Source organism: Phalacrocorax aristotelis, chromosome W, assembly GCF_949628215.1.
Source record: "Phalacrocorax aristotelis chromosome W, bGulAri2.1, whole genome shotgun sequence".
NCBI lineage: Eukaryota > Metazoa > Chordata > Aves > Suliformes > Phalacrocoracidae > Phalacrocorax > Phalacrocorax aristotelis.
Window position 1 is genome coordinate 10,542,567 of NC_134310.1, and position 72,089 is coordinate 10,614,655.

At 45.2% G+C, this 72,089-nt stretch overlaps 1 long non-coding RNA gene across 1 annotated transcript; it reads right to left on the reverse strand.

The window, feature by feature from the left end:
* Positions 1 to 17,656: 17,656 nt before the first annotated feature.
* On the reverse strand, positions 17,657 to 33,159 carry LOC142049496 (uncharacterized). Its single transcript, XR_012657741.1, has 4 exons — positions 33,104 to 33,159; positions 30,876 to 30,967; positions 21,399 to 21,514; positions 17,657 to 19,297 (listed from the first exon to the last, which is right to left on the reverse strand). It is a non-coding gene; the product is annotated as an uncharacterized LOC142049496 (long non-coding RNA).
* Between the last annotated feature and the right edge of the window lie 38,930 nt (positions 33,160 to 72,089).

Sequence of the window (72,089 nt, forward strand, 5' to 3'; positions counted from 1 at the left end):
TGCTTCAGTTTAAATACTGATAATTAATATCATTCATGTTGTTTTGTTTATAGATGCTGGTCTTTGGATGTAGTAAGAATAAATATCCATCTCTGTCGTTGTCTTGCTGCTTGATTAAGGCTATAAATTAAACCATACACATCTGTGGCAAATTAAAGTTCCCTCATTTTAAAAAACTGTAAACACATAATACAGACTCTGAAGCAATTCAGCCTTATAAACCAGAAAAATGAGTTCTAGAATTGTTCTATCTATGTATCAGTACAGAGCCTGCTTATTAAACATTTTGGAAATGCACAGTTCTCTTGTATGCATCATAGTGTGGCAAAACAAGTTTGTTCATGCCCTCAGGTTGGCTGCTGTGTTAATGGGTTATCTTTTGGGCTCAATTTGTCTGGGGTTTTTTGTTTGTTTGTTTATTGTTTGGTTGTTGGGTTTTTTTTAAAGGGACATTTAGATGGTCTTTAGGAGGTAAATTTCCTTCTTTACGTAAAAAAAATTGGAAGAAAAGAATGTTTTGCAAATAAAGTAAAACTAAAAATACATCTGTGAAACATTCCTGTTAAAATATTATTTCCTAAATGAACATGAAAAGTAGTTCCCCCAATTTGATTTTACAGCAATTGAATCTATTCTGAGCATTTTTAGAATTTACTTTAAATTCTTCATCTTAGAATCCTCTTCCATATGCCTTATCTTCTTCACTTGGTATGGCTCCATAGCAGTTCTATTGCAATAATGTTTTCTTATACTTGCTGTGTAGTGTACGAAGGTGTTCCTTAAGTGGGTTTTTTTTGGCTACTATTTTAATCCAGTTAATATTTCAGAGAAAATAACTGTTTACACACTACAGTTTTTAAAAGAATGCCTGTGTAACTGAAGCGATGCATACCTCAGTGTTTTAACTCAAATCACAGGAAAACCCTTGTATTGTTGAAGTAATATGTATTTAATTAGTTGAAGGCTTGAGAAAAATGTGCTAGGATAATGAATGAATGAAACATGCTCTACAACAGAGTAGTTTCATAATTTACTGCCAGCACTGTTGTGAGCACAGAAAGGATAAGAGTGATGAGAGACTTCTGTTTCTTACAGTTGAAAGATTTATGGAAGCACCAGTCTAGACTGGTTACGAGAGCAGCCTTGTTAGACTTGGAGAGCCCACCTCCCTCCCCCCTCCTTTCTCAAACATTGATGGATTCAGCAGCAGTGCAGGTCAAAAAGAATCAGGGTTAAGTAATAACTCCAATTTGAACGTCCAGGGATCTCTTAAAATCTGGTTATGGGCTAATATTTTAAGTATATGTGCTTATTTTAGTCATAAGGAACAATTCCATGAAGCAAGAAAAAGTTCAGTGGAAAGAGAAATTAAGCTAATTTGTAGGTTAAAAAAAATCAGCCTCAAATTTTAAAAATATATTTTTTTACAAAATGTATTCATAACAGATCTTATTAAGAGTAGAGGAATAAAATACTTAAAGCACAACACTTGAATGGCTGAACATTGCCCTAGCTTACCCAAGCCCAAACCAGTTGAAATCAGCAGCGCAGAAATTTTTTTCACTGACAGTTAAGTAGTTTAGTCAGTTTTCCTTTCTGTTCTTAACCAGGTTTATAGAAAATAAATATTCATTATCAAATTTTCCTTTTAGATAAACGAATTGGTGGATGCCCGTGATGTCAGCATTGGAGCCTGGTTTGAAGCTCATATAGAAAATGTTACTCGAGTGTAGGGGAATAGACAGGGATCGGCGACCGGAAGATCACGGGCTGTGATGGAAAGATAGACTCCTCCCCATAGGAGTGGCAGGAACAGGAAGCGCAAGAGCTATATAAGCGTGTGACGCAGCTAAATAAACGGACATTTTGTATCCATCATATTGATGTCTGTGCATCACTGTCCCCAGGGTGGGTAGAGCCCTGTGTCCCGGAGATATGCGGCCCAAGATAAGTTCTCCCATAGAAGCGTACAGCAACAAGTGGTGACCCCGACGTGATCGGCGGGGCGGCATGGCAAGTTCACCGGGGGGAAAAGATAGCTTGAGGCACGCAGGGGTGGGACGGGGAGCCGCAGGACGGTGGGCGCGCCATGGGGTAAAGGTACTGAAGGGATTGGGGAAGGAATATGGAACTTCGATTTCGAAGGCGCCTACCTCAAAGGCCATCCAATGGATGATTATGCAGGAGCTCATACGGAGTCCCGCAGACATATTTAATAAAGATAATTGGGTGAGAATTAAAGAGGAGTTAGCCGAAAGGGCTATGATGGGAAAACCCCAGTACATACAGCTCTGGGGAAAGATACACCGATTACTATTGAAAGCTCGGGATGATCAGGAGATGCGGCGGCAGGCGCGGCTCTGCCTGCACGGTGCTACAGGAGACAGTAGCCCGGAAATAGACCCAGGAGGGGCAGTGGGGACACAGACAGGGGCAAGCATCGCAGGGGATGGGGAAGAAGGGGAGAGTTCGGACGGAGTAGCCTGGCCAGCGACTCAGTCTGAGGCTCCCAAAGAGGTGGATCGGGAAGCGGCGGTGTTCCCTGTTGAGCCAGCAGGACCTTTGGAATGCCGCCCTGCATACCCCTGGGACGATTTGGCACAGGCGTGGGTACCTGCGCGCGGGGAGGGGGACGTGGCGGCGGGCGCAGCGGGAGTGACGGAGCGGAAGGAGGAGGATGATCAGTGCCGGAAGCAGCGCCGGCAGCGGCACCGCCCTCTGCCCGACCCTCGAGACTGGCTCCCGGGGCAACCCTTGAGATGGGAGTCGGACGAGGAGGGGGATTGGGGTGCCTGGAGGGGAGGACAGGGTGGGTATAGAACAACCTCGAGTAGCAGCGAATCAGAAGTTGGGGGAGAAACCGATGTCCACATGTGGGAAGATGGAGCAGATTGCCTGCAGCGCTCAAAAAAGAGGCATAAGGCAGCAGGGACTCGGAGGACCAACCAGAAGGAGGGAGGAGAGGGACCGCCAAAAGGGGAGGTCTGGAGCGCTGCAGCTCCGGAGGGGTCCGCGGAGGAAGTGCTGTGGAAGCTGCAGCAGGTTATGCGCGCACTAGGGGAAGTAACTCGGCGGCAGACAGGACCCTTAACGAAGGGTGCGCCCCAGCGACAGTCAGTCGAGTTACCTAACTGGCGGCTGATAGCCAGAGATTGTAGCCTCGATGGAGTAAGGATAGAGATGCCCTGAATATTCCCTGTCCGGATAGCTCCTGGAGGACGGGCAGGGAGCTGCAAGCGGTAACAGAGAGTTCCCGCAGAGCGTATAGTGAAGTGGGCAGGTATGAAAAAGAAAAGCGGAACCTTGGCAAAAGATACAGCTAGGACTAGCAAAGCCATTTACAACGTTTTGTGACAGGTTGCAGAAGGCTATTATAGAATCAGAATTGCCACCAGCAGCCAAGGAGGCAGTCCTTATGGATTGCCTCCGAAATCAAGCAAATCCGCAAACACAAGATGTCCTCCGCACCCTGGCGGTGGGGGCATCATTGGGTCAAACCATCAGGCATGTCTTGCGCCAGGAGGCGTTGAATCAGCATGGCGGTGTGGGAGCGCACATCTGCCAGAACCCTGACTGTGGAAGCGAAGAAAGGGTGCTGGTGCAAGCGGCCGGGGTGGGGCCGAGATGTCACTTGTGTGGACGGCAAGGGCACTTTAAAGCTGGGTGCCCGCTAGCGGAAACGGGAGGACGTAATGGAGGAGGAGCGCATCCAGTAGGGAGATGCTGGGTGTGTGGGAAGCCAGGACACCTGGCAAGAGATTGTCCAACCACAAAGCCGGGAAACGGCCAAAGGAGGGCGAAGCGAGGGGGATTCGCGCCTCCTGTGAGTCAAATGGCCCCCATCATGGTGCCAGCGCCAGGAGCTTGGCCCACCATAGCGGGCCAAGGGGGAGTGAACCTTCAGGCAGGGGAGCAGAACCAGCAAGATCTGCAGGTTACGGCCCCCGCGTGGCCTTGGTCATAGGCTGTAACAAGAGACCCATGGCGGCGGTGACGATTACCCCGCAAGAGCCGGGTTGCCCAGCACGGATATGCCTGGGAATGTTAGTGGATACCGGGGCGGATGTCACAGTGATGCCACTCGAACAGTGGCCACCAACTTGGCCCCTCGCCATGGGAAAAAGTATAATAGGGGTAGGAGGAGAACAACAGACGAGGACTAGTACTTGCCCTGTGAAACTCGAAGTCATGGACGAGGAGGCAGGGAAGCTCCTCACGGCCGTAGTGACCATACTAGTAGCAGATGGGGTAGCAAGCCCCTTGTTGGGGCGGGACGCCCTTGCCCAGATGGGGATCGGGTTGAAAAATTTAGCATAAGGGCCACTGCCTCAGAGGGGCTTCGTCAGCACAAGTTGGTGTGGAAAACCGAACAGCCCGTCTGGGTGGAGCAGTGGCCCCTGAGAACAGAGAAAACAGAGGCTGTAAGAGCTATAGTAAAACGAGAGCACAAAGTGGGGCACCTAGAGCCCTCGATGAGCCCCTGGAACACCCCTATATTTGCTGTAAAAAAGAAAGATAAAAACCAATGGAGGATGCTGCATGACCTTAGAGCAGTAAATCAGCAAATGGAGGACATGGGGCCTCTCCAACCTGGCCTACCAGATCTGAGTGCTGTCCCGAGAGGATGGCGAGTCATTGTTTTAGATATCAAAGACTGCTTCTTCAGTATTCCGCTACATCCAGATGATAGAAAGAGATTTCCCTTTACTCTGCCTGCGGTGAACCGCGCAGAACCAGGTAGTAGATGGCAGTGGACAGTACTTCCGCAGGGGATGAAAAATTCTCCAGCGATCTGCCAGAGGTATGTGGCTTCTGCATTGCAGCAAGTAAGGCGACAGCATCAGGAGAGAATCTACATGATCCACTACATGGATGACATCCTCATAGCTGCGCCCACCGAGGCGCTGTGTGAACAAGTCTTTTCAGACACCCAAAGGGGCCTTGCGGGACAGGGCCTCAAGGTAGCTGAGGCAAAGGTACAGCGAGGACCAGTGTGTGGATTTCTGGGTGCTAGAATAGAAGGGGATTGCATACAAGCTCAGCCTATTAAACTTACACCTAAGGTTAAAAATTTACATGATGTACAGAAGCTGGTAGGAGCACTGCAGTGGTTGCGGACATTCGTGCGTGTCACCGGTGAGGAGATGCAACCTTTCTATGTGTTGCTGAAAGGGACCGACCCATGGGAGCCCAGGAGTTTAGACCCTGAGGCAGTCCAGCAGTTGCAGATGATAGAACGTCGAATGCAAAAGGAAGGAGTATGGCGGTGGGACCCTCAGGAGGAATTAATTGCAGGTTGGATTCCGACCGCCAGTGGAGGATAGGATTGCTATATCAAATACAGGCGGGGGAAGAAAAACCACTGCGATGGGTATATCAGAAGGTTCCCAAGGATGCATTCTCCGCAAAAGTCAAGGTAGCCAGGGGAATGATTTGGCGTCTGCGACGGGAAAGCAAGGGAATCTTTGGGAAGGAGCCAGATAAGCTCACAGTGACATGGAATGGGGAGAAATGGCGGAAGGTGGTAGAGAGTGAAGAGGATATACAATTGGCGGTATTCTCGTACCCAGGGAAAATCGTCACAGGCACGGTACAGAGGTGGGCCGAGACAGCCAAAGTGGTGGATTTGAGTGTGGATAGTAGAGTTTTGGATACCCCTCACCCAGGACCAACATATTTCACAGACGCTTCCTCGAAGACGAACAGAGCGGCGGTAGTGTGGAAAGAAGAGAATAGTTGGATGCGCCAGACGTATGAGGAGCAGGGTAAAAGTGTGCAGTGGCTAGAAGCGAAAGCGCTAGAGGTGGCCCTGCAAAAGGATATAGATCAGCACATAAATGTGTGCACAGACTCCTTATACATGTATAAATTAGTCACGTCCATGAAACGAGAGGGTGTACCACACACGGAAATTGCCTTGATGCTAGAGGTTGCTTTATCGCAGCGAGGAGCAACTGTGACAGTAATTCACATTCACAGTCATCAGACGGGGCCTGGACCACTGACTGAGGGGAATCGCATGGCTGATGAGGCAGCCATGGGAGTCTGGACATTGACGGAGGCGAAGAAACTGCATGAACAACTGCACCTGGGTGCTAAAGCCTTGGCAAAGGAGTGTGGCATCTCAATAAGAGCAGCAAGAGAAGTAGTAGCCACCTGTCCTTACTGTCAGCACTCGCCATTGTGGGAGGCAGGAGTCAACCCTCGAGGACTGGAAGCAAATGCTATCTGGCAGACTGACTTTACTGAATGTCCACAGTTGGCCCCCGGACGGCAACTAGCAATTACAATTGATACATATAGTGGAGTCATCATGGCTATTCAACACCGGAAGCAGACCGCAACGCACTTGACTGCGCATTGGACCACGGTGATGGCGTGGCTTGGAAAGCCCACCGAGATAAAAACAGACAATGGACCATGCTTTCGGGCTCGAAGTACCGAAGAATGGTGTAAAGCTTGGAATATTGTATTAAAACATGGCATTGCTTACAATAGCACGGGGCAGGCAATAGTTGAACACGCTCATCGCACCTTGAAAGCAAAGATAATACAGCTTGGGGAGGGGTAGGGGTATAAGGGAGCTATACCCGTAGCAGCTCAGCAAACTATTTTAATGCGTGCACTATATTCGCTTAATCATTTTATACGTGGGCAGGAGCAAGTTACAGAAGTGGAGAAGCACTTTGGCAAAGCTCAAGCAGGCGAGCGCTATCCGCAGGTACGAGTAAGGTTCCCAGGCAGTGAGCAATGAGAGAGAGGATGGAAACTGAGATGCCTGGGGAGGGGCTACGCCGCGGTTGAGAATGAAGGGCGCATAGAATGGGTGCCTGCAAAGTGTGTGAAAGCAGAACTGTGCAAGGATGTACAATGAATAATCCCTCTCTGAGTTGTCTCTTTGCAGGGTCTGCTGACATGGATCCTCATGCTAGCCATGCCATTGGGAAAAGAAATGAGCTCCTTGACAAGATCGCAAGCAATATTGCAACGAGAGCGACACTGGGAAAGGGCGGCAAAAGAGAGATATGAACTGGGATTGGATAGTAATAATTGGGGGGATTTTGTTGTGTGTAGTAACCATGGTTACTTGTGGGCTGCCATTGTTATGCTGTGTTATAAGACAAATCAGGGAGCGCCTGCAAGAGTTACATGAATATAGACCTGACCGCAATATGTATCCGCTTACGCAAGTAGCTTTGTAGAACTTTTAGCAGCATGGGGAGGGGGAGATGTAGGGGAATAGACAGGGATCGGCGACCGGAAGATCACGGGCTGTGACGGAAAGATAGACTCCTCCGAATAGGAGTGGCAGGAACAGGAAGCGCAAGAGCTATATAAGCGTGTGACGCAGTTAAATAAACGGACATTTTGTATCCATCATATTGATGTCTGTGCATCACTGTCCCCAGGGTGGGTAGAGCCCTGTGTCCCGGAGATATGCGGCCCAATATAAGTTCTCCCATAGAAGCGTACAGCAACACTCGAGCAACAAAAGGACATAAGAATGGTAAAGCTCAAGTAAAGAGTGACAGTTCTTACAAAAGGACTAATGGAAACTTAAGTCAAGATCATTCTAGAGAGAATGCAAATTATTTGGACTGTACACCATCCACATCTTACTCAGACTGCATGGATACTGATGAAGAAGCTATTTATCATATCAAGTATGATGAGTAAGTGCTTCTGATATTATTTTGAGGACATCATGTTAGATTTGGTGTGTATAAACAAAGAACTTTGTTGAAGAAACTTGGAATCAGAGAGAGCAAGTTCAATATTGCAACCAAGGAAAGAAATCTTAAAAAGCCATAATGTCTTTCAGTAATGAGGTTTTCTTTCTTTTATTCACAATTTACTGTGAAGTATTAACTTTATCTTGACTTTATGAAACTCAGAATCCCTATCTCTAAAGGAAAGGATACTATGCATTGGATTTTCCTGTACCTGTTTTTCTATGTAAAATATGAGTTAATATTTTCTTTAAAAACTGCTCTGCTCATATTCAGTTCCTTCCACTGAAGTCTAAACCAGTGTTTCGTGGGAGAAAATTCTGGTGCTTGAATTGTTTAAGTTTTGCTTTAAAAGTAATATTTATGCATGAGATGACAGGTCTGCATTTCATGCAGAAGTTTCTTGTAGAAAATCGGGTGACTGGGACCATGAAATCAATTATGAGCTGGAATGAGGGTACAAAGGGATTTTTTATTTTTATTTTTTAAATCTGTGGTACAAGCAAATTTCAGAACCTATGACAGATGTGCTAGAACAGAGGCTTTGTGCCTTAAACTCAGTGGGATTTGCAGAGTTTTCTCATCACCAGCTTCTGCACTGATGCATTCACATAAGTTGGATCCTACTTTTTTAATTATACCTTAATTTGCTGAAGCAGCTAAGCTTCTAAACCAATGGCATCAATGAGAATTTTTTATTACAGAGAACAACAAAAATATCGCACTTTGGCACGTGAGATTAAAGGTAAAGGAACATACGTTTACTTCACACAGAAGCATATTGTCGTGGTTCAGCCCCAGTCAGCAACCAAGCACCATGCAGCCGCTCGCTCGCTCCCCCCACCCCTGTGGGATGGGGGAGAGAATCGGAAGAGCAAAAGCACAAAAAACCTTGTGGGTTGAGATAAGAACAGTTTAATAATTAAATTAAAATAATAATTATAATAACGATTATTATTATAGTAATAAAATAATGATAATATAATAAAAAATAAAAGAGAAAAAGGGAAAAAACCAGAAACACAACTGCTCAGCACCTGCCAACCGACGCTGCCAGTTCCTGAGCCACGATTGCTGCTTCCCTCCCCCGGCTAGCTCCTCCCAGTTAACATACTGGGTGTGATGTTACATGATATGGAATATCCCTTTGGCCAGTTTGAATCCGCTCTCTTAGCTGTGCCCCCCCTCCTCCCGGCTTCTTGTGCACCTGGCAGAGCATGGGAAGCTAGAGAAGTCCTTGACTAGTATAAGCACTACCCAGCAACAACCAAAACATCTGTGTGTTATCAACATTGTTTTCATGCTAAGTTCAAAGCACAGCACTATGCCAGATGCAGTGAAGGAAATTAACTCTATCCCAGCTAAAACCATGACACATAGTCAGTATTAGTCTTGTTGATTATAAATTCAAGTTTTCAAAAGATTCTTTTAAGCGTCGGTTTCAAGTTTTGTTGGTTTTAATAATTACATTTTAAACTGGTTTTGCTAGGGAAAAAACAAGAATGCTGAAGACTTAAGCTGAACATCTTTTAGCTGCTCTTGGCAATACTAGATGCAACTTTTCTTTATATACTAGATGCAACTTTTCTTTATATACTCACCTTGGAGGATACTATAGCTTTTGTCTGAATGTGGAGTTCAAATGCAGCTTTATATCGGCAACCACCAATTTTTTATCTGCAGATGCATTTGTCCACACGCACAAAAATAGATCGCTACAGTGTTGAAAGCAAAAATTTACTTTAAAAACTATTGAAATACTTAAATTCAGAACTTTCTCACAACTTTAGTCACCCAGTATCATTACAGTTGGACCAGATGATCATTGCAGGTCCCTTTCAACTGAACTATTCTAAAAAAAAAAATTGTCTTTAAAATGATAGATATGCATCATGGTATGCTTTCAAATACCCAGTTCTAAGATTGGTTAATTGTGTAACATCACAGAAATATTTAATTGAGCAAAGGGCAAAAGTTTGAGAGAGTGTGTTTGTAATTACTGGGGTTAAATTATGTTCCTCTTTTGTAGACAGTGTCATTTTATGTGAGTTAGAGATTCGAGGGAGAAGCCACCTGTGAAGTAGACAGTATAGTCAAGCTGATCTGACTTGCATAGGTGCACCTATGCTTAAAAAACCATCAATTTTACTTCATGTATACCTTAGGATCTAGCACTTCCAGTAGATGCAGACAGTCATCTTAGTCTTCCTATAACACAATCTGTCACAGGTTTGTGTTCTTAGCCAGTGACCATCTTAAAACATTATGTCTTATCTAATTTTGCTTATATCATGGTCATTTACTTGATTGGCCTGAAATGTTAAAAGTTTGAGCTTTCAGGGAAAAAAAATATTTTCAAACTTTCTAGCAAGCAAGATCTATGCACTTATCAGCTAATAGAGACTTTGGTAAAAGTTAACGGCCTATATATGACAAAACACAAGGCATCATTTGTGACACTTTGAATTTACCTTTCAACATCCTACTTTGTTCTTCGAGTGGTAGCCAATATGCACATTCACATGGTGGGTGGCTGTGCATGCACTCATAACACTGGCTTCAGATATTAGTCTTTTTGTCTTTTTGGTATCCGTAGAGCACATGTATCAAACACAAGGGAGGAAGAATACATGGATAAATAAGGTAGTGTGTACTGTGCATCCTTCAGTTCTCAGATCCAGATGTTCTTATCCTATTTGCCATCTCTTTGTGCTTGTTCTTTGAGGTTCATATTCTACTATTAGTTCCTTTTTCTTCTGTGCATGGTTGCTGTTCCTGGATGCTTAGGTTTGGGCTAGGCTGTGTGACACCAATCCACCTTGACAGCCTTTTATTACCAAGCCTTTTCTTACTGTGTTCTTCATTGAAGTAGCTCATTTCTCCTTCCTTCTGTCTCCTACAGCAGGTGACTCCACCCTAGCTGAAGGGCTTTAACCTCCTTGCCCACAACAGGAGCATTCCTGCCAGAGATGAAAGCAGTTGCTTCTTCTGCTTTGGGAAACTACATGTCTCTGACGAGCAACCTGCAGATGGAGACCATAAGCCTGTGTGCTGATTTTAGCTGGGATAGAGTTAATTTTCTTCACTGTAGCTGGTATAGTGCCGACTGCACATTGATGTTTTAGTAGTTGTCAAGTAGCGGTTAAGTGTTGCTAAGTAGTGCCTATACTAGTTAGGGATCTTTCCAGCTTCCCATGCTCTGCCATGTGGGCAAGAGGCCGGGAGGGGAGGGGCCACAGCCAAGACAGCTGACCCAAACTGGCCAATGGGATATTCCATACCATATGATGCCATGACCAGTATATTAACTGGGGGAGTTGGCGTGGGGCAGAGCGCTTGCAGCTCAGGGACTGGCGGCATCGGGTCAGCGGGTGGTGAGCAGTTGCATCATGTGTTGTGTTGTTTGTTTTGGTTGTTTATTCCCCCTTCCTCCTGCCCTGGGTTTCGCCTCTCTCTCGTTATTTTCCTTTTCATTGCATTATTATTGTTGTTGTTATTATTATTGTTTTATTTTAATTAGTGAACTGTTCTTATCTCAAACCACGAGCTTTCTCACTTTTACCCTTCTGATTCTCTCCCCCATCCTGCCGGTGGGGGAGTGAGCAAGCGGCTGTGTGGGACCGAGTTGCTGGTTGGGGCTAAACCACAACAACCCGGTGCCCACAAAGCCATCAAAATGTCTTTCTTACATTATGGAGAAGACTATGGGGTTTGCCTCTGATTCAGATTGACAGCTGCTCAGATCCCCACTGAGATCATCTCAGTATCTAGACTAGTTCCCCTTCACTGCTTGTTTTATTATCCAGTCAAGAAAAACTGTCCACCAAGAAGGCTACAGCTAAAGGACAAGTCTGTTGTAATGTTTTAAGATGGGGTTGATGTTGCATTAATAGATGAAGAAATTTGGCAGAAAATAAACCCCCTTGCAATCCAGCTGGTCCTCAGATGTCAGAGGGGCTGGAGGCAGCTGGGCTTAGATTCTGAGCGATACCCAGTTCAGCACTGTTAGTCTGCGAGGGATTCACTAACAAGACAATTACTATTAGTCTAGTCGTGCCCAATAACGCTTCAGGGCCAGATTCACTAATAGTGTGGTTTATTGAAGCAACAGAAATACAGGTTCTTATTGGATTGCCGGTGATAAATACACTGTCTGCAAAGCATGTGCAAGTATAAAGAGCTAAAACACAAAGCACAAAATAACAAGCTTGTTCTCTAAATTTCCTGGGGGATCACTTATTATAACCAAGTGTTTGAGTCTTACCCAATAGGCTTCCCTATGGGGGAGAAGAGAGGTTCAGCCCATCAACTGATCCCAGCAGTCCGTGATGGTATCTTCCCTATCCTTTCTTGGGGTCATTTTTATACTAGTTTATGGTTTAGGTGGAGCTTGAGTGACTCTAGCCATACATACTTCTGTTATTGATTGGTGTAGAAATTCCTTGCTTCTATTTAAAGGTATAGACTAAGAGAAATTCAGAGCACACGCTCAGTGAGGGGTGGTCGTACTTTGGAGGCAGGCAACTTTGTGATGGAGGTGTGTATTTTAGTATTATAATGAGGTTATAATGAATAAAGTTCACCCACAGGGCATGATGTCCGGACATGGTTCCATCCAGCCCCCATATCTGCAGTGATTTATGGACGAGTTTGGCCATAAAGCCTTCGCTTTGTTCTCTCTTCCAGTTATCTGCCTTAGATTAAGACCCCAAGCTCCCTCAACGTTCCCAACATCTAAGAGTGCAGGTGGTGTTGCTTAGGTGACAATCACTGAACCAATTTCCAGCATGCCAACTGCATTCCACTCTGGAAGCTAACTTTTATGAAATGTGGATATATCTTTAGCCTCAATAATTTCATCCTCAGTAATCTCACCCCCAGTAATCATTCCACAGTTGGGAACGTGGAGTAGACCTACGCTTTGTTTCTGAGACTTCGTGTTACAGCAAAGATCATTTGATACCTAGCTGTTGTGGCAGGTTCAGTCTGACAACGCATACACACAAAAAGGCGGGAAATCAACCATTCATTTTCTTTCTGTTTACATCTGGAACTGACTACTCAGTGATATTTATTCAGGAGGTAGCTATTCACCCTTGATCTCAACACGAAGCCCTCCACTGTTCTTTGGACCAAGCTTCCTAGTACAGGTCTATTTCTCCTAGCTGTCTTCAAACCCCAAAGATCCCACAGGTCTCCACTTAAATGGAGATCTAGAGCTGTTTTTTTGGGGGGTGTGCAGGGGGGTGTGTGTGTGTGTCCCCACCAGTTGTCCCATTAGTATTGACACTGGTTAGGTCAAGAGCAAGTTGAATGTTATCCAACATAATATATCTCGCACCTCTGTAGTTGAGAGCAGCCTTGTTAGACTTGGAGAGCCCATCTCCCTCCCCCCTCCTTTCTCAAACATTGATGGATTCAGCAGCAGTGCAGTGTGTCACCCTCACACCCCAGGTCCTTTTCTGCAGAGCTGCTACCCAGCAACTCACTCCGCAGCCTGTATTGTCACAGGGGGTATAGTGGGTTAACCCTGACCAGCAGCCAAATACCCACACAGCCACTCACTCCCTCCCCTCTCCTGCAGGATGGGGAGAAAGTAGAAGGCAGGCAAGGAAACTTGTGCATCGAGATAGAGTTTAAAAGGTGAAGGAAAAGCTGCGCTCACAAATGTCATAACCACAAACATCCCCCCACCCTTCCTCCTCTTTCCCTGAGCTTTTATTGCTGAGCACGATGTCACATGGCACTGAATATCCCTTTGGTCAGTTCGGGTCAGCTGTCCCAGCAGTGTCTCCTCACAACTGCTTGTACACACCCAGACTACTTGCTGCAGGGGCAGAGTGAGAAACAGAAGGCCTTGATGCTGTGCAATTACTGCTCAGCAATAATCAAAACACTAGTGTGTTATCAACACTGTTTTGGTCACAAATCCAAAGCACAGTACCATACGGGCCTGCTATGAAGGAAGTTAACTCCATCCCAGCCAAACCCAGTACAGGGGGGGTTAAGTCCATCTCAGGACAAACCCCTCAATTTATTCCTTTAGCACAATACATTGCTTTCTGTTCACCTCTCATTTAGTTACAACACCTGTGCATCTCTATCACATCCCTGAGACTCTTACAGCAGTGGTTTACATATTGATCTGCTAATATTTCCTCTACATCCAGTTTTGATCCTATGGTAGCAATCCTTCTGAGTTTCCCCCTTCTAGTTACTAGTACCATGAGATCAGCTGCTGGATCAACGAAACCCAATCATCAATGAAGCTTTAGGAGTCATTATGAAGGTTACAAAAAAAAAAATCAAAACAAAATTAAGTAGTTACATAATAAGTAAAACTTAATTAAGATTAAGACTCTACAATTCTAGTTTCACTGATGATCCCAACTGTGCCCTAAACTATCACCCATCCATGTGGACAAGTTCGGCTATAAGATCTTGTTAATCCACTTTTTAAACTAAAGACATGCCATACTAACATAATGGCTGAAATAATTAGTTGGACCTCTGACAGACTACTTTGAGAACCACAACTCACTACAGGCTCATTTTCTCTGCTTCCCAGGTAAACTGCTTTCCACAAATAGCCAAAGCAGAGACCTGGTGCACTCACAGAAGTAGAAGCACACTAAGCAGGATTTAATTAGTATCAGCTTATTTTAAACTCAAACGTAAGTACAATGATATTGCATAATTGGTAAACATATAAGCATTTTTGTGCCTGGAAAGAACAGTATTGCATTGGTAGTAACAGACCACATGCCTTATGTTAACTGTGCAAGATCACAGAGTTAGGCTTGTTATCAACTTGGTATGAAAACTAGCTGTGTGAACCAGAGCTTGGCATTAGGTGTTTACTACTGGGAAAGCAGTCCCTGCCCCTGCTGTCATGTCACCTCCCTCCCCCCAGCACTGTGCAGTATGTAGTCCAGGGACAGAGGCCAAAGGCTAAGAACTGTCTGTCTAGAAACTCAAACATCCCACAGAAGTAGATGATCCGAAATGGGGGTGGGGGGAGAAAGACAAGTCACCTACTTCTGTTCCAGCTTCCCTTGTCAGAGTTCTGGAGCCTGATCACTCATGCTCTTAGCCTCATGACTAAGACCACTGAGGATTAAATACATGCTGCCAACTTCATGGTACTGCATACTCACAACTGACTTTATATCTATGATATGATTGTTAAGAACTGCCTGCTCTGAATACATAGTAATAAGTAAAGTTATACATTACCACAAAATTTGTTAATGTACATCAACCTAGTCAAATTTTGTTTTAAACTGACTTAACAGTCTTCTAAACACTCCTATTAGTGATCTGTGATGAGATCCTTAACAATACACATAAACACATAAGTATACTGACTCAGACATAACACAAAAATAAACAAGTTATTAATCTTCAAGACCGATGCTGTTTGCATCTGGCTTCATCAGAGCAGCATAAGTTTGTCTGCAGCCATCTGCTTCGATATGCCCTTACAAAACCTGGCTCCCATCTGTCTTGTGGAAAAGTAACAAGATTGCTCAAAACACAGCATAACAGAAAACCTATTTGTTTCCTTTTGGTTTTAAGTACACTTCAGATTGCAAGTTCACGCTCTAGTCATGAATGATCACCTCTTGGTGATAGTAAACTCTTATTTCTCATGGTTGTTCCTGTTCATACAGGTATATGCTTCATCTGTTACAGGACAGAAATCTTGCCCCACCTTACATTGCTCAGCTGAAGCTAGCATTGCTATGCTCATTTGTAGTAACAAGCCCGATCTTAAGAGTCAAGCTCCATAAAAATACAACACATTTGATACGCCTTTCCCCCCCCATATAACACTTATACCTCACTCTAATACTCAAGCACTGTATTTATGTAAAGCAGCTTAAAAAAAGTTACACCTTTCACCAGCAAAAATACATCCCGAGACAATCTCTTTGGATAAACACGTACCCCACACTGATGAGAGGAGAAAGTATCAACTCACAGAAAAACTTTTAACACCAGTGGTCCCCAGTACCATTGGAACCAGGTGTAGATTAAGCAGTTCTTGAGATATCAGCTATAACTCACAGCCTTCTCTGTAAAAAGCTGTTTGCAGCACCTGAAAGAACTAGAACACTAAACTCATGCGCAGCTTCGATACAAGGGAGCCAGGGAGTGCAGGCTGATGCTGCGCCCCTGCCCCTTCCCCCCCCCGCCCAGTCGCATGCCCTTCTCCAGGAAGGCTTCTAACGAGTCCTCTGTCTTTCCTCTTCTGGTGGATGAAAAGAGTTCAAGTCCACAGTCCCCGAAAACCCTTAGTCTGGTGGGGCACCTAAGTCTTGGACACCACTTGCAGCGCAAACACAGAAAATGTTTTCCTTATACCCAGATGGGGCACCAAGAGGGCAGGAACCCAGGGAAAATACCTGCGTTTTCTTGCCTGGTCAAAAAAGTAAAGCAGGAGATTTCCTCCCCCTCACACCCCACTGTCTGCTCAGTCACTTAGGTGCAATAAGCTGAAGGAGTCTACCTCGGTTTAGGTGGGGGAAAAAAAAAAAAAAAAGAAAAAACACAAAGGGACGTCATTAGTACCCGCTCACTACTGCGGGGGGCAGGGAGGAAAAGTATAGAAAGAAACCAGAGTTGGGCCCAGAGCCTTTTGTCATGCCGGGCAGCTTGTCTTCCCTCCTTGCCCCTCACCACCTCCTAGGCTCAATGAGAGGAGAGGAAACAAAAGCCAAAGATCTCAGTATGGGAGGGGATGAGGAGCTTTGCATGCAGTCATAGACAGCAGAATATAAGAAGGGGAAGATGAGATAAAAGAGAAGCTCCCCTCCGCCCCTACCCACCAGCTCTCCACCTCACCTGCTTGCCCCGGTAGAAGAGACGCTGGCGGTCGGGGCTCACACAGAAGGTCTTCTGGATCTTCTCCCGCAAGCATTCAATCTTGGTGAGACGGCTCAGATCATCAATAGTATGGGTCTCAGTGCCGTCTATGGTACGAACTTGGATCCACATGGTGTGCGCCTTCCGCTAGCTCAGCCACCCGCGGTGAAGGGGAGGTCTCGTTCTCCGAGTGCGTGATAGCGGAAGACGGAACAGGCGTTTCCCCTCACTTCTTTGTTCAGCTCAATGGAAGCAGATTTTTTTAATTCCGCCGAACAGACACAAACCTCCCCGCTCGCAGACCTTGCTCAGAAGGACGCAGAGACGTAAAGAAGACCTGACCCAATCCTCGTCTACTCCTCAAGCGTACCCCGTAATCACACAAACAGAACCTTAAGCTCTCCAAGCTTAAGAGAGGCAAAATCTGGCGGGAATCACCACGGGCAGGTCTAACGAACACCACCAGGAGCCATCACTAACCCTCAGTGTTTACTAGCCGCTACCGCTCTCGTACAGAGGTCATGGCGCCAATAGTGATCTCGCGAGAGCCCTCAGCCATAAAGAGACGACATTAGGAAGTGGGGGAAGGATAGATAGCATCATCATCTCTCTTTCCGCATTCGACTTTACATAAAGTCACGCCCAGCCCAGCCCCCCCCCCCCCCGCCCTTCGAGCATTCTCTGGCTGGCATCTTTTTTCCTCCTGTTCCGTAGTTGTATCAAGGACTTGCGGCGGGGGGGGGGGGGGAATAGTTTAGTGCGCGCATAGAGAAGCGGCCATTATCGTTCCTATGGGAACCAAGCAGGAACGTCTTATTCCCTCACAGGGCAAAGCATCTCTAGTCTCAGGCCTGCAAATTATACCAGTGACATAGGACGTGGCTCTGTGCTTCCACCTTTCCATTCCAGACACGCACAGGGTCAGGACCCAGCATGTCAGGCATCACAGTAACACAAAAGCATGGACCTGCCATGGCATAAATAAAAAGCAAATAAAACTGCTTTGCATCTGTTACCGAAAAACGCAGTAAAATTAGAAACAACTCTAACACCAATTTAGTATTAAAGAGCAGGCATTCTTTATTGCAGCGCTGGATGCACGGGGGATCGCTCCTCCAAGTGTGCATAGCTTACACACCTTTCCCTTGTGATTTATAGATCAAAAATATACATATTCATTTTATCTATACATATTCAATATTATTCTTTTTAGTGATTAGTGCGAAATTGCTTGCTTCACATGTAAATTATTGCGCAGGCTTGTTACCGAAAAACGCGGTAAAATCAGAAACAACTCTAACACCAATTTAGTATTAAAGAGCAGGCATTCTTTATTCACGACACCGGATGCACGGGGGATCGCTCCTCCTAACGTGCATACCTTACACACCTTTCCCATACAATTTATAGATCAAAAATTTACCTATTCATACATATTCATTATTGTCCTTTCTACTGATTGGTACAAACTTGCTCGTTCTACATGTAGATTACTGCGCAAACTCAGTTGTCTTCTTCTATTGTTCTCTTTTGAGTAGGTGGTATTACTTGGGTCGGTGGTCCATGGGTCGGTGGTCGCAATCTCCCCCTGCCAGAATTACCTTTTACCCTTTTGGCTCTCAGTCCCGGCAATCCTGGCCAGTTTTCTCAGTCCACTACACGAAACCACATTTTGTCATCTTTTTCTGACAGAAGCACATTGTCTATTGTTTTGTTCACATTAATGATTACCTAGGGACTAAAATACAGATCAACAGATACACTGATTCGTACACTCCATGTTCCCATAATATAACAACATCCCTGGTTGATTAATTTCATCACTTTGGTTACACATCCACCAATGAAATCTAGGCCCCAATGTTTCCCAGTACAAAAGCGCCACCAGAACCTCAATTCAGCCAGATTTAGCTCTGCCTAATAAATCCAGAATAGGAATAGATCTGTCTGCTCTCATATTAGAAAAGCACAGATATGGGCCAGGACAAAATCAAGCTTCCTTTTTTAACACATATCAGATGCGTGGGTTTTATTTGCTACATTTTTGCTCAAGACTCTGAGTAACATTGAAAAAGTTTGGAGTTTTCATGTATACTGGTAAAAATGGTACTGTAAAAACATATCCAATGCAGTACCCACTGAGATTCAGCTTATGGATATAGGTCTCCGTGATGCTATTATACCTGGGAGTATTGAAGCCTCCATTTTTGGGCAGAGTTTGCAGCAGCTTTGTTGCCTGAGTAGTAAAACCTAAGAGACTGAGATAACAAACTGACAGGTTCCAGATGATAGAGATGTAGAGATGTGGGTTTTGTGACTTTTTTGTTTCAGGATGATATTAAAGATCCCTGTATGTTAATTTCCGGTCTGACATAATTCCCATTGTGGCCTTGTTTGAGTTACTTTTAAGGCCTGATTTTTTAGTATTAAGCACTTGCAAAGGCAGCTGAAATAAATGAGAGTTGCTTGATTCTCCTGGAAACCCGTTCCTTGCCTTTTTATCTGTTGTTCCATCTCTGTTGTTGAGATAATACATACCTTCCTGTAACTATACCTACTACAGCATGACACCAGAGTGTCAAAGAGACACAAGTTCGGAGTTTGGTTTATAGCTTGGTGGTGGTGTTACAAGCTCCAGTTCAAGGAATGTAGTGCACGTGATCTAGTCAAATCTTTGTGTGCCAGCCTTCTTGGCTTCCCTGAAACATTCAAAGATAATTAATGCAGAGTAATACAGTAGGAATGTGGGTTAATAGTCATAACTAAAAAGAGATAAATCAAGCTGTCTTCAGCTTTGCCCTAGTTCCACTCAACCACCACAGTAAAGGGAACAGAGTCCCAATATAATCCCTTTGCAGTGTCTTCTGTTTTGCAGATCACAGTCTTTCTCTTGAAGCTATTGCTAACAGCAGAATGTACCTCTTTTCTGGAGTGGGAAGAAAAAGTTCTGGGGGGACTCTGAAATGGGGTCAGTTTTAATGGGTTAGAGGAAATAGAATCAATATTTTGTGGGAGCCTATGTAGAAAGCACAGAATCAGCTTTCTGAAATAGGAAACACCTTTTGCTAGAGAGACAGAAACTGAAAGAGGATCAATCTGCTACAAAACCATATCTGGAAATCCATTACCTGGTTGGGGTTGTAAAGAAACAGAGATCAGGTTGCTGACACAGGGGTTACTGATTAGAAAGATCACATTGTTATGTATTGATTGTAGATGGCCTGTTTTGTAGCATGCAAAGTGGAATTATAGACTAGAATATAAAGGGGAAGAAAGAATGTAAAAAGTATTTGACTGGTAGTCTGTGAGAGGATATGAAAAGGGGAGATTATTGGGGAGGTTGGAGGAAAAGTGAGCTAGTTATTTAGCAGGTGATAATGTCCTGATTGGGTATGCTAGTGAGAAAATTATGTACTGATAAAAGGGAAATTAACTGAGCAGCACAGTATGCATTATGGACTGGAATGAGGGTAGCAGAGACTAATTTCTCAGCAGAGAAATTACAGGATGTGCAGATCAGATGGCTGAGCCATCTGATGTATTAAGCAATAATGCAGTTAGGTGGCAGCAAAGATAAGGTTTGAGACATTATAATAGAGTTGTTTTCTTGCAAGAAAATCCTATAATAGCGTGACTGACTGAAGCAGGGGGACCCTCTTCTGCAGATGCTACACAGATAGCAAACAGCTTGGGTCATCTGGTTCTTACAACAAGGGCTAGAATTATGTAAGACAGCATGTGAGAAAGGCATTACCTGCTTCAGCTTATATTTCCTTCGTAGGTGCTGGCCAGTTTTACCGTTGGTTCCTAATATGATGTTGCCTTAACTATATTATAATGGATATATGTATGTATGGCTGTGCATTTGCATATACCACATAATTTTCAGTCTTTAGAAACATCAGTATCTTCTGTATCTGTATCATAACACTAGATTTCTATTCACAAAATGCTCTTGTTATACACAAATACAACTTTCATTTCTGATGCTTTCTGTATTCAGCATTTTATTTCTTCCCATGTTAGAAATATGTCAAAAGAAAAAGCCTCACACTTCAATACCTTAGTTTCCAGTATATTTGTCATAATTTTATTCTATTAATTTTTGAATATTATTTTAGTTCATAAATATATAAAAACCCTTTAATGTATTAGCTAAGGGATATATGCATTTTTATTCCTTATAAAAGTTCAGTTTCTATAAGAAAATAAAGTTTTGATAAGCAAGTAACAATCAGAGTTTTCAACTTTTCCCCACATTTCAGTTTTAAAGAAAAAATATTTTTTTTCTTTTTCCCCCTACTTCCACATTTCTGGAAAAGGTATATCTAAACTAAGTTCAGTCATCATTATTTGCATTTTCTCTAACATATATCTGCTAACAACTGTTTCAGGGATGCTAATTGTGGTATCATTTTTTGGTAGAGATCAGAGTAGCCCATCTGAGGTAGGCGAAGACCTCCATAATAAATAAAATACTTCCCAAAAAACTGTAATTCTCTCTCTTTTTATTTATTTCTTTTTACTTCTTAAATTTGTTTTCCCTCTTTCTATAGGCAAAGAATGTAGATATCTCATTAACTCAAATGGAAATGAACAAGATTATCTCCTTTTCAAGCATGTAACATACCTACCTCCTGTAAGTTGAAAATATTTTTTATTATATTGCTATCAACATTTCATAAAGGTGCAATAAAATGTTATCTCTAGTGACTGATAAACAGAAAGCATAGGAGTACGTTCAACAACTGTTCTGTAATATTATGTAGATGTGGTTTTGCTATAAAAAGTAAATCATACCTTCATGGGACTGTGAATCCTTGGTTGATATTTCATGATAGTCATCTTCATCTAAGTCAAAATGAGCTGGTTTTGACTCTTCTGTCAGTATACAAAATTTCATTGTTGCTCACAGACTAAAAGTTAATTGTAAATGAATTTTAGTTAGTTTCACTAATAGTAGTAAAAAATATAAAATGCCCTACTAATAAATCAAGTGTATTCTTATAGCAACCTTTGCCTGATAATCTCTATGTACTTCACCAAAACTAAATGTGCCTTAGAACAGTACAGGCAACATTGTGATAAAAAACATACAGTGGAAATAGGCAGCTGTGTTTTTTGATTCGGTGGTGGTGCCAAAAAAGAAGAGTTCTGTGCTTGAATGTTTATGTCAATGAAGAGAACAAATGTATGCTGAGCCTTGGAGAATTAAGGTATGTTAAAGCTCACAGCTTGAGAAAGAAAAAATATGTCTTGCGGTTTCCAGATTAGATTCCTCTATTTCATAACTGACTACTTGCATATTTCCCAGTTTTGCACTTTTAGATCTGTCTATAGGGAAGGATTTTAGGGTGCATACGGCTACCTACAATACCAGCATTTATTTTGGATGCCATAGAGAAAACAAATCTTCTTGAGTAAATGCTGTCAGAAAAAGAATTTGAACTATAAGAAACATTAGGAGAAACCCCAGCTCCTGAGCTATACGTATATACTGACTCATGGGCAGTATACTAGGGATTAACTGCATGGGTTAATAAGTGGCAAACAGACAACTGGACAATGAGGTGTGTGAATTAAAATCTGTGGGTTCGTCATGTAGATATTTGTATCACCTGGAGTGTCGGGGAAGAGAGGGGGCACAATGCCACAGTTGATCACTTAGCTCAAATTAATAGCACTATTTTACTTTCTGATCCCCTGTCCCTCGATTCTCTGTTTCCTGATGAGGAAGCCCTTGCTAAATGGGCCCACAAAAAATCTGGGCACCTGGGTGTCGATGGCATACATAGATGGGCTTGAAGCCAGGGAATCCCATGTACTCAAGAAGCCATTTGGGAACTAGTACAGTGGTGTGCGGTCTGTAAGCTTAAACGTTGCCTCAGCAGCTTTATGGGAAGATTCAATGAAGCCTTGTTTCTGGCCATACCTGGCAAATAGATTACATTGGGCTTTTACCAAAAGCAGTTACAATACATTAAAAACAAAACAAAACTTTTTTAGCTGAACGGTTTACTAATATAATCTGTAACTTATATCTTTGGGAAAGGTAAACTGTATGTGAATCAAGGGGTGGACCGTAGTGATCCTGACCAGAAGACCATTGTATATTGAGGAATTAGTGATCCACAGGCCAGGACTGTGCTGTGCTGCGCCATGCTACGCATACAGCACGGCCTTCAGGCTGTGTTGGGTGGCACAAATCCCTTGGCCGCAGATAAACGTAGCCAGCTCATTGTAACAGAGGAGCCTGCAGACAGCTCCCACTCGACACTGGTGATTACGCTACCTGCGTGGTCTTGCCTTTATGTAACAGTGCAGCAAGAAGTTCTCAAGAGAACATCCTTTCTGTTTTACAGCAGAAACGACAGAGTTGTTTTCTTGCAAGAAAATTCTATAATAGCTTGAATGACAGAAAGGGGAGAATCTCTTCTATGGATGGGGTCTGTCCAGCATGCTGCATGTGAGTTGGAGGCCCGTTCAATGCTACACTGCTTGGGGTTCCCAGCATCTAAAGGGACATAAGGGTGTCCGTACTGTTCTCTCCTTATAGTGTTAGCTCTAATAAATATAATTTTAAAATATATTTTACAGAGTCTTACTGGGATCATAATGGACCAGCACCTCCTGGTGCAAAACACTGAGGTATCAGAGATACAGTATGCAAGACAGAATACAGAAAGGGAGCTTTTGCTGGCACTCAGGAAAAAAAGGAAAGTTTACCACTTTTGGAAAAAAGGACAGGCAGCCCAAGAAGAGTACAGAGATCTCATTAGGTCTTGCAGAGAGAAAATAAGACAGGCAAAAGCCCAGATAGAACTCAACCTGGCCACTGCTGTAAGAGATGACAAAAAATGTTTTTACAAATACATTAACAACAGAGAACCAAAGAGAATCTCCATCCTCTATTGGACACAGAGGGGAACATTGCAACTGAGGATGAGGAAAAGGGTGAGGTACTAAATGCCTTCTTTGCCTCAGTCTTTAACTGTCAGACCAGTTATCCCCAGGGTATGCAGCCTCCCGAGCTGGAAGGCAGGGACAGATAGCAGAATAAACCCCCCATAATCCAGGAGGAAGCAATTTACAACCTGCTGAGCCACCTAGACACTCACAAGTCTATGGGGCCAGATGGGATCCACCCGACAGGACTGAGGGAGCTGGTGGAAGATCTTGCCAAGCCACCCTCCATCATTTAACAGTAGTCCTGGTTAACAGGGGAGGTCCCAGACAACTGGAGGATTGCTAATGTGACAGCCATCTACAAGAAGGGCCGGAAGGAGGATCTGGGGAACTACAGGCCTGTCAGCCTGACCTCAGTACTGGGGAAGATTATGGAGTGATACATCTTGACTGAGCTCACTAGGCATGTGCAGGAAAACCAGGGGATCAGGCCCAGCCAGCATGGGTTCATGAAAGGGAGGTCCTGCCTGACCAACCTGATCTCCTTCTATGGCCAGGTGACCCACCTAGCAGATGAAGGAAAAGCTGTGGCTGTTATCTACCTGGACTTTAGTAAAGCCTTTGATACTGTCTCCCACAGCATCCTCCTAGAGAAGCTGGTGGCTCATGGATTGGATGGGTGTACTCTTCGCTGGGTAAAAAACTGTCTGGATGGTCGGTGATTGGAGCTAAATGCAGTTGGAGACCGGTCACAAGTGGTGTTCCCCAGGGCTCAGTTTTGGGGTCAGTCTTGTTTAATATCTTTAGAAATGAACTGGACAAGGGGATCAAGTGCACACTCAGTAAGTTTGCAGATGACACCAAATTGGGCAGGAGTGTAATTCTGCTTGATGGCAGGAAGGCTCTGCAGAGGGATCTGGACAGGCTGGATCAATAGGCCGAGGCCAATTGTATGAGGTTCAACAAGGCTAAGTGCCAGGTCTTGCACTTGGGTCACAAGAACCCCATGCAACGCTACAGGCTTTGGGAGGAGTGGCTGGAAAGCTGCCTGGAGGAAAAGGATCTGGGGGTGTTGGTTGACAGTCAGCTGAACATGAGCCAGCAGTGTGCTCAGGCGGCCAAGAAGGCCAATGGCATCCTGGCTTGTATCAGGAAGAGCGTAGCCAGCAGGAGCAGGGAGGTGATCATGCCCCTGTACTTGGCACTGGTGAGGCCGCACCTTGAGTACTGTGTTCAGTTTTGGGCCCCTCACTACAAGAAAAATATCGAGGTGCTGGAGCATGTCCAAAGAAGGGCAACGAATTTGGTGAAGGGTCTAGAGAACAAGTCTTATGAGGAGAGGTTGAGGGAACAGGGGTTGTTTAGTCTGGGGAAGAGGAGGCTGAGGGGAGACCTTATTGATCTCTACAACTACCTGAAAGGAGGATGTAGAGAGGTGGGGGTCAGTCTCTTCTCCCTAGTAACAAGCGATAGGACAAGAGGAAATGGCCTCAAGCTGCGCCAGGGGAAGTTTAGGTTGGATATTAGGAAAAACTTCTTCACCGAAAGGGTTGTCAGGCATTGGAACAGGCTGCCCGGGGAGGTGGTGGAGTCTCCATCCTTGGAGGTATTTAAAAGAAGAGTAGATGTGGTGCTGGAGGATATGGTTTAGTGGCGGACTTGGCAGCGATGGGTTAGCGGTTGGACTCGATGATCTTAAGGGTCTTTTCCAACCTTAACGATTCTATGATTCTATGATCACGTTCGCAGGCTCAGGACTTCAATCACCCTGATTGCTGCTGGAACTGAGGAACCTGGGGGGAGGGGGACAAAGTGGCAATACTAATGCCATCACACACAATGGGGGAATAAGACAGAACCTGAGCAGTGATAAAGGTGCCGCAGCAGCCTCATGAGATGACAACCAGGAGACTAACCACCTCAAGGGTTTGCATAGCTGTAGTGGGTCCTGGTACACCCCTCCAGGGAAACATGTGTGCTCAAGCACCTTTCTGAAATGCCTGTACACCAATGCACGCAGCATGGGGAATAAACAGGAGGAACTAGAGGTCTGTGTGCAGTCACAGGGCCATGATCTCATTGCAATCACAGAGACATGGTGGGATAGCTTGCATGACTGGAATGTGGTCATGGATGGCTACAGGCTTTTCAGGAAACAGGCCAGTAAGGCAAGGTGGGGGAGTTGCCCTTTATGTGAGGGAGCAACTGGAATGCATCGAGCTCTGCCTTGGAGCGGAAGGAGAACACGTTGAGAGCTTGTGGGTAAAAATTAAGGGACAGCCAAATAGGGGCGACACTATTGTGGGCGTTTGCTACAGGCCACCTGCTCAAGAAGAGGTAGTTGATGAAGCCTTCTACAGACAGCTGGAAGTAACCTCGCAGTTGCAGGCCCTGGTCCTTGTGGGGGACTTCAACCGCCCTGATATTTGCTGGAAAAGCAACATGGCGCGCCATGCACCATCCAGAAGGCTCCTGCAGAGCATCGGGGGCAACTTTTTGATGCAAGTGGTGGAGAAGCCAACGAGGCGAGATGTGCTGCTGGACCTTATACTAACAAACAAGGAATGGCTGGTTGAGGATGTGAGAGTTGGGGGTACCCTTGGCTGCAGTGACCATGAGATGGTGGAGTTCAGGATACTGCATAATAGAAGCAGGGCTATGAGTTGGGTTACAACCTTGGACTTCCAGAGGGCCAACTGTGGCCTCTCTAAAAATTGCTAGGAGGAATCCCATGGGCTAGGGGTCTGGAAGGCAGGGGGGCACAAGAGAGCTGGTCAGTAGTCAAGGACCAATTCCTCCGAGCTCAAGATCGGTGCATCCCTAGGAGGAAAAAGTCAGGCAGAGGAGCCAGGAGACATGCATGGATGAGCAAAGAGCTTCTAGAGAAACTCAAATGGAAGAGGGAGGTTCACAGTATGTGGAAAAAGGGACTGGCCACTTGGGAGGAATATAGGAACGTTGTCAGGGTATGCAGAGATGTGACGAGGAAGGCCAAGGCCCACTTGGAATGAAATCTGGCAATGCATGTCAAGGATAACAAGAAGGGCTTCTTCAAATACATCAGCAGTAAAAGGAAGACTGCGGATACAGTGGGCCCACTGCTGAACAAGGAAGGGGCCCTGGTGATGCAGGATGCAGAGAAGGCAGAGTTACTGAATGCCTTCTTTGCTTCAGTCTTTACTGCTAAGGCTGGCCCTCAGGCATCTCAGCCCCCAGAGGAGAGAGAGAAAATCTGGAGAAAGGAGGACTGATTTCCTCTTGGTTGAGGAGGATTGGGTCAGAGATCACCTAGGTAAACTGGATCCTCGCAAATCCACGGGCCCCGATGGGATGCACCCGCGAGTGCTGAGGGAGCTGGCGAATGTTCTTGCCGAGCCACTCTCCATCATCTTTGAAAGGTCGTGGAGGACAGGAGAGGTGCCCGAGGACTGGACGACAGCAAATGTCACTCCAGTCTTCAAAAAGGGCAAGAAGGAGGACCTGGGAAACAATAGGCCAGTCAGCCTCACCTCCATCCCCGAGGAAAGGTGATGGAGCAGTTCATCCTGGAGGTCATCTCCAGGCATGTAGAGGAAAAGAAGGTTATCAGAAGTAGTCAACATGGATTCACCAAGGGAAGATCACGCTTGACCAACCTGATAGCTTTCTGTGATGGCGTGACTGGTTGGGTCAGCGAAGGGAGAGCAGTGGATGTTGTCTGTCTCGACTTCAGCAAGGCATTCGACACTGTCTCCCATAGCATCCTCATAGACAAGTTAAGGAAGTGTGGGTTGGATGAGCGGACAGTGAGATGGATAGAGAACTGGCTCAACAACAGAACTCACAGGGTCCTGATCAATGGGGCAGAGTCTGGATGGAGGCCCGTAACTAGTGGTGTTCCCCAGGGGTCTGTGCTGGGTCCAGTCCTGTTCAACATAGTCATCAGTGACCTGGATGATGGGATAGAGTGTAACCTCGGCAAGTTCGCTGATGATACCAAGCTGGGAGGAGTGGCTGATACACCAGAAGGCTGTGCTGCCATCCAGCGAGACCTGGACAGGCTGGAGAGCTGGGCCGAGGGGAACCTGATGAAATTCAACAAGAGCAAGTATAGGGTCCTGCACCTGGGAAGGAACAACCCCATGCACCAGTACAGGATGGGGGCTGACCTACTGGAAAGCAGCTCTGCTGAGAAGGACCTGGGAGTGCAAGCTGACCCATAGCCAGCAATGTGCCCTTGTGGCCAAGGCGGCCAACAGTATCCTGGGCTGCATTAAAAGGAGTGTGGTCAGCAGGTCGAGAGGGGTTATCCTCTCCCTCTACTCTGCCCTAGTGAGACCGCATTTGGAGTACTGTGCCCAGTTTTGGGCCCCCCCAGTTCAAGAAGGACAGGGAACTGCTCGAGCAAGTCCAGCGGAGAGCTACAAAGATGATAAGGGGACTGGAACATCTCTCTTATAAGGAAAAGCTGAGAGACTTGGGTTTGTTTAGCCTGGAGAAGAGAAGACTGAGGGGGGGTTTCATCAGTACCTATAAATATCTAAAGGGTGGGTGTTAGGATGATGGGACTGGACTCTTTTCAGTAGAGCCCAATGACAGGACAAGGGTAATGGGCACAAGTTGGAACACAGGAAGTTCCACTTAAATATGAGAAAAAAAACTTCTTTCCTGTGAGGGTGACAGAGCACTGGAACAGGCTGCCCAGGGTGGTTGTGGAGTCTCCTTCCCTGGAGACATTCAAAACCCGCCTGGACGCAGTCCTGTGCCCCCTGCTCTAGGTGCCCCTGCTCAAGCAGGGGGGTTGGACAAGATGATCTCCAGAGGTCCCTTCCAACCCCTACCATTCTGTGATTCTGTGAAAAGCAACACAGCAAGCTGTAAGCAGTCCAGGAGACTCTTGGAGTACATTGAGGATAAACTCTTAATCCACGTGATAGAGAGCCTGACCAGAAGAGAAGCCTTACTGGACCTGTCACTTACCAAGACAGATGATTTAATTGGAAAGGTCAAGACTGGTGGAAGCCAGGGCTGCAGTAATCATGCCCTGGTGGAATTCATTATCTTGAGGGATATGGGCCAGGTGAAGTGTAGAGTCAGGACCCTGAATTTTAGGAGACCCTGAATTTAAGGAATTAGTGGATGGGACCCCTTGGGAAACTGCCCTCAGGGATAAAGGAGCTGAACAGAGCTGGCAACTCTTCAAGGACATTATTCTTCGAGCACAAGAGCTTTTGATTCCCACATGTAAGAAATCAGGCAAGGAAAACAGGAGACCGGCATGGCTGAGTAATACCTCCCAGTTAAGCTAAAGTGCAAGAAGGAAATGCACAGACAGTTGAATCAGGGATGTGTATCCTGGGAATAATGTAGGGAGTAGGGATGCTGCCTGGATGTGTAGAGGTGGGATCAGGAAAGCAAGGGCAGAAAAGGACCTGGGGGTGTTGGTCGAAAGCCAGCTGAATATGAGCCGACAGTGTGCCAAGGTGGCCAAGAAGGCCAACAGCATCCTGGCTTGTATCAGGAACAGTGTGGACAGCAGGAGTAGGGAAGTGATTGTGCCCCTGTACTCAGCACTGGTGAGGCCGCACCTTGAATACTGTGTTCGGTTTTGGGCCCCTCACTACAAGAAGGACATTGAGGTGCTGGAGCATGTCCAAAGAAGGGCAACAAAGCTGGTGAAGGCTATGGAATCTAAGTCTTATGAGGAGAGGTTGAGGGAACTGGGGTTGTTTAGTCTGGAGAAGAGGAGGCTGAGGGGAGACCTTATCGCTCTCTACAACTACCTGAAAGGAGGTTGTAGTCAGGTGGGTGTCAGTCTCTTCTCCCAAGTAACTAGCAATAGGACGAGAGGAAATAGCTTCAAGTTGCATCAGGGGAGGTTTAGATTGGACATTAGGAAAAAAAATTTCACCAAAAGGGTTGCCAAGCATTATAACAGGCTGCCCAGGGAAGTGGTGGAGTCTCCATCCCTGGAGGTGTTTAAAAGACACGTAGACATGGCGTTTAGGTCCATGGCATAGTGGTGGACTTGGCAGTATTAGGTTTACGCTTGGATTTGATGATCTTAGGGGTCTTCTCCAACCTAAATGATTCTATGACCTGCAGAAGAGGTCCAGTTTTGGGGAAAAAAACAGTAAGATAGCATCACAGACTCAAGGGATGTGATCAATAAGATAACAGCTACGTCTCCACCATCTAACAAAAAGGAAATCAAGCTTTCTTAGGTGTTGTGGGTTTCTGGAGAATGTATATTCCAGGTTACAGTCCGATCGTAAGCCCTCTCTATCAAGTGACCCAGAAGAAGAACAGTTTCAAGTGAGGCCCTGAGCATCGACAAGCATTCAAAGAAATTAAGCAGGAGATAGTTTGTGAGGTAGGCCTTGGGCCAGACTGGACAAGACCAGCTATGCAAAATGTACTCTACACCACAGCCAGGCAGCATGGCCCCACCTGGAGCCTCTGGCAGAAAGCACCTGGAGACAATCGAGGTTGATATCTAGAGGTTTAGAGCCGGGGATATAGAGGATCTGAGGCTCTATACACTCCAACTGAAAAAGAGATATTATCAGCATATAAAGGGGTTTGATGCACTTCAGAAGTAGTTGGTACTGAAGCAGAGCTCTTCTTGCACCTTGATTGCCTGTGCTGGGATGGATGTTCAAAGGGAGGGTCCTCCCCCTATGCATCATGCAACTGACACTACATGGAGTAAGTGGGTAGCATTGGTCACAAAAAGGGCTCAAATGGGAAGCCCCAACCACCCAGGAATCCTGGAAGAGATCATGGGCTGGCCAGCAGGCAGAAATTTCGGAGCATTGCCTGAGGAGAAGACCTGTGCTCAAGAGGCTCCAGTGCATAATATATTACCGGAAAATGAGAAGCAATATCTCCATTTACGAATGGGTCCTAGCATATTGTGGGAACCTATCGGAAGAGGAAAGCTACTGTATGGAGTCCCACATCACAAGCTGCAGAAACCATCGAAGGAAAAGGTGAACCGAGTCAGTTTGTAGAAGTGCAAGCCATCCAACTAGCCCTAAAGATTGTTAAATGAGCAATCTATCCTGGCTCATGGATGGTGGCAAATGCCCTGTGGGGGTGGCTACAGCAAGTTTCCCACAATATGACAGGACCCATCAGTACACAGAGTATATTGCTTCTCATTTTCTGGTAATTTATTATGCAGTGTGGCCTCTTGTTGTGGTTTAGCCCCAATCGACAATGTGAGGGCGATCTGGCTGCGACATCTGTCACCCCATTGATTGACAGGGTTGATTTGGCTGATCTGGCTAGCTAGGCGGGTGTCCCCTTCCTCCCTCACCGCTCCATGAGCGTCCCTCTCGAAGCTGCACGCTCGGTCGAAGAGGACAACCTTCCCCAATAGAGGCATACCATTCATCGGTCCAAGGGTAGACGGTAGCTGCGCTCCCCTGCTAGAGCCTCCAAACAAACGTCACGCGGCTGCTCGCTCACTCACCCCACCCCTGTGGGATGCGGAAGAGAATTGGAAGAGCAAAAGCAAGAAAACTCGTGGGTTGAGATAAGAAGAGTTTAATAATTAAAATAAAATAGTAATGATAAAAATAATGATTATGATAACAATGTTAATAACAATAATACAATGAAAAGGAAAATAACGAGAGAGAGAAATGAAGCTGGGAAAAAAAAAGGGATAAAAAACAAATCAAGTGATGCAAAAGCTCACCACCCGTCGACCGACATTGCTGGTCCCTGAGCCACGATCGCTGCCGGTCCCTAGCCAGCTTATTCCTTACAGCTGAGACACTACTCTGTAGAGGTGGGGAGTAGGATAGATCTTCTTTGAATTGCTGGACCTCTTGGGATAGTTTCTCCACAGCAGAGACGAGCGAGGAAGAGATAATTGTTTTGTAATCCCAGAGTCTATGAATCACCTCTGCCACCGTTGGTGCCTCGTCCCCTCTCCAGGTCATTACTGCCAATGAGTTTGCATGCGAAGATGGTGCGCTCTGTACAAACTTCTGCCACATGGGTAGTGTGCACTCGGCTTCATCTGGATCTTTGGATGACCGTAGATCGTCCAGGTCACCATAAATCACCTCAAGCACAGACAATTCCCTTAGATACTGGATAACTCTCTCGATGGTTGTCCATTTTCCTGGGCGATATGTAACATCTTCTTTAAAGGGATACCTTTCCTTCACTCCGGACAGGAGTTGCCTTCAGAGGCTGAGGACTTGTGTTTTTTTCCCCAATTGCTTTGTCAACACCCCCTTCCCCAGAAAGGGATCCCAGTTGTTGGGTTCTTTTCCCTCTAGTTCCAGGCTACTGGCCCCATTATCCCAGCATCAGAGCAGCCAGGTGACAATGTGCCCACCTGAACAACGGCTGAAATCTTTTCGCATATCTCGCAACTCACTCAAGGACAGGGATCGGGTGGTCTCTATTTCATTTATGACTTCTTCCTCCTCTCCTTGTGATGGCCCTGCTTTTTCATCATCCCATTCTAAACAAGTTGACGTCCACTTCCAATATTTCATCTTGTGTATGGGGGCAACTGATACTGGCACGGGTTGATTCTCTGAGTCAGCTCCAGTACTTGTCATGGGGGTTTGAGTGACCACAGTACCTGTCACTTCGCCTTTCAATCCAGAGACCTTCTCTTCCCCTGGGGAGCACTGAATACTGTTGAGCAGGGCTCAGTACGCATGGGCCAGGCCCCAGCACGTTGCAGTGATCTGTGTCTCTCTGGAGTTCCCAGCGTAACAACATACTTTCTCCAAATATTCTACTAGTTTTTCAGGATTCTGCACTTGTGCAGGGGTGAAACTCCAAAACACTGGGGGTGCCTACTGCCCTAGGTATTTGCCCATGCTATCCCACATGCCCTGCCACTCGTAACTATCAAGCCTTGGGGCAGATTTCTGGGTGATATTCTTAGTGTTGCTTAGTCAAAACCAAAACAACATGCCCAAAAACTAACAATAAGTGCACCTTAACCACCCAAGAATGTTCAAGATATAAAAAGGTTCTTGTATTAAAGGCGGAGACATCACAGAAAAAAAGTTGCAAACATACCATTCTTTGTTTCCTCCATATAAAATCTCTCAGAGGAGAAGGTAAAATTGCTAATTGCCTCAACAAGGTGGTATCCAAAGTACAGTAACGGTTTCAGCAAAAACCCCAAATACCAGATAAAGCTGAAAACGAGTGTTTGCATAACAAATCTCTAAGGCAAAACATTACTAATCACAGCAGACTAAACAAACCAACACCAATCTTTAACACCAACTGCAAAAGTGACAACATGGTGCTGTGACTAGCAGCTGTTATTATCTCCAACCCTTGAGCCCCACGTTGGGTGCCAAAAAGACTGTAGTGGTTTAGCCAGCAACTCAGCCCCACACAGTTGCTCGCTCGCTCACTCCCCCACCAGTAGATGGGGGAGAGAATCAGAAGGGTAAGCTCGTGGGTTGAGATAAAAACAGTTTAATAATTAAAATAACAAAAAACACAACAAAAATGCAATGGAAAGAAAAACAACGAGAAGCGCAAAACCCGGGGGGGGGGGGGGAGGGGGGGAAGGAGAGGGGGAAGGGAATGAACCGCCAAAATAAACCGCACGCGAGATAGCTGCTCACCGCCTGCCGACCCGACGCTGCACATTCCCGAGCCATAGACTGCCCCGCCTTAATATGCTGGTGATGGTGTCACATGATATAGAATGAACATGCCATTGGCCAGTCGGGGTCAGCCACCCCCACCATGGCCCTGCCCCTCCCAGCCTCCCGCTAATGCGGAAGAGAGCGGGAAGCTGGAAAGGTAGCTGACCCCCACAGTGAGGAGAATTAACCCCTTCTCAGCCAAAAGCAGCACATGAGTGCTTCCATGCCAGACATGCTAGAACTTCAATACGAAATGGAGTCAAAGGCAGCCAAGGGGTGTGCCACAACTGATATCGCTAATGCATTCTTCTCAATCCCTATGGCAGCAGAGTGCAGGCTACAGTTTGCTTTCACTTGGAGGGGTGTCCAGTACACCCGGAATGGACAGCCCCAGGGGTGGAGACACAGCCCTACCATTTGTCATGGACTGATCCATAATGCACTGGAATCGGGTGGAGGTCCTGGATACCTACAATACGTTGATGATATCATTGTGTGGGGAAATACAGCAGAAGAAGTTTTTGAGAAAGGGAAGAAAATAGTCCAGATCCTTCTGAAGGCCAGTTTTGCCATAAAACAAAGTAAAGTCAAGGGACCTGCACAGGAGATCCAGTTCTTAGGAATCAAATGGCAAGATGGATGTCGTCAGATTCCAAGGGAGGTGATCAACAAAATAACAGCCATGTCTCCACCAACTAGCAAAAAGGAAACACAAGCTTTCTTGGGCGTTGCGGGTTTTTGGAGAATGCATATTCCAGATTATAGTCTGATTGTAAGCCCTCTCTATCAAGTGACCTGGAAAAAGAATGATTTCAAATGGGGCCCTGAGCAACAACAGAACTTGAACAAGTTAAATAGGAGATAGTTCATGCAGTAGCCCTTGGGCCAGTCTGGGCAGGACAAGGTGTAAAAAACGTGCTCTACACCGCAGCCAGGGAAAATGTTCCTACCTGGAGCCTCTGGCAGAAAGCGCCAGGGGAGACCTGAGGTCGACCCCTAGGGTTTTGGAGTTGGGGGTACAGAGGGTCCGAAGCCTGCTATACTCCAACGGAAAAAGAGATATTGGCAGCATATGAAGGAGTTTGAGCTGCTTCAGAAGTCATTGGTACCGAGGCACAGTTGCTCCTAGCACCCCGACTGCCAGTGTTGGGCTGGATGTTCAAAGGAAACATCCCCTCTACACACCATGCAACTGATGCTACGTCGAGTAAATGGGTTGCACTGATCACCCAGCGGGCTCGAGTAGGAAACCCCAGTCGCCCAGGAATCTTGGAAGTGATTATGGACTGGCCAGAAAGCAAAGACTTTGGAATATCACCAGAGGAGGAGGAGGTGACACGTGCTGAAGAAGCCCCACTGTATAACAAACTGCCAGAAAATGAGAAGCAGTATACCCTGTTCACTGATGGGTCCTGTCACCTTGTGGGAAAGCACCGGAGATGGAAGGCTGCTGTATGGAGTCCTACACGACAAGTAGCAGAAACTACTGAAGGAGAAGGAGACTCAAGCCAGTTTGCAGAGGTAAAGGCCATCCAGCTGGCCTTAGACATTGCTGAATGGGAAAAGTGGCCAGTGCTCTATCTCTATACTGACTCCTGGATGTTGGCAAATGCCCTGTGGGGGTGGTTACAGCAGTGGAAGCAAAGCAACTGGCAGCGCAGAGGCAAACCCATCTGGGCTGCCACATTGTGGCAAGATATTGCTGCCCGGGTAGAGAACCTGGTTGTAAAGGTACGGCATGTGGATGCTCACGTCCCCAAGAGTCGGGCCACTGAAGAACATCAGAACAACCAGCAGGTAGATCAGGCTGCCAAGATTGAAGTGGCTGAGGTGGATCTGGTCTGGCAACATAAGGGTGAACTATTTCTAGTTCGGTGGGCCCATGACACCTCAGGCCATCAAGGGAGAGATGCAACATACAGGTGGTCTCATGATCAAGGAGTGGACTTGACCATGGACACTATTGCACAGTCCAGTAAGCCCGGTTATCCCTTTCCTCCACCCGGCTGGAGGCAGGGCCCCTCTAGTCTTGATCATGGCAGTCACAACTCACTTCCTGTAAATGCGAATCAAGAGTCTCTCTATTATGCTTAGAAATAAAATCAGCGCTTCTGCTCCTCTGTCTGCAGACCTTCTCACTGGAAATTGGAGCAGCAGCTTTCCTGGAAGAACCCCCGAGTGATTTTTTTTCCTTGCAGCTCATGTACCTGTGCCTCTAGGGTCGAGGTAGGCTTGCCATCCCACCTCATCACATCCTCTCCGTGGTCACGCAGGTAGAACCATACGGTGGCCCGTGGTGTGTATCCTCTCCTTTGAACAAAAGGATGCTTATTCCTTACAGCTGAGACACTGCTCTGTCGAGGTGGGGAGCAGGACATATCTTCTTTGAGTTGCTGGACCTCTCGGGATCGTTTCTCCACAGCAGAGACTAGCGAGGAAGAGATATTTGTTTCATAATCCCGGAGTCTATCAATCACCTCTGCCACCGTTGGTGGTAACACCCCCCCGCACACGGAGGAGAATTAACCTCTTCTCAGCCAAAACCAGTGCAGCTAGGTATTTGCCCATGCTATCCCACATGCCCTGCCTCTCATAACTATCGAGCCTTGGAGCAGATCTCTGGATGATATGCTTGAATTACTTATTAACCTTAGACAAAACCGAAAAAAATCTACCAAAGAAATACCAATAGAAGTGTCTTAAGTACCCAAGGATGTTCAAGATACTGAAAAGTTGCTGTAATGAAGGAGGAGACATAATAGAAGATGGTAGCTAAGGTGCCATTTTGTATTTCTTCCATAAAAAAACTCTCAGAGGAGGAGGTATAATCGCTAATTGTCTCCATGAGGTGGTATCCAACATATAGTAACGGCTCCAATATAAACCTCAAATACCAAATAAACCTCAAGGCCAATGTTTTAAAAACAACTCTCCCAGGCAAAATATCGCTACTCACTGCAGAGCACAGAAGACCACAAAAACCAATGCCAATCTTTAACAGACACAGCAAATACAAGAGCATGGTGCAGATTGGATGAACTAATATTGAGAACACAGTCAATGCTGTGACCAGCAATTGTTATCTCAACCATTCGAGCCCCATGTTGGGCGCTAGAAAGGACTGTCGTGGTTCAGCCCTAATCAGCAACTAAACACCATGCAGCCGCTTGCTCACTCCCCCCACCCCTGCAGGATGGCGAAGAGAATCGGAAGAGCAAAAGCAAGAAAACTCCTGGGTTGAGATAAGATCATTTAAATAATTAAAATAAAATACTAATAATAATTATGATAATGATATTGCTAATGATTATTATAATAATATAAAGTCCAAAGCACAGTAATATATCAAATTAACTCTATCCCAGCTGAAACCATGACACCTCTTCAGCACTGTTGCTTGACCAATGCTACCCACTTATTCCATGTAGCGTTGTTTGTTCTTGTTTCAGATCTCTTGATAGAGATAGCTCACAAGCTGTCTGTAATCCACAATATGCATTCTCCAGAAACCCACAATGCCTTGGAAAATTTATGTTTTGTTTTTGTTACTTAGTAGGGACATGGCTGTTACCTTATTGATCACATCTCTTGGTTCACTGACAACATTCATCTTGCCATTTTATTCACTAAACTGGATGTCTTGGGCAGGTCCTTTGATTTTGCTTCTTTTCATGGCAAAACCAGCTTTAATAAGGCTCTGGATTATTCTTTTACCTTTCTCAAACTGTTCCTTCACTGTGTGGCCCCACACAATGATGTCATCAATGTATTGCAGATGTTCAGGGTCCTTACCCTGTTCCAGTACAGTCTGGACCATTCCATGGCAAATGGTAGGGCTGTACTTCCACCCCTGGGGCAGTCAGTTCCAGGTTTGTTGGAAACTGCTCCAAGTGAGATTAAACTGTGGCCTTGTGGTGGGTTAACCTTGTCTGGCTGCCAGGTGCCCACCAAGTTGCTCTATCACTCCCCCTCCTCAGCAGGAGAGGGGGAGAAAAAATACAACAAAAGGCTTGTGGGTTGAGCTAAGGACAGGGAAATCACTCACCAGCTACTGTCAGGGGCAAAACAGACTTGACTTGGGGAAATTAATTCAATTTATTGCCAATTAACACCAGACTAGGATAATGACAAATAAGAACAAATCTTAAAACACCTTCCTCCAGCCTCTCCCTTTTTCCTGGGCTCAATTTCAATCCCAATTTCTCTACCTGCTCCCCGCAACTGGCGCAGGGTGACAAGGAATGGGGGTTGCGGTCAGTTCATCATGCATTGTCTCTGCCACCCCTTCCTCCTCACGCTGTTCCTCTGCTCCAGCGTGGGGTCCCTCCCTCAGGAGACAGTCCTTCACAACCTTCTCCAACGTGGGTCCTTACCACAGGCTGCAGTTCTTCATGAACTGCTTCAGTGCGGGTCTTTTCCACAGGGTGCAGTCCTTCAGGAATGAACTGCTTCAGTGTGGGTCTTCTGTGGCGTCACAGGTCCTATCAGAAGACCTACTCCAGCATAGACTCCTCTCTCCACAGGGCCTGCCAGAAACCTGTTCCAGTGCGGGCTCTCCACTGGGTCACAGCCTCGTTCGGGGCATATCCACCTGCTCCATCATGGGGTCCTCCACAGGCTGCAGGGTGGCTATCTGCTCCACCATGGACCTCCATGGGCTGCAGGGAGACAACCAGTGCCACCCTGGTGTTCACCATGGGCTGCAGGGGAATCTCTGCTCTGGCACCTGGAGCGCCTCCTCCCCCTCCTCCTTCACTGACCTTGGTGTTTGCAGAGTTGTTTCTCTCACATATTCTCACTCTTCTCTTTCAGCTGCTGTTGCGCAGCAGTTTATACCCCTTCTTAAACATGTTGTCACAGAGGCACTACCAACATCGCTGGTTGGCTCAACTTTGGCCAGCAACAGGTCCGTCTTGGAGCCAGCTGCAGCTGGCTCTATTGGACATGGGAGAAGCTCCTGGCATCTCCTCACAGAAGCCACCCCTGTAGCCTTCCCACTACCAAAACTTTGCCACGTAAAGCCAATACAGGCCTGCACTCTGCTGCCAAAAAGATCGAGAAAAACACATTGGCAATATCAATTTTAGCATACCGCTTGGCTGCCTTTGACTCTAGTTCATATTGGACTTCCAGCATGTCTGCTATGGCAGCACTCAGTAGTCTGCTGTTAGCCTCCACCCTCCATCAGACTGTCTGTTTGGATCTCTCACATTTACAGGACAACATATTCTGTAAATTAAATTTTATTTTCTGAGCTCATTAGGAAAGAAAACAAACAAATATGACAAACAAAGGCTCAATCTCCTTTGTAGAGACTAGTCTAACATGTGAATTTGTCATCAAAATCAGGAATAAAAACTCCTTAACGCCAATGTAGTATTAAGAAGCAGGCATTCTTTATTATGGCACTGGATGCATGGGAGATAATACCTCCTAGTGTGCATGCCACAAGTCGCAACAGACAAAGCTTATGTTCCTCAGTTATATACATATGCATTAGATTTGTGAGTTACCCATTGTTTTCCTAATGTAAATTTTAAGGGCTGTAAAAAGAGCCGGTTTTCTTGTTTCCCTGTAGCATCAAAAACTCTTACAGTTTCATGGCTGAAATTTCATTTACACATATTAAGTACAGAATAAGTGGCTCCCGTATCAACTAAGAATTCCACCTCATCATTCCCCAGCTTTAATGCAGCCAGAGGTTCTGGTGGGGAGACTTTCGATTCATCCCCTGGTCCCCATCAATCTGAATCTTGACCCAAAATAAACAGCTCTTCCACCTTAGGATTTTCCTGGTTTCTTGGAGAATTTCTCTGAAAATGCTTCTGAGGGCATTCCTTCTCCTACTGCCCCTTTTGTTTTTTTTAAAAAAAGCACTGATCCTTATTTAAAAGTTTATTCTCCCCAGGTATAAAGGGGCGGGGTCCTTTTCCTGTGCTCCTTTTCCTGTGGCTGCTTCTCCTCCTCCTCCCTATTAATCTATACCTTCCATGCCACCTCTAACAACTTAGCCTCTGCTCCGTCTAGCTTTTGCAGTTTTCTCCTAATATCAGGATTTGACAGCCCCACAAACAAAGTCATAAACGTTAGTGCATCGGTCTCTCTCTCTGGATCCAAATCCATCCATTTCCTACCCACATCACATAGTGTGCTGGTTTTGGCTGAGAAAGGGTTAATTCTCTTCACTGTAGTGCCTGTAGTAATCAGGGACCTTTCCAGCTTCCCATGCTCTGCCATGTGGGCAAGAGTCTGGGAGGGGCGGGGCCACAGCCAAGACATCTGACCCCGACTGGCCAATGGGATGTTCATTCCATACCATGTGATGCCATGACCAGTATATTAATGGGGGCAGTTGGGGAACATGGGTTGTTGTGACTTGGGGACTGGCAGTGTTGGGTCAGTGGGTGGCTGTGTCATGTGCTGTTTGCTTTGGTTGTTCATTCCCTCTTCCTCCCCCTGCCCTGGGTTTTGCCTCTCTCTTGTTATTCTCCTTTTCATTGCATTACTGTTGTTGTTATTGTTTTATTTTAATTATTGATCTGTTCTTATCTCAACCCATGAGCTTTCTCACTTTTACCCTTCTGCTTCTCTTCCCCATCCCGCCGGCGGGGGAGTGAGCGAGTGGCTGTGTGGGGCTGATTTGCTGGCTAAACCACAACATGAGCACATGCTGATTACGTGAGCAATAGTAACCAATTAGCACTCAAAAGGAGCTGCTTCCAGAAGCTGAAGATGGCTGCTCCTTTTACAGTCCATTTGTTGATGGCCTTGTCCTTAGCAAGGGACCCCAGCTTCCAGGCTTCCTTACCCTCTAATTCCTGATATTGGTTCCAGTACCCCATCATCAGAGCAACCAGCTGATAATTTGGTTGCTTAGATGATGGCTGAAAACTTTCTGCAGCTGAAGAAAGCTGAAATCTGGCAGCTCACTCAGGGATGGAGACCATGTGGTTTCTTACTCATTTATGATTTCAGTCCCTTCCTCCTCCTGTTCTTGTGACTGCTCTGCTGAAGATCAGGCTACCTTTTCTGATTCTCCCTCCTGCTGCCTTTTAGAAGTGTCTTCCTCCCTTACTAACCAAGTAGACTTCTTTCTATTGTTTGTTCTTGACTATCAGGGTGACTGATATAGTTGAGGGTTGGTTGGGTCTCTGGTTTAGCCACAGTGTCTGTTGGTCAGATCCAGAGACCTTGTCTTCCCTTTAAGGGTGCTGAATAGTGCTTGGTAGGTGTGTACTAGGCCCTAGCACAGTGCAAGAAGTTGTGTGTCTTTGGTACAGCCAGGGCAGCCTTTTTTCAAACATTCTGTCACTTCATTAGGATCCCACACTTGTTCAGGGGTGATGTTCCAGACCATCTGAGGTAATGGTCATTCTAGGTACCCACCCATATTCTCCCACACACCTTGCCACCCATAACCACGCTGCCTCAGGGCATATCCCTGTGTGATATTCCTAAACAGTTGGTTCAGTTGGTTAACCTTAGGAAAAGCCAGAAACAGATTCTTGAGACATACCAATATGAGCATTTTGGTTACCCAAGGATGTTCAAGATACTGAAGAGTTATTGTAACATTGCAGAAAACATCAACTCTGCAGGAGAAGAAGGGGAAGGTGCCATCTTTTGTTTTCACCACAAATTGGCTCTTGGAGGAGAAAAGGGAAAAAGTGTAATTGTTAATTGTCTCCATGAGATGGTTCCCAAAGTACTGGGACAGCAGCAATGCAGGCCCCAAATACCAGGTTAGGCTCAAGGCCAGTGCTTTTATCATAGATCTCCCAGGCAAAAACCAACCAAGTGCTACACAGCACAGTAAAATGCAAAAGCCAAAAACCTTTAACAAGCTCTCAAATTTGATGTACAGCAAAAAAGGGAGGGTGGCATGGATCAGATAAAGAAACAGATAAACCAGTGTTGAGAACATAAGTAAACATCATGACCATCAACTGTTAAACAGATATAATAATTATAAGTTCCTTCTAATATCTTCTAGTCAAATCTGTCATTATCTCAAACCCTTCCAGCCCCATGTTGGGCACTGGTTGGCAGCTAAGCACTGCACAGCTGTTCATTCACTCCCCCCAAAGTGGGATGGGGAAAAGAATCAGAAGGCCAAAAGCAGGAAAACTTGTGGGCTGAGATAAAGACAGTTTAATAAGTAAAAAAGGAAGCAAAATTTAATTAGTAAAAAAGGAAACAAAGAGAAACAAGTGATACAAAAAAAGCCCCAAACAATTGCTCACTACCAGCTGACCAATGCCCAGCCAGTCCCTGAGCAATGGCAGCCCTAGCAAACTTCCCCTCCACTTTTTTATTGCTGAGTATGATGTCATATGGTAGGGAATATCCCTTTCGTCATTTGGGGTCAGCTGTCCCAGCTGTGTCCCCTCCCAACTTCTTGTGCACCCCCAGCCTATTCACTGGAAGAGCAGCGTGAGAAGCTGAAAAGGCCTTGATGCTATGTAAGCACTGCTCAGCAATAACTAAGTCATCGCTGTGTTATCAGCACAGTTTTCATCATGAAAATAATAATTATAATAACAATGATTATGATAATAATAATATAATAAAAAGGGAAAAGAGGGAAAAGAAAAAAAACACCACAAGTGATACAACTGCTCACCACCCACTGACCGACGCTGCCGGTTCCCAAGCCGCGATTGCTGCCTGCCTACCCCAGCCAGCTCCTCCCCATTAATATACTGGGCATGATGTTACATGATATGGAATATCCCTTTGGCCAGTTTGAATCTGCTCTCTTAGCTGTGCCCCCTCCTCTCCCAGCTTCTTGTGCACCCAGCAGAGCATGGGAAGCTAAAAAAGTCCTTGACTAGTGTAAGCACTACCCAGCAACAACTAAAACATCAGTGTGTTATCAACATTATTTTCATACTAAGTCCAAAGCACAGCACTACACCAGCTACAGTGAAGAAAATTAACTCTATCCCAGCTAAGACCATGACACTTATATAGGAAATAAAAGGTCCTCTCAGTCTAGTGACTGATGGGTATGAGTCAAAATTCACAGTTAGCATCTCTGGGACTATAAAACTCAGAATAACACGCAGTGGTAGGAAGCAATACATGGTAGTCTGTGCTGATGCGGTTTGCACATCATTAATGATATGCAAACTACACAAATATCAAAGCTAAGATTTCTGTTTTCATATATATATATTTTTAGATGCAATGAACACATTTTTTATTAAATTGTTGTCCATTTTGTACTAAGTTTCAAATAAAACATGACAGGAATTATATACAGTCCTACCTAGGAATAGTACCTATACAGTAATTCAGCAAGTAATTCTGCTTACAGTTCTGAGGTGAACGTACAATGCTTGATTAGTACAGTGAAAACATCATTAGTATTTTCTGTAATTATAGCCACTGTAAGCATAAGAAGCACTAAAAAAAAGGCATTAAAATATTTATTCAGTCATATATTACATGGCCTATGAGCAGCAGTTTCACAAATTGCCTTGCTTTAGAGAGTGCCAGAATTCAAGCTTGAAGAGACCCCTTTTCTAATTATAGTTCTCTGTTTATTCTTATTTAATTATTTTCTGTGCTAAGACTTAAAGAGCATATTCATCTAATGCTTGGTACTGCAATAGCTAAAGCCTGAAAATTAAATCTATAGTCATACAACTCATAACTAATTCAGTGTTAATTCTGAAATTTAAATTATTCAATAATTCAGGATTTTGATATGGACATTTTCCTTTAGATTTGTTTTTTTAGCATACAAATATATTTTGGTTTAATTCAACATCAGATTGACACAAAAATCAGGAAGGTAAAAAAACCAAGGGATATATATAAAAAGCCATCTGCTGGTAAACACATGAGGTCATTAAGGGACATATATCAAAATGAACAGTTCAGACAAGCTACTCTCTTGGCCCTAGAGAGCTTACAAAACTAGTTTTGACTGGTAGAGTGCAGCCTTAGACCCATTAAATATGGTGTAGCCATTGCTTAACACAGGCCGCATGCTTTGTGCATGGCTAACACCACAGGCTTCACGACTTCTCAGGCTTCATCTGGACTTGTCTTGGCCTGTCTGGAGCTTTGTTGTAGCTTGTTTAGCTGTAAAAGCAATTGCCTAAGGACCAGGTGACTATTACCTACTTTGTTTTAATTTTTGTTTAGCTTAGTATATGTTTGTTTGGTAGCAGCTGCCCTGCATTATTTATAGATACTTGCAAGAAGAAGATCCTGCACAGCGAGCATGCACAAAGCACTGCCTAATAAAAAGTGATACTAATAGAATTATAGAACTGTGTAATTTAACAGTGCTTCATATGTGTATGACAATGAGAAGTTTTGTTAACAGGGATTACACTGGTTAGCATTTCATGTAAACAAAATAAAAACATGTAAGTTTTCTTTTGTTGTCAATGACATCCATTTAATCTTTAGATATAAAGGAATCTTCTGAAGTATCCAAATCATAAGTTTCTCCTGAAAGACTGGGGGCAGGGGGCACAACACATGCTTCAACGATATCATAAAGCAGCAAGAAAGGCTGAAACTTGATATCTTTTTTTTTTTCAAGAATGATACTAAATCATTAACTTAGTCCTCAAGGGCACCGCATCTAAAACTGTCAAAGAACGGAGGTCTTTCTGTGTGGAAGACATGACAGCACATCTCAATTGTAATTTCAAATCCTTACACTGGTCTTATGAGGATTTACGCAAAAATAAATTAGGACCACAATTTGTTAACCAGTTGATTAAAAGAAAACAAAACCCAAACTGAACCACTACTGCCAAATATTCTGATTCTTCAAATGCCTTCTATTCTTAAAATATTTCTTCCTTTTGTGTATGTGAGTATCAAACTTGGAAAGTGACAAAACAGAGGGCACACTGAGACTGCTTTTACAGAGCACAAAATGAAGTATGACCTTATTTCTATTTATTAGTCTTAAACATCTACCAATTCTTTGTCCTAATGATACACTTGAGTTAAAATTGTAATTTTAAGTTGGTAAGATTCTTTAAAACTATATTTTTAGTTTATCTTGGCAGACAGCTGTATAGACAGTAAAAATTTATGTGATGTTTGGCTCAAAAAGAAAAAACATTGAACACTAATATTTTAGCTTGCTCATGCCATTTATAGGAAGTATGCAAAAGTTCTAATACCAGAAACAGAATAATGAGAGGCAAGTATTAATAATCAGCCTTCTCAACCCGTCAGACCAACCTGGTGACGAAAATTCATCATCCACTTTTTTGTGGCTGAAAATCTCAGTCACCCTGAAGTGTGAAATGCAAGCAGTAGCTCAAACTAACTTACTTTAGAACATCAAGAAACTTTCTACAGGATTCCATAAGACAGAAAGGTCCAAAATGTTTTGAAATGCAAAGCTACTATTCAACTTATTAATGTAACACTAATAACGAATTTTCCACCGAGTCTAGAATATGAGTTGCTATCTTAGAATAGCAAAAGGAACTCAGACACCTCCATTCATTACATGATACTGTTAGACTATAATTCCTCATCCTGTCAGAGGAAGATCCAATTTAAAATGCTTTCATTTCTTCCAACCCCGGTTGTGCCAATTCATCTGATTACACCATTACTTTCTTTAACAGATCCATGACGTTTGCATGAAGTTTGGAAAAAAAGAATCAGAAGAGGCATTCCTCTTAAAGCACAGCCATACAAAAAATAAATTGACATAGAGAGCAGCAACCTGCACATAACAGACATGCATAGGTGAAAACATCTTAAATTTGATGCATCACTGACAATACACAAACATAGAAACACAGCTTTGAAACCCAAGAGTTGTCAAAACCAAACCAGAAGAGTCTTTTTTACTTCAAGGACACAAGCAAACCTCAGGAAAGAAATTAGCCTAGAGGTTGACTTCAGGAAACAAAGCAAAGTTTCAAACCAATTACAGAATGCCAGAAATCTAGTTCCTCAAAAAAATCCAGCGTATTATTTAAGTACTACTTTCAAAACCAGATAAAACGTACATGTCTGCTTTTCTTCCTCCTGTATGAATAAATATAACAGTATTTCCTTATAAAGGAAAACTAACACTCCAAACTTAACAGAAACTGGATACTATGGTTTTGCTAAAGGCTGAGTATCAGGTGGGACACAACAACACCCTGTAATATATCTTTTAGCTGTCAAAGTCAGCCTTTTCCTCAAAAACATCTATCAATCAATGAAATTCAAGTGTCACACAAAAAAGTTTTAAATTATCTACAAGTCTGCTCAACTTCCTGCATCAACTACGAACTCTACCAGCGTTCCATCTCTGACCAGTTATACAAAGTTAATGTTTTGAAACAAGTCCAAAATTATAAATTAGTGAATCTATTCCACAAGGGTTAACCATATAGCAAATTGCATTTTAGAAAATAGGATGTATCTTGAGAAGTATTCTACAAGTCTGGCCTCTTTTATGTATTCACCCAGAAAAGGAGATTTATTAGGCACTGTTCACTGGCAGAAATGAGTTTCCAGTCAAACAAGGGATGTGAAAGACAACAAGAAAGGCTTCTATAAGCATATTAGCAGCAAAAGGAAGGCCAAGGAGAACATGGGTTTGCTGCTCAATGGGGCAGGGGACCTAGGGACAAGGGACACAGAAAAGGCTGAAGTAGTCTATGCCTTTTTTTCATAGAATCACAGAATCATTGAGGAAGGGACCTCTTGAGATCATTATTCAAACATCCCTGCTCAAAGAAGGGTCAACTAGAGCAAGTTGCTCAGGGCTATAAGTCAAATTCTGAATATCTACAAGGACATATACTCCACAGCCTCTCTAGGCAACTTATTCCAGTGTTTGACCACCCTCACAGTAAAAAAGTTTTCTTATGTTTTCAGTGGAGTTCCCTGTTTCAGTTTGTGCCTACCACCTCTCACCCTGTCACTGGGCACCAGTGAGAAGAATCTGGCTCCATCTTCTCTACAGCCTCCTATCAGGTATTTAGACACATTGATAAGACCCCCTGAGCCTTCACTTCTCCAGGCTAAACAGTCCCAGCTCTCTCAGCCTCTCCTTCTATGTCAGATGCTCCAATCTCTTAATCATCTTGATGCCCCCTTGCTGGACTCACTCCAGTATGTTCATATCTTGCTTGCGCTGGGGAGCCCAGAACTGAACACAGTACTCCAGATATGGTCCCACCAGTGATGAGAGGAAGAATCACCTCCTTCGACCTGCTGGCAATGCAGGCCTTCCTTGTTGGCCTTCTTTGCCGTGACAGCACATTGCTGGCTTATGTTCAACTTGGTGTCCACCAGGACCCCCAAGTCCTTTTCTGCAAAGCTGCTTTCCAGCTGTTAGCCCTCAGCCTATACTGCTGCATGGGGTTATTCCTCCTCAGGTGGAGAACTTGGCATTTCCCTTTTTCCCTCAGTTTTCACTGGTAAGTTTTTCCCTCAGGCCTCCAAGGTCCCTGATGCTACTAGCAAAGTCTGTGAGAGTGAAACAGTACCCACGGTAGAAAGATCAAGTTAGGGATCAGTTAAGCCAATTAGATATACATAAGTCCATGGGACCTGATGGGATGTATCTGAGGATGCTGAAGGAAGCGGCCAACATCATTGCAAGGCTGCTCTTTATCATCTCTGAAAAGTCATGGTCATCAGGGGAGGTTCCTGAAGACTGGAAGAAAGCAAGCGTCACTCCCATCTTCAAGAGAGAAGATCCAGGGAACAGTTAGCCTCACCTCAAACACTGGAAAGGTGATGGAGCAAATCCTCCTGGAAGCCATGTCTGGACACATGAAGGACAAGTAGTGATTTGGAGCAGCCAACATGGCTTTACCAAGGGCAAATCATGCCTGTCCAACCCAGTAGCTCTCTACAGTGAGATTACTGGGCCTGTGGAAAAGCAAAAGGCAGTGGATATTGTTTACCCAGACTGCAGTGAGGTACTTGATAGTCTCCCATAATATTCTTATAGCCAGTCCACATCTCATCAATGTGGTTATGTACACATTGAAGTGGCTGGAAAACTGACTGGACTACTGGGCTCAAAATGGTTGTAGTCAGCGATACGAAGTCCAACAGGCAGCTGGTATGCCTAAGTGTCACATCACTATTATTGACCCTAATACTAGGGTCAATACTGCTTAATAACTTCATTAACGACCTGGATGATGGAACAGAATATATAAGTTTGTGGACAATACCAAATTGGGGGGAGGGGTCAACATGCCAGAGGGCAGGGCTGCTATTCAGAGGGACTGACAGCCTGGAGAAATGAACTACCAAAAACCTCATGAAGTTCAACAAATGCAAGTGCAAAGCCTGCACCTGGGATGGAACAACTACACCTCCCCCCAACAGGTTGGGGGACCAACTGCACCTGGGATGGAACAATCCCCCCCCAGACTGGGGGACCAACTGGCAAGAAAGCAGCTTTGTAGAAAAGGACCTTGGAGTCCTAGTGGGCAATAAGTCAAATATGAGCCATGGATGGGGGAAGAGAATCAGAAGAGCAAAAGTAAGAAAACTCGTGGGTTGAGATAAGAACAGTATAATAATTAAAATAAAATAGTAATAGTAGTAGTAAGTAGTAATAATAATTTAAAAAATAAATTATGAGGAAAACAATGAGAGAGAGAGGCAAAACCTAGTAAAAAAACCAAGTGATGCAACTGCTTACCACTTGCTGACCGACACTGCCAGTCCCTGAGCCACGATTTCCCCCAGCCAACTCCCCCCAGTTAATATATTGGCCATGACATCATATGGTATGGACTATCCCTTTGTCAAGTTTGGATCAGCTGTCTTGGCTGTGCCCCCTCCCCTCCTGGCTTCTTGTACACCTTGCAGAGCATGGGAAGCTGGAAAAGTCCTTGACTAGTATAAGCACTACTTAGCAACAACTAAAACATCAGCGTGTTATCAACATTATTCTCATATTAAATCCAAAACACAGCACTATACCAGATACAGTGAAGAAAATCAACTCTATCCCAGCCAAAACCATGACAGCGGGTTTGACTAGATGATCTCCAGAGGTCCTTTCAAGCCTAGATTAGTCTAGGATTCTATATGTCTACACAATATATTTAAGCACTGATGAACTTAAAAAGATCAGAGGCCCTGTGATGATGTTCATACAACATCGAGCCTGGAATCATATACCGTAATTAAACATTTTTATTTGGAAGGGGTAGGGGAGACTGCACAAGAACTCCACAGCTAATGAATAGCTGTGCAGAGCACAACATATCAATGTAAAGTGATTAAATTTCAGCATAACTTAAGGCAAGATTTTAAGGCTATGACTGGCACTTGATACCTCTAATTATCATTTTTCTAAAATTGATTTCTTTGTTTTCCTTCTGCAATTTGAGATGTACACTATAAATAACTGTATCCAGTTAGGTTAAAGACAGACGTAGGGTCTAACTTCCGTAGGATTTAGAAAAATCCAATATCAAAAGTTCAACCCAATATCACAGTTAGTGCAAGGTATTTTTACAAGTTACATAAATATTCTTATGTTAGATGTTGCCAGAGAAGCAATTTCAAATGCAAGAGCCTGACAAAATCAATTTCATTACATGTTAACTCTTAAGTCCATAGCTACAAATCGATTAAATAGGTTCACGACTAAAAGAGGCTTGGGAATTTTTGTATTATGCATCTACCCTTGAATAAAGCCTGAGTCTTGAAAGTAATGACAAATACTGAAGATTTGGTTCCTAACCAGTTTGGTTTGGTGAGACCCTCAGATTGTAAATTTTAGGTGCAAAACCCACAAAATACACAACCGTTAGATATGTGAAATGCTTGCAAGAGAATGATTATTATCAAACATCCTTTATAACATACTGATGTACTATTTCATATCGAAGTGGAAAAAGTTCTTTAGAAGTCTCACTTTCAGTAGTAACAGGTGCTCACTACAAGAAGACTATTTTAAAATACTTGTATGATAGTATGAAGCTATCAATAAACAGCTTCACTTAATAGATTCAACTCACAAAAAGATTCACAAATAATAGAGTACTTAATAAGATTTAGCCCTAGGTCTTTGCAACCCTTTCTGAGACAGAAATGAATAAATACATTTTAAAGAAGAAAGGTTGATACAAGGCTAGGTTTGGCCAGGAGGCTAGGGTTTGAAGGTTCACAGTAGGGTACTCACATCTTAACACCTTAACTCCTTAACACCAACGTAGTATTAAGAAGCAGGCATTCTTTATTACGGCACCAGATGCATGGGGGGATAATTACTCCTAATGTGTATACTGCAAGTCCCGATAGACAAAGCTTATCTTGTTCAGTTACATATATCTGCATTCAATTTCCTGGAAAAGTTATACATATTCATTCCATTTCTTGGAACTAATTATAATACTTGCATCTTAATTGCCCGTGTGTTTTAAGCCCCTTAGGAGCCCCTGAAGAGGTAGCAGGTGGTCTCTGGTGGTCCCTAGTGGTTTGTTGAAGGGGTGTTTTTTGTGTCCTTTCCATGAACTCTGAGTCCTTCTTCCACATATGGTCATGAGTTGGCCCATCAAATAATCTTGTTACAGTGTGTTGCAAGGTGTGTTGGTTTCAGCTGGTGTTCTGACTCTTATCTAGAAGGAGATGTCCTTAGTTCCTTTTGGCTTGGTTTTGACAGGCGCCTGCTGCTAGGTTGTTTGCACCCCTCCAGGATGTCCCCCATCTTGGCTTGCAAAGATTATGTCCCTGAGTGAGTTCTTGCCTGAGGCCCCTTACAACAATTCCAAGTAAAAGCAAAGTGAGTTTGGTCATCTGAATGGGTAGGGCACTGGAAGAATACATCTTTAATGTTCAGAACCACCATCCATAGATAGGAAGAAGGTGAATGGTGTTGAGTACTCCGACAGCTATTGGGACTGCTGAATGAAGCAGAGAGGAGACAGAATTTATGCCTCAGTAATCAATGGTCAGATACCCGTTGGGTTTGCGCACTGGGCCAGACAGGGCTGTTAAAAGGGGAGTGGGTGTGAACAACTACTCCTTGTTCTTCCAGTTCTGTGAGAAGGGAGGTGGTGGGTTTTTGGGTTCACAAGATATTGTCATAAATTTAACAACATGGGAAACTGTAGGTAGGGGAAGTGCTTCTTGGAATACCCAAACTAGCTGGAGGTTTGGTTCACAGTGCTCAGAAATACCATATAAGGCAGTACTAGCCCCACATCCTGTTAATCTCTATTTCATCACCCCTGATGTTGCACAGTCTGTTTACTTTTTCCTGCATCTCCTTAACTTGGCAACACAGTTCCTCAGCTAGAGCATACCTCCTGCAGGCAAGGACGCTGCCTCCACCTGCCACAGCCTCACCTGCAACCTGAGACCTCACACACCTGCAACCTGAGACCTGGAAAGCTGCATTTTCCCTCTGGAGCTTGTTACTCTCAAAATTTTGTTTATAGGCAAAGAGGAAGTACACCTTATATATAAGTAGAGTCAAAAATTTTTGTTAGCATAATTGAAAAAGGGTCCAGATCTGTTACAGAAGAAGAAAGAATAATAATGCAGTTAAAATTTTATATACACACACTTCTAAGTTTGTACACCTGTTCTTGATGTTATGTTCTGCTCCTCTGCTCTAAGGTTGGTGGCTTCATATACTGTTTGTAGTGGGGGTGTTATGGTGAATTGTCAGCATCTCAAGTCCTTTGCTGGGAAGAATATGATGTTCATGTTGATGGCTTTGAGGTCCTCCCTATAGAATCCACTTGGGGTCATTTTTATGTTTGTTAACATGCTTTTACATCTTTATTTTTCTTCATTGGTCTGCAGATCCAGGTTACATCTGAACTGACCATCTATGGTGCCTTTTAAGTACATTAGATAAGATTTCTTTGTTCTCTTTCTTACCCTTAAAACAGTTTTGTCCAGCTCCAGATCTGTATTTCTTCAACTGACAATGGGTGAGTTGTTTATAGCCATGGGGTCCCCAGTGCCAAGCCTGTGTCTTGGACCCCATGCCTGCAGTCCAATGGTCTAAGGTGACCATGCCAGTGTATGCATGAGCCATTGCTACTGGTTAAGATAGATGTTTTGTACATAGCTTAAGTATGTGAGGTGGGTTAACCTTGGCTGGCTGCCAAGTGCCCACCAAGCCACTCTATCACTACCCTCCTCAGCAGGACAGAGGAAAGAAAATAAGATGAAAAAAGACCTTGTAGGTTGAGATAAAGACGGGTCCAACTACCAGACAAAACAGACTTGACTTGGGGAAGATTAATTTAATTTATTGCCAGTTAACAATGGAGCAGGATAATGAGAAATAAGAACAAATCTAAAACCACCTTATTCCCAGGCTCATCTTCACTCATGACTCTTCTACCTCCTCCTCCCAAGCGGTGCAGGGGAGTGGGGGTTGCAGTCAGTTCATAATGCTTTGTCTCTGCTGCTCCTTCCTCCTCACGCTCTTCTCCTGCTCCAGTGTGGAGTCTCACTCATTGCCTACAGTCCTTCATGAACTGTGCCAACATGAGTCCTTCCCACAGGCTGCAGTTCTTCAAGAACTGCTCCAGCATGGGTCCTTTCCATGGTGTGCAGTCCTTCAGGAACAGACTGCCTCTTTCAGGGCATGCCCACCTGCTCCAGCATGGGGTCCTCCATGGGCTGCAGGGTGGCTATCTGCTCCACCATGGACCTCCATGGGCTGCAGGGGGACAACCTACGTCACCATGGTCTTCACTGTGGGCTGCAGGGGAATCTCTGCTTTGGAGCCTGGAGTGCATCCTCCTCCTCCTTCTTCACTGACCTTGGTGTCTGCAGAGTTGTTTCTCTCACATATTCTCACTGCTGTCTCCCAGCTGCTGTTGTGCAGTGTTTTGTTACCCTTTCTTAAATATGTTATCACAGAGGCGCTACCAACATCCATGATTGTCTCAGCTTTGGCCAGCAGTGGGTCTCTCTTGGAGCCGGCTGGAACTGGCTCTGTCCAATATGGGGACAGCTTCTGGCGTCTTCTCACCACTTTACAAAAAAACCACCAAAACACAGGTCCAATTTTCAGAATCTTATCTTACTATAGAATATTGAATGATCTATACAGTTTCTAAGCCTCTTATGGTTGTGGTGAAGGGCACTTTTGCTGAGCTGGATCCTGAAGAGATCCAGCAACACACTCATTCTACTGTTTACATTTCCATTGTCATAGTTTTAGTACCTCTGCAACTGAAGAAAAGTGGTTTTCTTCCTTGCTATCCTAATACAGGAAGAAGCACAATAGTTTTACTGCTTACTGATAATACTGCAGAAAAGGTTTTGTTCATGCATCATAAGCCCACTGTCTCTGGATTGTCATTGTGCTGAACAAGTAGCTCTCCAGTAATATCATCAATGTCCTATTGGTGTTTAAAGCAAACATGGGTTTCTATATCTATTTGAAGAGCTGTTGTGTTATTTTCTACTGAAATTACAATCAATGGGAGATTTCAACTTCCCAGGCATCAACTGGGAATATCATACTGCTGTGACAAGCAGGTCTTGGAAATTCCTGAAGTTTGTGGGAGATAACTTCTTGTCACAAATACTCTGTGAGCCAACTAGGAAAGATGTCCTCCTAGGCTTGTTGTTTGTGAATAGAGAAGGACTCGTGGGAGATGTGATGGTAGGTGGCTGTCTTGGCCACAGTGATCATGAAATGCTTGAGTTTAAAACTTCCAGTGTAACGAGAAAAAAGGGCAGCAGAGCTGCTACCCTGGACTTCAAGAGAGACAACTTGAAGCTATTCAGGGAGCTACTTAGCAGAGTACTCTGGGGATCTGCTTTTGAGGGCTTAGGAGTCCATGAGTGCTGGTCAGTCTTTAAGAACCACCTTTTAGAAGCACAGGAGCAGGCGATCCCTTTGTGTCAAAAGTCAACCTTTTTTTGCCTCCATCTTTAATAATACTGATAGACCTTGGGCTGCCCGGTCCCCCGAGCTGGAGGACCACGAGTGTGGGAACAGTGACTTTCCACTTGTGGACACTGAAATTGTAAAGGACCAGTTGTATCCGCTGAATGTTCACAAGTCCATGGGGCCTGATGGGATTCATCCCAGAGTACTGAAGGAGTTAGCGGATGTTATGGCAGGACCCCTCTTGATCATCTACCAAAGGTCTTGGGAGTCTGGGGAGGTCCCTGCTGACTGGAAGGTAGCCAATGTTATTCCAGTTTACAAGAAGGGCATGAGGGAAGACCCAGGAAGCTACAGACCTGTTAGTCTAACCTCAGTTCCTGGAAAAATTATGGAGATGATCATACTGGGTGCTATTGAAAGGCATTTAAAGAACAACGCAATCATCAGGCACAGTCAACATGTGTTCACAAAGGGAAAGTCCTGTCTAACTAACTTGATATCCTTCCATGATAGGGTCACCCACCTAGTGCATGAAGGAAATGCGGTGGATGCAGTTTTTCTGGATTTCAGTAAGGCTTTTGATACTGTCCCTCAACAGCATCTTTCTGGACAAGCTGTCCAACTGTGGGATGAGCAGGTTCAGGGTGTGCTGGGTGAAGAACTGGCTGGATGGCAGGGCTCAAAGGGTTGTAGTGAATGGGGCTACATCTGGCTGGTGACCGGTCACTAGCAGTGTTCCTCAGGGCTCAATTCTAGGGCGAGTTCTCGTCAATATTTCTACCAATGATCTGGATGCAGGAGTTGAATGCACCATTAGCAAGTTTCTGACGATACCAAATTGGGAGGTGCTGTTGACTCTCTTGAGGGACAAGGTGTCTTGAAGAGAGATCTAGATTGGAGCATTGGGCAATGATTAATGGTATGAAATTTAACAAGTCAAAATGCCAGATTCTGCATCTAGGATGGAGTAATGCCAGGCACAAGTATAGACTGGGGGAGGAGTGGCTGGAGAGCAGCCCTGCAGAAAGGGATCTGGGGGTGCTGGTTGACAGCAGGCTCAATATGAGTCAGCAGTGTGCCCTGGCAGCCAAGAGGGCAAACCGCATTCTGGGATGCATCAAACACAGTATAACCAGCTTGTCAAAAGAGGTGATTATGTCACTGTATTTAGCATTGGTGCAGCCTCACCTTGAGTACTGTGTGCAGTTCTGGACCCCACAATTTAAGAATGATGTGAAGGTACTCAAATGCATCTAGAGGAGGGCAGTAAAGCTGGTGAAAGGGCTGGAAGGCCTGTCCTATGAGGAGAGGCTAAGGACTTTGGGTTTGTTTACCTTGGAGAAAAGGAGGCTGAGGGGCGACCTCATTGCTCTCTACAGCTTCCTGAGGAGGGGAAGTGGAGAGGGAGGTGCTGAGCTCTTCTTCCTGGTATCCAGTGACAGGATGCATGGGAATGGCTCAAAGCTGCATCAGGGGAGGTTCAGACTTGACATTAGGAAGCATTTCTTTTTCTGGGAGGGTGATCAAACACTGGAACAGTCTTCCTAGAGAGGTGGTCGATGCTCCATGCCTGTCAGTGTTTAAGAGGCATTTGGACAGTGCCCTTAATAATATGCTTCAACTTTTGGTCAGCCCTGAAGGGGTCAGGCAGTTGGACTAGATGGTCGTTGTAGGTCCCCTCCAACTGAAATATTCTATTCTAACTGTAGTTGATTTTTTTGCCTTCCTCAGGGAGGAGGGCAAAAAGCAAGCTCACAACCCTGATCTTCAGGAGAGCAGACTTTGGCCTCTTCAGAAATCTGCTTGGAAGAATCCCAAGGGTTAAGGCCCCGGAGGGAAGAGGGATCCAAGAAATTTGGTTAATATTCAAGGATCACCTCCTCAAAGCTCAAGAGTGGTCCATCCCAATAAAGAGGAGGTCAGGCAAAAATGCCAGGAGGCCTGCGTGGATGAAGAAGGAGCTCCATGCCAAACTCAAACACAAAAAGGAAGCATACAGAGGGTGGAAGCAAGGACAGGTAACCTTGGAGGAATACAGAAACATTGTCCGAGCATCCAGAGATGAAGTTAAGAAAGCTAAAGCCCAAACAGAATTGAATCTGGCCAGCGATGTCAAAGGCAACAAGAAGGGCTTCCCTAAGTACATAGGTGACAAAAGGAAGGCTAGGGAAAAATGTGGGCCCATTGCTAAATGAGAGAGGGGACCTGGTTACACAGGGCACGGAAAAGGCTGAGGTACTGAATGTCTTCTGACTGGCATCGTGTTAACTTGTGCTCCAGAACAATTGTTGCACATTGGTGTTAGGGAGCAGCAAGGGCCAGCTGTTCCCTAAAGGACAGGGAGCTAGGAGCCAAGGAGTGTAACATGGCTGGCAGGGCAGGGGCCTGAGACCATGGCATGGCAGACCCAGAGATTGTGGCAAGGTTCAACCAAGAGGTTCAATTACCAGGCAAGTTTGTGGTGATGAAGCAGGTCGAAGGTCAAGCCAGGAAGCCAATCCACAAGTCAGGATCAGATCAAGTGATTGCTGTGCAGGTCCATGGTGACAAGGCAGGTCAGACCTGGAAGTCAGTCCACAGGTTGGAGGCTGAATCAATGGAGTCCTTGGCCAGATGTGGGCATGACTATGGCTGAACTGGGAACCAGTACTCCTCTGATGTAGTAGGGACCTCCAATGTAGGCCCTGGACTGATTTTAAATGGGCTCCTGGGCCCAAGGGCAGAAGATGTGGGTGGAGGCCCCAGCTGAGGCAGGTCAGGACCATTAAGACCTATTAGAGTCCTCAAGGCTCTGACAATTAGAACTATGTAGACAGAACCTTCATACATGAAGGAACAGAAGGATGTATAAAATTGTTCCAGTGGGTTCATGGATACAGGCAGGTGAGTAAGAGATTGACCTGACCTTTGTATGACAAAATTGAAATGGGGAATAGCACTTGATGGCCATTTGGTTGGAAGTTAGGCTGTGGAAGAGATATCGTACAATGACAACTTGTCGTGGTTTAGCCCCAGTCAGCAACTAAACACCACACAGCTGATTGCCTACTCCCCCCACCCCAGTAGGATGGGGGAGAGAATCAGAAGACCAAAAGTAAGAAAACTCATGGGTTGAGATAAGAACAGTTTAATAATTAAAATAAAGCAGTAATAGTAATAATAACAATAATAATATAACGAAAAGGAAAATAATGAGAGAGAGAGAGAGAGAGAGAGAGAGGTGAAACCTCAGGAGGCGGGAAAAAACCAAACAAACAACAAGTGATGCAACTGCTCACCGCCCACTGACTGACACCACCAGTCCCCAAGTCGCGATCCCTGCTTCCCCCGGCCAACTCCCCCTAGTTAATATACTGGGCATGACGTCATATGATATGGAATAGCCCTTTGGCCAGTTTGGATCAGTTGTCTTGGCTGTGCCCCCTCCCCTCCCGGCTTCTTGTGCACCAGGCAGAGCATGGGAAGCTGGAAAAGTCCTTGACTAGTATAAGCGCTACTTGGCAACAACTAAAACATCTGTGTGTTATCAACATTATTCTCATATTAAATCCAAAACACAGCACTATACAAGCTACTAGGAAGAAAATTAACTCTATCCCAGCTAAAACCATGACACAACTGCACACAAAAAATTACATAATGTATGTGTATTAATGCACATTGATAAAATCACACACACATAACCACGAAATTTCTCAAGGCTAAACAGTCCCAGTTCTCTTAGTCTCTCCTTGTACAAGAGTTGCTCCAGTCCCTTAAACATCTTCATGGCCTTTTGCTGGACTCACCCCAGGATGTCCATGTCTCTTGTAGTGGGAGCCAAGAACTGGACACAGTACTCCAGATATGGTATCATCAGTACTGAGTAGAAGGGAAGGATCACCTTCCTCAGCCTGCTGGCTATGCTCTTCCTGATGCAGCCCAGGATGCTGTTGACCTTCGCTGCAAGGGCACATCACTGGCTCATGTTCATCTTGCTGTCCACCAGGACCCCTAGGTCCTTTTCTGCAAAGTTGCTTTCCAGCTGTTTGGCTTCGAACCTGTTCTGGTGCAGGACATGGAATTTCCCTTTGTTGAACTGTATGAGGTTCCTGTCAGCCTATTTCTCGAGCCTGTTGAGGTCCCTTTGAATGACAGCACAACCATTAGGTGCATCCACCACTCTTTCCAATGCTCCCAGGCCTCAGGTTGCAGAGAGTGCCTTGGGCCTCTGCCTGGGACCAGGGACAGTGGTGACCTCACCTGTAAGAGTTGTGCTCTGGTCAAGGTGCTGAGTTGATTGAAATGTTACCCCTATCTACAAGAAGGGATCAAGGGAGGATCCGGGTAACTATAGGCCCATCAGCCTTACTTCAGTCCCCAGGAAAGTTATGGAACAAATCCTCCTGGGGCCATCACAAGTCAAATGAAGCACGTGATTGGGAAAAGCCAACATGGCTTCACTAAGGGCAGATCGTGCTTGACAAACCTGGTGGCCTTCTATGACAAAGTGACTTGCCTGGTTGGCATGGGGTGGGCGGTGGACATTGTCTACCTGGACTTCTCCAAGGCCTTTGATAGGGTCCCCCACAGCCTCCTCCTGGAGAAATTAATGCGCTATGGCCTAGATGAGTGGTCTGTGCAGTGGGTGGGGAACTGGCTGACAGGCCGCACCCAAAGGGTGGTGGTAAATAGCTCTATTTCAAAGTGGCAACCTGCCACAAGTGGGGCCCCCCAGGGATCGATATTGGGCCCAATGTTATTCAACATCTTCATAAGTGATCTGGATAACGGGATCAAGTGTAGCCTGATGAAGTTTGCGGACGACACCAAATTGAGTGGGGAAGTAGTCATTCCTGGGGAAGTAGTCACTCCAGAAGGGAGAGCTGCTCTGCTGGAAGATCTGGATAGGCTGGAAGAGTGGGCCAACAAGAACCTTATGAAGTTCAGTAAGGACAAGTGTAAGGTCTTGCACCTGGGAAAACATAATCTGGGAGTGCAGCACAGACTGGGATCCACCTGGCTGGAGAGCAGCTCTGTGGAAAGGGACCTGGGGGTCCTGGTAGACAGGAAGCTCAACATGAGCGAACGGTGTGCTGCTGGTCCATCACCATGTACCAGTACTTAACGGGTAGCTACAAAGAAGATGGAGACTCCCTTTTTACAAGGAGTCACGTGGAGAGGACAAGGGGGAATGGACACAAGTTGCTCTTGGGGAGATTCCGACTGGACAGGAGAGGAAAATTTTTCACAGTGAGGACAGTCAACCATTGGAATAATCTCCCCAGGGAAGTGGTTGACTCGGCCACGTTGGACACTTTTAAGATTCAGCTGGACAGGGTGCTGGGCCATCTTGTCTAAACTGTGCTCTTACCTGGAAAGGTTGGACTAGATGATCCCTGAGGTCCCTTCCAACCTGGGATTCTGTGATTCTGTGGTTCTGTGATTCTGTCTTTGCAGAAAGACCTTCCTTTCACCTCCTAGCAAGGGAGATGAAGGTCAGCAAGAAAGGTTTCTCTTAGTGGGAGAAGTGGCTGATATGCCAGAGGGTTGTGCTGCCATCCAGAGGGACCTTGACAGGCTGGGGAAACGGGCTGACGGGAACCTCATGCAGTTCAACAAGGGGAAGTGCAAAGTCCTGCACCTGGGAAGCAAACCCATGCACCAGTATATGCTGGAAAGCAGCTTGGCAGAAAAGGCCCTGGGGATTCTGGTGGACACCAAGTTGAACATGAGTCAGCAGTGTGCCCTTGCAGCAAAGGTGGCTAACAGTATTCTGGGCTGCATCAGGAGGAGTATTGTCAGCAGGCTGAGGGAGGTGATCTTCTCCCTTTACTCAGCACTGGTGAGGCCGCACCTGTGTCTAGTTCTGGGGTCCCAAATAGAAGAGATATATGGAACTACTGCAGAGAGTACAGAGAAGCCCCACAAAGATGAGTAAGGGACTGGTACATCTCTCACATGAGGAGCGGCTGAGAGGCCTGGGACCCTTTAGCCTAGAGAAGAGGCAAGCGTTACTTTTTCTTCTGTCCATCAGAGCATATCCAGCTGCACGTATCCAGGAACTATATCTGGGAACAGTACATGTTCAGGTCATTCCAGCATGTTCTCTGGCATTGCTGCATACATAGAGCTATACAGCAGTCACTCATGCTGACATCTGGTTTACTAGACCTAATATGGCTGACATAGCTTGCCCAGGTTCCTTGTGCTGATAATAGTCCTCTTTCTTTCCAGATGGCTCCATGGGCATGTACAACTCCAAAAGCATACTTAAAAATCTGTCCAGATATTAACCTTTTTCCTTCACTCAGTTCCAATGCTGGAAATACACTACTGCTCTTCGTTGTCCTCCTAGAGAGGTGGACATTAGGTGCCAGGGCCCCTAATACCACACCTCACCGCTAATAAGTTGTCATGGTTTTAGCTGGGATAGAGTAAATTTTCTTCACTCTAGCTGGCATAGTGCTGTGCTTTGAAATTAGCATGAAAACAATACTGAGATAACACACAGATGTTTGGGCTGTTGCTGGGTAGCGCTTGTACTAGTCAAGGACTTTTCTAGCTTCCCATGCTCTGCTGGGTGCACAAGAAGCCGGGAGGGGAGGGGGCACAGCTAAGAGAGCGGATCCAAACTGACCAAAGGGATATTCCATATCATATAACGTCGTGCCCAGTATGTTAACTGGGAGGAGCTGGCCTGGGGAGGGAGGCAGCAATCGCGGCTCGGGGACGGGCAGCGTCGGTTGGTGGGTGGTGAGCGGCTGTATCGTTTGTGGGGTTTTTTCCTTTTTTCCCTTCCTTTTCCATTTTATTATATTAACATTCTTGTCATTATTATCATAATCATTATTATAATTATTATTTTATTGTAATTATTAAACTGTTCTTATCTCAACCCACAAGCTCTTTTGCTCTTCCGATTCTCTTCCCCATCCTACAGGGGTGGGGGGAGTGAGCGAGCGGCTGCGTGGTGTTTAGTTGCCAGCTAAGGCTGAAACCACAACATAAGTGAAAAGTTCAAAGATTTTAGTCAGTTCTGGCAGTTCCAGAGCAGATGCTCTCATCAGAACTGGTTTCAATTGTCTGAACACAGCTCTGCTGTCATTTGTCCATTCAAGGCTCCCTTTTTGGGAGTCCTTTAGTAATTTGCATAGAGGTTTTACCGTCAGTCCATAATTCACAATCCACAGGCATCACCATCCTACCATGCATAGAAATGCTCGCAATTCTCCTGGTGTACGTGGCTCAGGGAGGTGGCAAAGAACTTCTTTTCATTCCATTCCTAGTAGCCTCTGCCCTTTTAGAATTTCAAAGCCCAGGTAGATGACCATTTCTCAGACAATCTGTGACTTTTCTTTTGATACATGGTACCCACTAATTCCCAAGAAATTCAGAAGGCTTATTGTCAGAGAAAAGTGTTGTTCTCCAGTTTCTGCTGCAATTTAAGATGTCATCTACATACTGTAGTACAGTTCCCTGTCTGTTTTCCTTCCTCCAGATTTCCAATTCTTTTGCTAATTGATTTCACAGTAGGGTACTCACTCTGCTGTACCAGATGCTGAGCCGAGAAGGGAATAACACTGCAAGAAAAGACTTTTGGGAATCTGCCTGGGTGTGAAGGGGTTGCTCCATGGACTCCAAATGACATAACAGCCTCTTGGGCCAACCGCTGAGAAAATACACGGCTAGAGACTTCCTGGGGAATGGGCTCTTGGTGCACTCAAACCTAGGCAGAGGGCAGCAGGGACATCAACCTAGGAAGAACAGCAGGAACACTCAATCCTGTGGTCGATGATCTCTGGATGGAGGACTCTGATCACAGACCCGAGGCAAAACAAGCATAACCACTAGTAGAGACGCCAACTGGCCTGCCTGACCGCAGGGAGGAGACCATTCAGCTTGGTACTGCTGCTCCACACCAGCCCTGGCAGGAGGAACTAAGTCTTCTTAATCTGCTTCCTGCAATCAGGGCTGTTACTGAAGACCTCTCCAACAGCCGCTCAGCCTAACTGGAGCCCTCAAAGAGGTAAGCAGAGCCTACAACCATCAAGGGAGAAGAGTTTGGAAAGTAGGAGGGGAAGCATCCAGTCACTACTCCAGAAGAACTCAGGAGAGCTGCAACACCTGCAACTCTTCTTTTTTCCCAATGCCTTGAACTCCAATCCTCATTATCACCACCGAAGCTACTGCTACCATATCTATATCTCCCCCTGTCCCCTTATCTAAAGAACAAGAACACAAACACAACTCCACAATAAGACAAATGAAGCGGGGAGGAGAAAAAAAAAAAAGACCAAAAAAAAAAAAAAAAAAGACCAGAAAAGGAGGACGGGCTGATTGGTCCCCCTTGGCATGATAATACAGAAGTGAGGTTGAGAGGAGGCTATAACTTCCTCCCTCTTTTCCTGGACTCCTAACATTAATGATCCAGGTGAAAATATGCATGTGCCAGTGCTGGGGAATGGGGGGGTGGGGGGAAAAGCTATATAGGCACGCATGTCTGGGGGGGGAGAGAGAGGGAAGTGGCGCATAGGTACACAAGAACTTTCTCCTTTGCTCCTGTTGCTGCTAAGGGAGAGAGGGGAAGGGGAGGAATTGTGCATAGGGCGTGCTCAGGCTCTGCCCATCCTTAGGGGGATAAGAGAGTCTTTCCTCTCCACGGTCAGCAGCTGTTCTGTCACGTCTGAACCTGTGTAAAGTTCTCTGAGGCAACTGTGGAGAAGATACATTTTTCTCACCTTTCTGTGACCGCAGGCAGAAAGGCTCCTTGATAAGATCTCACCGAGCAAATATAGTTAAGCCAGAAAACACATATATACTGTGTGTTATGGGCGTGTACACCTGCCCCGCACATCCCCCCCCCCCCCAGGTACAATAAAGCAAAACTTGGAGGGAAAAAAGTGGATAAAAACCCCCAAATAATACAGCACATTGAAGTAACACTCCATAATAAAAGCCTCTCATCCCTTTTAATCAATATTCTCATTTTAGATTATGAACACTGAAAAGATGAATGTTCCGATTTTGAAGGTGAAAGGATGTTTTCAAGGGCCTCGTCATAAGTATTCAGTTAGATGCCACAGGGATTCCCCTGCAAGTCTACCAATAACAACAGATGCATATGGAGTAATCAAAGATATTTTAAGTAGGCAAATATAAAGGCTATAGTGCTTCAATCAGGTACGTCTTCTAGTTCATACCAGCACCCATTTATAAGGGGGTTTCACATTACTATGTACTTTTATAGTGCCTAGGAGGTCTAGACATAAGCCAGGACTCCACTGTGCTAGAAGCGTTACACAGAACTGGTCCTTTCATAAGCAATATGCAATTTAAGAGACTAACATTGTTTTAATTACACAGTGCTCTGTTTGGGGGGTGGGGTGGGGTGCCTAAGGTGATGGAGAAAGGTTTGGGAAAGAAAGGAAGATCTGTGAGTTATCCACATAGAGGTGGCAACTGAATTTGTGTTTTAGGAATGAGATAACCTCAAACTCAGGACATAGTTCCACAAGCAATTCGTTAAGAGCAAAACAGCCTTAAACCTCCTGTTTGGCACTGGCACAAGCATTTGTGCAGCCACATGATGAGTTGGATAAAATAATTTGTCTGAAAAAGTAATAATTTTTTGCTGTTTTTTTTTTTCAGCCAAGTCTAGTTTCCTGATCTTGTTTCCATGCTTGCCCAAATGCTTTTATAGACATATTAAGAGGCAGAAAGGAGCAAGATTGAGTGGTGAGGGGTAAGAGTGTATAAAAGTCAGTTCTTCGCCAGCCGAGGAGGGAAACAAGGACGCTTAGCATATAATTACCAAGGGAATTTATTCTCTCATATTAGCTATGTGCATAGCGGTGCCCCAGCCTAATGCGCGGAGGACCCCAATATAGAGGAAAGCAGGGTTTATATATGTTACAGTACAGTGGTGTAGCCCAATCAAATCGCTCATGTTACAGGATAGGCTAATTGGTTACTATTGCTCACGTAAACAGTATGTGCTCATGTTGTGGTTTAGCCAGCAACTCAGCCCCACACAGCCGCTCGCTCACTCCCCCACCGGTAGGATGGGGAAGAGAAGCAGAAGGGTAAAAGTGAGAAAGCTCGTGGGTTGAGATAAGAACAGTTTAATAATTAAAATAAAACAATAACAACAACAGTAATGCAATGAAAAGGAGAATAACGAGAGAGAGGTGAAACCCGGGGCGGGGGGGGGGGAGAAGAGGGAACGAACAACCGAAACAAACAGCACATGATGCAGCCGCTCACCACCCACCGACCCAACGCCGCCAGTTCCCAATCCACAACTCCCTCCCCCACGTGCCAACTCCCCCGGTTAATATACTGGTCATGGCATCACATGGTATGGAATGAATATCCCCTTGGCCAGTTTGGGACAGCTTTCTTGGCTGTGGCCCCACCCCTCCCAGCCTCTTGCCCACGTGGCAGAGCACGGGAAGCTGGAAAGGTCCCTAACTACTATAGGCGCTACTAAGCAACACTTAGCTGCTACTTAACAGCAACTAAAGCATCAGTGTGCCACCGACAAGTTACCAGCTACAGTGAAGAAAATTAACTCTATCCCGGCCAAAATCAGCACATTCTCCACCCCTTACTCCATACCATTTACACCCTGCCACGTCCCATACGATCCAATACAACCTCACCAACTACTACCCCTCCCCTTCCCATCCTTTGACCTAATACACAGATATCACTGATATGGCATATAGCAACCACAGAAGAGATGACATACAATATTATATAGCAATTAGCATGATACCATTCAGTTCATTTGATACCATAAGTTGGCAAATATAAGAACCCTCTAAAACTCAATTTGTAGTTTGAGAAAGCAGGCGTTCTTTATTGCTGCACAGTGCTCCACCTAGTGTGTGCTCCAAGTTGCTCTACTACAGGGGTTATATGCAATCCAAATATACATATTCATTATATGTCTAGGAAACAGTTACCATATTGATACGCTACAGGCTTGGGGAGGAGTGGCTGGAAAGCTGCCTGGAGGAAAAGGACCTGGGGGTGCTGGTTGACAGCCCGCTGAACATGAGCCAGCAGTGTGCTCAGGCGGCCAAGAAGGCCAATGGCATCCTGGCTTGTATCAGGAAGAGTGTAGCCAGCAGGAGCAGGGAGGTGATCATGCCCCTGTACTTGGCACTGGTGAGGCCGCACCTTGAGTACTGTGTGCAGTTTTGGGCCCCTCACTACAATAAAAATATCGAGGTGCTGGAGCATGTCCAAAGAAGGGCAACGAATTTGGTGAAGGGTCTAGAGAACAAGTCTTATGAGGAGAGGTTGAGGGAACAGGGGTTGTTTAGTCTGGGGAAGAGGAGGCTGAGGGGAGACCTTATCGTTCTCTACAACTACCTGAAAGGAGGATGTAGCGAGGTGGGGGTCAGTCTCTTCTCCCTAGTAACAAGCGATAGGACAAGAGGAAATGGCCTCAAGCTGCGCCAGGGGAAGTTTAGGTTGGATATTAGGAAAAACTTCTTCACCGAAAGGGTTGTCAGGCATTGGAACAGGCTGCCCGGGGAGGTGGTGGAGTCTCCATCCTTGGAGGTATTTAAAAGAAGAGTAGATGTGGTGCTTGAGGATATGGTTTAGTGGCGGACTTGGCAGCAGCGATGGGTTAGCGGTTGGACTCGATGATCTTAAGGGTCTTTTCCAACCTTAACAATTCTATGATTCTATGATTCTTGGAACTCATTAATATATGAAAATGTCCTTAACGCATGCCCATTCATATTCATTGGTGGTCTTCCAGGGTCCTCTGGTGGTCATCAAGAGTCTTCCTCACCATTGTCCACTGGTTGAATTCAGTCTTTGGGCACGCTCAGTTCATTTTTGGCTTGGTTACACAATCCTTACTGATACTAAACTGGCTTATTCTAGCACATCTTCCTTATTTATTCTACTCAAGGATACAGTGTCTACAGACTCCCTTCTATCTAACCACATATAGCAAATTCTAAGACTATCTGTTTGCAAAGTATTCCAAGTATTTCAAAACTTAGCTATGTTGCTCCAATTAGAAGGGAGCATATGTTCTTTTTGAAGTTGGTATCAGGTATCAGTGTTTTGCAATCTGATTTATCTTTACCTATTCCCTCTGCCAAACATGACTTCCAGAGCCACCCAGGCACCCAGGTATCAGGTATCAATCCCTCCTTTTCTTTTGAGGCTCTGTAGCCAACAAGCTACAATCCTCACCATATTAGCTCTCTATTTTTACAGCATGGGTTGGAGCGATAGTTATAACACAGCACTATTACAGAGGAAATGATACATACAGCTACAGTGAAAACAATCAACAGAAAATATTTCTTTAATCGGGACCAATCGGGCAACCACAAGGTTAATTTGTGACAAATGTCTTCAAACCCTAAAGAACTGTCATCCTCCTGTATTTGTTTAACTATGCTGACTTGCTGTTTTGTAACCCTTTTAATATGTATGGTCCCTGGCATATGAGGGGCCTGATATGGTCTCCCATAGAGCAATTCATAGGGACCTAAACTATTTTTACCCTGAGGCTGTATCCTAATTCTTAATAATGCCAAAGGCAAAGCTTGTATCCAGGTCATTTAAATTTCCCAGCATATTTTCCAATTTTGGATTTAAGAGTGTAGTTCATTCTTTCTACCTTTCCACTTGACTGAAGCCTGTATGGTGTGTGTAAATCCCATTTCATATCTAAAATTTTACTCAGCTGTTTTATAACTTCAGGAACAAAATGTGGTCCCCAATCTGATGACATCCCTAGGGGAATACCAAATCTTGAAATAATTTCTTTTAACAAAACTTTATTTACTTCTCTAGCCTTATCGGTGCAACAGGGAAAAGCCTCTGGCCATCTGGTAAAAGTGTCAATTAAAACCAAGATATACCTATATCCTCCTATTCTAGGTAGTTCTGTGAAATTGATTTGCCAATAATCCCATGGGGAATTTCCTCCTTTGGTTACTCCAAAAATCAAACTATTACTAGTATTTGGATTATTTTTACAACAAAATTCACATATTTCTGTAATTTTTGTCATTTCTCGGCTTATAACTATTTTCCAAAGATGCTTTACTAAATTTTCAGTTCCCCAATGTACTTTATTATGTTCTTGCCTAGCAATTTCTTTCATTAATAAGGGCAGGATTGCTACTTGTCCTGTGGGTGTAATAGCCCACCCATCCATTTGTTCCTGTGCCTGTAAGGTCTTTATTAATTTGGCATCTTTATTATTATATTTAGGTGGTGTCATAGGTAGAGTTGTTTCTTTTTCTGGCAATAATGCCATGATGCCTGTTTCTGCCACCTCTTTGGCAGCTTTATCTGCCAATTGATTACCTATTTCTGGTGGGTCTTACCTGTTTGATGGGCTTTGCAATGCATTATTGCAACTGCCATTGGTTTTTGGATGCTCTCTAGTAATGCTTGTATTTGTGCTGCATGCTTGATTTCAGTTCCTTGTGCTGATGACAGTCCTCTTTCTTTCCAAATGGCTCTATGCTCGTGCACTACCCCAAAGACATATTTTGAATCAGTCCAAATATTTACACGTTTGCCTTCACTTCACTGCAAAGCTCAAGTAAGAGCAATCAGTTCAGCCTTTTGGGCTGATGTTTTAGTGGGCAGCACTTGTGCTCCTACCACCACATCGACAGGGGTAACTGCATATCCTGATATTTGTTTTCCTTCTTTCATAAAGCTGCTGCCGTCCGTGTACAGTTCCCAATCCAGATCCTGCAAGGGAACATCCTTTAGATCAGGCCTACTTGAATAAACTTCCTCAATGGTCTGCAGGCAGTTGTGTTCAGGCTTTCCTTCTTCCTGTCGAGCTGAGAGGAACATAGCAGAGTTAACCACAGCAGTAGTCTTTAGGGTCACATCATCTGGGTCTATTAGTACCACTTGATGCTTTAGCATTCTACTAGAGGACAGCCAATGCCTGCCCTTCAGGTCCAATACTGTAGTTACGATGTGTGGAACATAAACAGTTATTTTCTGACCCATGGTAAGCTTCTGAGCCTCTTGTATTAATAATACTGTTGCAGTTACTGCTCTTAAACATCCAGGCCATTCCTGACTCACTGGCTCCAACTGCTTCGAAAAATATGCCACTGCTCATTTATATTCCTTTAATAAAAAAATATGCCGCTATTCGTTTATATCTGCTGGAAGAACAATACGGCAGCCCACATGTCATCCACCAAGTTCCTGGAATGCGTAGAGGACTGCTTCCTCATACAAATGTTAGATGTGCCAACCAGGTATGAGGCACTGCCGGACTTGCTATTCACAAACCGAGAAAGCCTGCTTTGTAATATCTCGGTTAGTGATAGCCTTGGCTGCAGTGATCATAATATTGTGGAGTTCGGGATCCTGCTGAGTGTGCTGAAGGTCAGCTCTAAGACAAGGGTTCTGGATTTTAGAAGAGCAAACTTCAGTTCACTCAGGGCTCAGTTGGGAGGGATTCCATGGGATGCTTCCATGGAAGATAAAGGAGCTAGTGAGTGCTGGGGGTTCTTCAAGAACTCTCTCTTGGAAGCACAATACCAGTTTATCCCCTATAAAGGAAAGGGAAGTAAGCGGAGCAAGAGGCCCCCTTGGCTCAACCATCAGCTCCTGGGTCTACTCAAATCCAAGAGAGAAGCATACTGGAGATGGAGGAGTGGAGGATTATCCATCAAGAGCTACAAGGGCATTGCCAGGGCGTGCAGAGATGCAGTTAGACAAGCAAAAGCCCAGCTCGAATTGAAAATGGCCGCAGATGTCAAAAATAACAAGAAAGGTTTCTTCAGGTATGTCAATCACAAGCAGAAAAAGAAGGAAAACATAGGCCTGCTGTTAAACAGAAAAGGCAAATCAGTCACCAACGATGCTGAAAAGGCAGAGGTCCTCAACACTTTCTTCACCTCGGTCTTTACCGACACTGTTGGGTCCCAGGCTTTGGGAATGAAATTCCCAGAATTTGATCCAAACACCGACCCACCATCAGTGAAGGAAGTGTTAGTACGTGAATTACTACAGGAGCTTGACCCCTACAAATCGATGGGCCCCGACGCCATCCACCCGAGGGAGTTGAGAGAGCTGGCTGACGTCATTGCGAGCCCACTCTCCATAATCTTCGAGAAGTACTGGAAGATGGGGGATGTCCCAGAGGACTGGAGGAAGGCAAATGTTACCCCTAGCTACAAGGTTCGAGGGAGGATCCGGGTAACTATAGGCCCATCAGCCTTACTTCAGTCCCCAGGAAAGTTATGGAACAAATCCTCCTGGGGCCATCACAAGTCAAATGAAGCACATGATTGGGAAAAGCCAACATGGCTTCACTAAGGGCAGATCGTGCTTGACAAACCTGGTGGCCTTCTATGACAAAGTGACTTGCCTGGTTGGCATGGGGTGGGCGGTGGACATTGTCTACCTGGACTTCTCCAAGGCCTTTGATAGGGTCCCCCACAGCCTCCTCCTGGAGAAATTAATGCGCTATGGCCTAGATGAGTGGTCTGTGCAGTGGGTGGGGAATTGGCTGACAGGCCGCACCCAAAGGATGGTGGTAAATAGCTCTATTTCAAAGTGGCAACCTGCCACAAGTGGGGCCCCCCAGGGATCGATATTGGGCCCAATGTTATTCAACATCTTCATAAGTGATCTGCCACCTCTCTGGGCAGCCTGTTCCAATGCCTGACCACTCCTTCAGTAAAGAAATTTTTCCTAACAGTCAATTTCAACCTCTCATGACACAACTGGAGGCCATTTCCTCTCATCCTATCACAAGTTACTTGGGAGAAGGGACTGACACCCACCTCACTACAATCTCCTCTCAGGTAGGTGTAGAGAGCGATAAGGTCTCCCCTCAGCCTCCTCTTCTCCAGACTAAACAACCCCAGCTCGCTCAACCTCCCCTCATAAGACTCGTTCTCCAGACCAACGTGGTGTCATATTGAAAGTTACTGAGGGCACACTCAATCCCCTCACCCAAGGATCTATTAGGATCAGAAATAAAATCAGCACTTCTACTCCTCTGTATGGGCTCTTACTCACTGGAAACTGGAGCAGCAATTTTCCTGGAAGAAATTCCCTTGAGTAATTGTTCTTCCTTGCATCTTGTGTACCCATGTCTCTAGGGTCGAGGGGGATTTTCCATCCCACCTCCTCATGTCCTCTCTGTGGTCAGCCAGGTAGAACCATAGGGTGGCCCGTGGCATGTATCCTCTCCTTTGAGCAAAAGGATGCTTATTCCTAATGTCGGAGACAGTACGCCATAGAGGTGGGGAGTAGGACATATGTTCTTTAGTTGCTGGACCTCTCGGGATAGTTTCTCCACATCAGAGACTAGCGAGAAAGAGATATTTGCTTCGTAATCCCAGAGTCTATCAATCACCTCCACCGCTGTTTGTGCCTCATCCCCTCTCCAGCACATTACTGCCAATGAGTGTGCATACGAGAATGGATCTGGATCTGGATCTTTGGATGACCGCTGATCGTACAGGTCACCATAAATCACCTCAAGCACAGCTAATTCCCTTATATACTGGACGCCTTTCTCCATGGTTGTCCATTTTCCTAGGCAATATGTAACATCTTCTTTGAAGGGATACCTTTCCTTCACTCCGGACAGGAGTTGCCTTCAGAGGCTGAGGGCTTGTGTCCCTTTTCCAATTGCTTTGTCAACACCCCCTTCCCCAGAAAGGGAACCCAGTTGTTTGGCTTCTTTTCCCTCTAATTCCAGGCTACTGGCCCCGTTAACCCAACATCAGAGCAGCTAGGTGGCAATTTGCTTGCCTGAACGACGGCTGAAATCTTTTTGCATATCTCGCAACTCACTCAGTGACAGGGATCAGGTGGTCTCTATTTCATTTATGACGTCTTCCTCCTCTTCTCGTGACAGCCCTGCTTCTTCATCATCCTATTCTAAATGAGTGGACTTCCACTTCCAATATTTCGTCTTGTATATGGGGACGACTGATACTGGCATGGGTTGATTCAGCTCCAGTACTTGTCGAGGGGTTTGAGTAGCCACAGTTCTTGTCCTGTGTGCTGGTTTTGGCTGAGAAAGGGTTAATTCTCCTCACTGTGGGGGTCGGCTACCTTTCCAGCTTCCCGCACTCTGCCGCGTGGCGGGGGGGGCTGGGAGGGGCAGGGCCATGGTGGGGGCGGCTGACCCCGACTGGCCAATGGCAGGTTCATTCCATACCATGTGACACCATGACCAGTATATTGGGGGGGGCAGTGGCAGCGCGGAGGCGGCGCGGCGCCGGGTTGGCGGGCGGCGAGCGGCTGCGGCGCGTGCGGTTTGTTCCGGCGGTTCGTTCCCCCTCTCCCCTCCCTTCCCCCCTCCCCCGGGGCTTTGCGCCTCTCGTTGTTCTCCTTTACATTGCATTTCTACTGTTGTTTCTTTTAATTTTAATTATTAAACTGTTCTTATCCCAACCCATGAGCGTGACCCTTCTGATTCCCTCCTCCATCTACCGGTGGGGAGTGAGCGAGCGACTGTGTGGGGCTGAGCTGCCGCTAAACCACAACAGTCTTTTTGGCGCCCAACGTGGGGCTCAAGGGTTGGAGATAACAACAGCTGCTGGTCACAGCACCATGTTGTCCTTTTTGCAGTTGGTGTTAAAAATCGGTGTTGGTTTGTTGAGTCTGCTGTGTTCTGCTGTGATTAGTAATGTTTTGCCTTAGAGATTTGTTATACAAACACTCGTTTTCAGTTTTATCTGGTATTTGGGGTTTTTCCTGAAACCGTTACTGTACTTCGGATACCACCTTGTTGAGGCAATTAGCAATTATACCTCCTCCTCTGAGAGATTTTATATGGAGGAAATAGAGAATAATACCTTTGCAACTTTGTTCTATGATGTCTGTGCCTTTGTTACAACAACGTTTTTGTATCTTGAACATCCTTGGGTGGTTAAGGTGCACTTATTGTTAGTTTTTGGGCATGTTGTTTTGGTTTTGACTAAACAACTTAAGAATATCACCCAGAAATCTGCCCCGAGGCTTGATAGTTACGAGTGGCAGGGCATGTGGGATAGCATGGGCAAATACCTAGGGCAGTGGGCACCCCCAGTGTTTTGGAGTTTCACCCCCGAACAAGTGCAGAATCCTAAAAAGCTAGTAGAATATTTGGAGAAAGTATGTTACGCTGGGAACTCCAGAGAGACACAGATAACTGCAACATGCTGGGGCCTGGCCCATGCATACCGAGCCCTGCTCAACAGTATTCAGTGCCCCCAGGGGGAAGAGAATGTCTCTGGATTGAAATGCAAAGTGACTGGCACTGTAGACAATCCAGCCCTGACAACAGGCACTGCAGCCACTCAAACCCCCACAACAAGTACCGGAGCTAGCTCAGAAAATAAACCCGTACCAGTATCAGTTGCCCCCATACACAAGACGAAATATTGGAAGCGGACATCAACTCGTTTAGAACGGGATGATGAAGAACCAGGGCCATCGCGGGGAGAGGAGGGAGAAGTAATAAATGAAACAGAGACCACCCGATCCCTGTCCTTAAGCGAGTTGCGAGATATGCGAAAAGATTATAGCCGTCGTTCAGGTGAGCACATTGTCACCTGGCTGCTCCGATGCTGGGATAATGGGGCCAGTAGCCTGGAACTAGAGGGAAAAGAAGCCAAACAATTGGGATCCCTTTCTGGGGAAGGGGGCGTTGACAAAGCAATTGGGAAAAAACCACAAGCCCTCAGCCTCTGGAGGCAACTCCTGTCTGGAGTGAAGGAAAGGTATCCCTTTAAAGAAGATGTTTCATATCGCCCAGGAAAATGGACAACTATGGAGAAAGGCATCCAGTATCTAAGGGAATTAGCTGTGTTTGAGGTGATTTATGGTGACCTGGACGATCAACGGTCATCCAAAGATCCAGATGAAGCCGAGTGCACACGACCCATGTGGCGGAAGTTTGTACGGAGCGCACCATCTTTGCATGCAAACTCATTGGCAGTAATGTCCTGGAAAGATGACGAGACACCAACGGTGGCAGAGGTGATAGATAGACTCCTGGATTACGACACAAATAGCTCTTCCTCGCTCGTCTCTTCTGTGGAGAAACTATCCCAAGAGGTCCAGCAACTCAAAGAAGATCTGTCCTACTCCCCATCTCGACAGAGCAGTGTCTCAGCTGTTAGG